This window comes from Rhinatrema bivittatum, chromosome 4 (assembly GCF_901001135.1).
Source record: "Rhinatrema bivittatum chromosome 4, aRhiBiv1.1, whole genome shotgun sequence".
Taxonomy (NCBI): domain Eukaryota; kingdom Metazoa; phylum Chordata; class Amphibia; order Gymnophiona; family Rhinatrematidae; genus Rhinatrema; species Rhinatrema bivittatum.
In genome coordinates this window covers 414,834,318-414,904,276 of record NC_042618.1, presented here as the reverse complement: position 1 = coordinate 414,904,276, position 69,959 = coordinate 414,834,318, and the positions used below count along the sequence as shown (strand labels likewise).

The window sequence follows — 69,959 nt, the reverse complement described above, 5'->3', positions numbered from 1 at the left end:
TAAGCGAGGGTCAGTTCCAGGTAGCAGACGAAGAGAGTAGTCAGGCAGGCAGTGGTCAGTTCCAGGCAGCAGGCGAAGAGAGTAGTCAGGCAGGCAGTGGTCAGTTCCAGGCAGCAGGCGAAGAGAGTAGTCAGGCAGGCAGTGGTCAGTTCCAGGCAGCAGGCGAAGAGAGTAGTCAGGCAGGCAGTGGTCAGTTCCAGGCAGCAGGCGAAGAGAGTAGTCAGGCAGGCAGTGGTCAGTTCCAGGCAGCAGGCGAAGAGAGTAGTCAGGTAGGCAGTGGTCAGTTCCAGGCAGCAGGTGAAGAGAGTAGTCAGGCAGGCAGTGGTCAGTTCCAGGCAGCAGGCGAAGAGAGTAGTCAGGCAGGCAGAGGTCAGTACTAGAGATCAGTCTGAGAAGGTACTACCTGAGTAAGGACACAGGAAGGAACACACGGAGAAGCTGGAACAAGGAGACGCTGGAACACGGAGGAGGCAAACTCGTACACTGAGGTGTCGACCCGATTGCCAAGGCAAGGACCTGGGGACAGGGCCTCGCTATTTATAGGAGGTTCAAGTGACTTCACCGGGCGGTGGCCGAGCTGGGTTTTCCACGCTGGTCTCATTAAAGGGAATGACATTGGCCGGGCGGGGTTGAGGCGGCCGAAGATGCGGAGGCCTGCGGCAAGGAGGAAGCTGGAGAGGGCCGCAGTGAGCGTTGGGGACGCCGGGAGCTGGCAGTCGTGGCAAGACCGGAGCTAGTGGAGGGCAGAGTGAGGTGAGCAGGCCCGGTCGCGGCACCCACCAGCATTGGGCAAATCGTGACTTTTATAAGTTTTAGAAGAGGGGAGAGGGGAGGGCAGGGTTTTAGAATATTATGTAGCACTGTTATTATGTTTTTTGGGGGGGAAGGAGGGAGGGGATGGCCCAGCTTATTTGGTCTTTTACTTTTGTAGATAACAGCGCTACTTAGCCAATAACTTTTCAAAATATCCAGTTAAGTATTGCATTATCCGGCCACACAAGGCCACCAAACTTGAGACAATGCACCCGAGGAAAAACTACCACCATTTTTTCTGTGTGTATGTACAGCGAAATACTGGTTAAAAATAAAAATAAAACGATGACATTAGAAATCATTTTAGTTATTATAATTCTCCACAAAAATCTAATTTCCAAAGTATTAAGGATGAAGTTAGACATGGGTTATCTATGTCTCTTTAAGAGAATCCATTAGATTTATTCTTTATAAGATGTAATAAGAACTTCAGTCATAAATGTCCAGCTTGAGGTTTTGTATACAAAAAGGAGTAGGAGGTCAATAATTGTCTTCTACGGCTGTATTTTGTGCAGTATATGACATGGTCAAGTTGAGGTTATTTTATAGACTGATGATTATTATATGAAATAATGTGATAAAAACCATAGTGGGTTGTCATGGGGGTCTTAGCTCATTAGCTTCCTCCTGCATACAACCCTTTGATAAAGGAGCAGTAGGAAACAGGGTTGCAATGGAACCTGAATGGATAAAGGTGAATTAATCTACTATTATGTGTAGTTTATGCAGGTTATGAAAACACTTTGAAATGATTTGTTTTCAAGTGAAGGTATTCTGGCAGTGATAAGATTCATGTCTGATGACATGTTCTCATACGTAAGTAATAAAGCAGAACAGAACTTGCACAGTGAAAAACTGCATATTACACTGTTTTTAAAGTCGCTTTAAGGTCACCTATATGAATAAGGCATATTCGTCCATGAGACTAGCATGTGCTTTAGCTCGACTGATCTCAATCTCTGATTTAAAAAATGTAATTGCAAGCTGCTTGAACTTTACTAATGAGAACAGCTCTAATGACTCCTGAAGAGGTACCTGGAGCAGAAAGATCTAGTGTTCCTGTTCTAGTGGGAGTATTTAATTAAAGAGGATATATTGGCAACACCTCTAGATCAGAAGGTATGCATGGGGGTTTTGATACCAATTAGATTACTTGGACTGTGAGATAAGTTAGGACTTGCTTGTAGAATACCTTGTGGTAGCTTTTGGCCCAAATAAATTCAATAACAATGTTTTCCTTTCTGCCTAACAGAGACAGCTAAAATTCTCCCTTACAAATAAATATAGGCTTTCACAGGTAAACAGTGAGAGTTAAGAAGTATGTTACACACACAGAAAGAGGTGGTTCTTTCAAATTCCATGTCAGAGGAAGTCCAGTTTCATAAGAACTACATGTCCAGTAGATGTAATCTGGTAAAACCAGGATTGGCTCCGCCTGCCCCTTTTGACTGTGCTGTTTCTTTATGATTTTTTTTTTTGCACTAATTGTAGTGTATTTTGATGAAGAAAAGTCACATACTAATTTTTATACTGACTATTTAACTTGTTTTAGTTTATTTATAATTTATTTTAAGGGTGAGACTTTTTTTCATTATATCTATAGTTTTATTGAAGTTTAATTGTTTTTGTTTTTGTTATTTTTATTTTATATTAATGATTTTAGTTTGTTTTGATATATTATTCTACACCGTTTTGATGGTAACCAAAAATTGGTCTTTAAAAATAAAATTGCCATTGCCAATGGATGAAACGGTCTCTTATTTTCCATGCTGAGACAGACTTGGTCTCATACATTTTGCAAAGTCTACCACAGTAGTTCTGGTTTGTGGCTTCACAGCTTAAGATACATTCTTTACCATTTATGATTCAAAAAGGGCTTTTTTTCCATTTTGTGCCTATGGAAAAACCCTTATTTGAAAATGATCCATAATGTTGTAATTGTGGACCCTTGGGCTGAGGCAAGGTTGATACCACCTGCAGGGAGGAGCCCTGTCGTTCCTCACCGATGGCAGGTGAACCTGGGCACAGTAGAGCCCAATCAGCATTTTCACTCTACCAGCCTTTGTTCCCTTCAAGTTGAGTCTTTGAGTGCCATGGCTGGCAAGACTTAAGTGGGGTCTCTGCTGTAGACCGAAGAGAAGGTCCATGGATAGTTAGGGTTGGGGGCAGGTAGTAGTCAGGCATATCTGAGGAGGAGGCACTGGGCGAGGTAAGCAGCAGTCAGGCATATCCAAGGTGAAGGCAATGGTTGAGGCAGGTAGCGGTCAGGCGTATCAGAGGTGCAGGCAATGGTCAAGGCTGGGTGTCCGTCAAAAGGAGGAGGAGGGACAGATAGGCAGAGACAGCCAGGCAAAGGCAAGAACAAGCAGGCAACGAGGATGGAGGCTGAAGACAAGCTGGGCAAAGAAATGAAGACTAGATGAAGACAAACTGGGCAAAGATTTGAAGACAAGGCTGGAGATAAGCTGAATGAAGAACTGAAGACAAAGCTGCAACATACACTACGAAGGGAGGATCAACTTGATGGGGGTATGGCACTTTATGTCCAGGAGAGTATAGAGTCCAACAGGATAAAGATCATATAAGAGACTAAATGCTCAGTAGAATCTATATGAGTAGAAATCCCATGTGTGTTGGGTAAGAGTATAGTGATAGGCGTATACTATTGTCCACCTGGACAAAATGGTCAGACAGATGATAAAATGCTAAGAGAAATCAGGGAAGCTAACCAATTTGGCAGTGCAATAATAATGGGAGATTTCAATTACCAAATAACCAAAAATGTGGAACCCAAAATAGTAATTAAATAATAGCCTACGAAGGTGTCAGCAAGCCTTGATGATATATGTCACTATAAGTAGACACTAACCGGTCTTTTCAATCATCCACCTTCATCATTTTATTAATGCATCAAACTACTTTTTTAAAGGATTTTTTTCTTTTCTAATTCATTAAAATAGTCCTCCATCCATATTAACAGAGATGACTCTTTAACAGCCGAATATTAGCATCGCCCTACACAGGCCGGTGTTTCACTGGATTAGCTTCCTCAGGGGCATGTAGAACTTAATTTAGCAAGAGCCATATGCCCATTCAGACGGGACCAGACGTCTCAACCATCTTGTCACAGGAACGGAAGGAGGAGACGTCTGGTCCTGCCTGAATGGACATATGGCTCTTGCTAAATTAAATTCTACATGCCCCTGAGGAAGCTAATCCAGTGAAACACCGGCCTGTGTAGGGCGATGCTAATATTCGGCTGTTAAAGAGTCATCTCCACATATTCGCGGGAGTCCTTTATCATACTAGGCCACTAATAGTGCCTTTGAAGCATCTCGAGTATCCAGGCTCGACCGGGATGACCAGCCAGCTTAGAGTCATGAGCCCAATGGAGCACGCGCTCACGGAGACAGCGGGGGACCACCGTCTTCTCAGCTGGTACCGTGGTGGTGACTGCAATTGATATGCAAACTGGATCGATGATGTGCCTAGGAGTCTCGGGTGTATCTTCTGGCTCATCAGAGCGAGAGAGCGCATCTGCCCGGAGGTTCTTAGCTGCTGGGCGATAGCAGAGCTTGAAGTTGAAGCGTTCAAAGAACAGGGCGCAGCAGGCTTGTCTGGGGTTAAGTAACTGGGCCTCCTTTAGGTGTTCTAGATTCTTGAGGTCAGTAAATATTGTGAATTTGTGTTGTGCCCCTTCCAGCCAGGGGTGCCATTCCTGGAGAGCTAGTTTCACTGCTAGGAGTTCACGATCTCCTATAGTATAATTTTGTTCAGTGGAGGAGAATTTATGTTTTTCCTCCACCCCAGAATTTATGTTTTTTATGAATTTTCCTCCACCCCAGTTCAATAGTCCTTGTTAATTGTAACTGCATCTCTTCATCACGTTTATCTATGTTCTTTGTTGTATTCATTGCACCCCTGTTTTTTATGTAAACCGACATGATGTGAGCGCCTCATGAATGCCGGTATAAAAAAACCTTAAATAAATAAATAAATAAAATAAATGTGAGTAGAAGGAGCATGGTACTAAGGTTCCTTTAGTGGAGTATTGACTCAAGACTGCTCCTGCTCCGAAGGCGGATGTGTCGACTTCGACGATGAAGGGAAGGTTAGGATCCAGATGACGTAGACATAAACTGTATAGAAGGCTTCTTTCAAGGTGTGGAATTCTGACTGGTCATGGCAGTGAGTGGAGCGGCCAGAGAGGAGTAATTAGCAATAAAGTTTTGATAGTAGTTTGTAAACCCAAGGAATCTTTGTAGGGCACGGAGGCCCACTGGTTGAGGCCAATCTCGAAAGATATTGCACTGCCTATAGCAAACATCATCAACTCCTCATTATCCTCTGGTTCTCTTCCATGCTCATTAAAAAGAAAGCCACGATCACTCCAATACCAAAGAATCAGAGCAATGCGTCTCAAGCTTATAGCAGTTTTCATCCCATATCTGCTTTACCTTTCATCACAAAAATCATTGAATCTGCCATTCTAAAACAACTCTCAGAATACCTGGACCAACATTCCATTTTAGATCAATATCAATTCAGCTTTTGATCATACCACAGCACTGAAACACTCCTTCTATCCTCTACTGATATTCTTCACCACAGCTTTGACTCTGGAACATCGTACTTATACATCTTCCTAGATCTGTCCACAGCTTTTGACACCATTAACCATGATATATTGCTTTCACATCTATCCAATATTGGCATCGCTAATAATGTCCTACAATGGTTTAAATCCTATCTCTCTAATAGAACACAATCAGTCATCATCAGTTCTGATTCCTCCACCTGATACTCATTAAATACTGGCGTTCCTCAGGGATCTGCACTCTCTGCACCCCTGTTTAATATTTACCTCTCTCCATTATGTCAACGTCTGTCTACCCTTGGTGTCTCCTACCGCATATATGCCGACATACAATTTTTTTTCCCCACATGTCTTGATTGGGGATCTACAGTACATTTCTCACCTTTGTTTAACTTATATCAAAACATGGTTGTTTCACCACAAACTTAGCTTAAACTTATCCAAATCAGAAATCATGATTTTAGCAGTCCTCCTTTCAATAATTTACCAACACACATTTCTGTCGATAATATTAATATCAATATCACAAACAAATCCAGGAATCTTGGAGTATATTTTGACCCTAAACTTAAAATGCAATCCCACATTCAATCTGTCATTAAAACCTCCTATTACAAAATTCATCCATTTAAACATATTAAACCTCTCCTAGAACATGAAGCTTTTCGGACAGTCTTACAATCTATTGTACTTACTGGCTTTGACTACTGTAATGCTCTTTACACAGGCCTTCTGATTACATCACTTCGACCGCTTCAACTCGTACAAAACTCTGCTGCTAGGCTACTCTCTGGGACCAAATCATTTGAGCATATCACCCCTGTTTTATATAATCTTCACTGGCTTCCCATTACCTGGCACATCCAGTGCAAAATGCTGTTATTCACAACTTAATTCACAATAAAAATTGCTGGCTTTCCTCCACTTTACACTTATATACCCTTCTTGTGCCCTAAGATCTCAAAATCAAATGCTATTACAGGTACCTTCTCCAAAATCCACCAGACTCATTATTACTCATGAACGATTATTTTCTATTGCAGGCTCTATCATCTGGAACACTCTTCCTGCTCATATCCAGCTCATTACTGATACCAAGGAATTAAAAAAAAGCTGTTAAAACACACCTTTTCAAATCTGCTTTCTCTGATTTGTCTAACTATGAACCTCCCAATTCTACTTGTATAGAATTATTTCTCTTCCTCATTCTCTCTGTCAACTCCCTGCTTCACTTTATTTAGCCAGTATTGTTTTTAGTTTTGGTTTACTTTTATCTGATTTTATTTTATCACTATTTATATATATGTTTCTCATTGGTTTATTTTATTGTTTATTTTAATAATTTTAGGTATGTTCCCATTGTAAACCGCTCCGAACCTTGGAGGACACGGTATATATGAACTTTAAAATAAATAAATAAATACAGGGCATCCAGTCGCATGGCAAGATGGTCTATAGCTGCGGCCAAGAGCTCCAATGCAGACTGTTCTTGCTGTACATTTCGAGTTACGCCAGGGATAGCCTGCATTACAGTCAAGTCTGCCGAGTCCATGGCTTCAGCAACCTGTTGCATCTGTGGATCCTTGGGCTGAGGCAAGGTTGGTACTACATGCAGGGAGAAGCCTTGCAGGTTCTTACCATCGGCAGGTGGACCCGGGCGCAGCAGAGACCAATCAGGACCTTTGCCTATACCGGCTCTCATTCCCCTTGGGTTGAGCTTTTGGGTGCCAGGAAAAGTAGGACTTAGGTAAGGTCTCTGCTGTAGACAGAAGGGAAGACCGTGGATAGCTAGGGTAGGGGGCAAGTAGCAGTCAGGTATATCAAAGTGCAGGCAATGGTCAAGGCAAGCAGCAGTCAGGCATATCCAAGATGCAGGCAATGGTCAAGGCAGGAAGCAGTCAGGCATTTCCAAGGTGCAGGCAATGGTCAAGGCTGGGTGTCCATCTGAGGGAGTAGAGGTGGGACGGATAAGTGGAGATAGGCAAGCAAAGGCAAGAACAAGCAGGCAATAAGGATGGAGGCTCAAGACGAGCTGGGTGAGGAACAGAAGACTAGGTGAAGACAAACTGGTCAAAGAAATGAAGACAAGGCTGGAGACAAGCTGGACAAAAAACTGAAGACAAGTCTGGAGACAAGCTAGATGAAGAACTGAAGACAAGGCTGGAGCAAAGACAAGACTCTGGGAAGCAACACACACTACAAAGTATAGCTGGACCTGTTGCTGAAGCCTCAGGCAAACATCTGGGCTAGCCTTTTATAGGGCAGGCTTGGTGATGTCATCTAAGGGCACTGCGGAGTTTTCCTGCCATGGGCCCTTTAAATCTTGCAGCATCAGCACATGCACGCCCTAAGGAAGCTATTGGCATCTTTGTCTGTTGGCAGAAGACTGTGTTATGCGACCGCGTTGATGAGGAGGCAACGGTTTCCTACTGCACCAAAATGGAATACGGTTGGGCCAGCCAAAGAAATATAAGTGGCAGTTCACGGGGACAGCCCGTGAACCGCCGAGTGTAGCACATAGACTGCACAGTAAGAACCAATTGTGTTCTGTGATCTGACTGTTGGAAATGTGAAGCTAATTAGATGACATATTGACCGGTATGTTGGTGGAAATTTCTTGTCTGACTTCATAATAGTTTGTCATTGTTTTCTGGAGCTACAATAGGAACACTGCATGTATGTCTTCTAATATGCAAAGCATGTTTTTATTAATACTTATAGGGCTTGAATCATCAAGGCATTTTCCCATAGACAGAGAATGGGAGAAATGCCTTAGTGAATCAAGCCCATAGTTTTAACCCTCACAATTGTCTCTTCAGTGATACAATTACCTCTGGGTATGCCAGAAAAAGGTTACATGGGAACAAGGGCAAAACGCAAATATGTTTTCTTAGAACTATAGAATAGACTGGTGTTCCACAGCAAGCTCCTCATGGTGGGAAACAGCTTAATCAATGCTCTGTAGCAACTTTCAGTCAGCTGTAGTGCACACTGTATCCCTTCCCAGTTGTACATATTTATGTGTGCTGTTCTGTTGAGGGCAAGCGTCTGTTTTATACCCTTTCCCTCCACTTTCCTTTCCTGTCCGTTTCTCTCTCTACTGCAGTCACTAAGGACCTGACCTTGATTACTCCCGAGTACAGTGATCCTGATCTTGTTTGGAAAGGGAATCAGCTGTCTGTTACCAGTAGCAACACCGATGGCCACAGATAGATAACAGATGGGTGACTTGGCAGACAAAAAAATTTCAATCAATACAAACATTTCCAGAAACTAGAAAGATTTTTCTGTCCTTTTGCACATGTCTAATTCAGCAGAGGAGGACTAACATTTGAATGTGTTTTCTTCATCTATGAGAATAGAAAGAACATTCTGAGAACAAGTATTTGGGATATTTATTTTTATAATGCAAATTTAATTAACCACCTTTTCAATAGACAACACAAAGTGGGATACAATAAAAAAGTAATGCACAACATACAATTTTAAAACAAACAGAATTAAAAACACAACATAACATCTAACCACTAGAAAATAAAATATAAGCCAACCCCACCCACTGTTGCCAACCAGAGTCACGTCCGGATTCTCTGCTGAAATGTTTGGCTAAACAGCAGGTTTTCGCTAGTGTCCTGAAGGAGAGAAAGTTGGACTTCAACCTAACTTCAAGAGGCGAGGAGTTCCATAATGTAGGTACAAAGAATCTAAAAGCCTTATGTCTGATAGCCACTAATTTGGCTTCTGAAAGCTGAGGTACACTTAACAGGGTCTGCTGAGATGACACAAGGGTTCTGACAGGCTTATGGCATTGCAGCAAGCCATTCAAATATTTAGGCCTCATTTGGTTCAGCCACTTGAAGATCAAAACCAGGACCTTAAACCAATCTACTCTGGACAGGAAGCCAGTATAGCTCCTCCTTCAGAATCAGGGGGAGATGATCATAGGCCTTTTTACTGAACAAAAGCCTGGTCACCATACTCTGAAGGGGCTGGAATTTCTTAAAGCTTTTCTGAGCAAGACCTCAATACAGAATGTTAAAATATTCTAACTGGTTTATAATGGTAGAGTGGATAGCTGTGGAAATATCCTCTCTCTCCAAAAATGGGTACAACTGCCTGATTTGACATAGGCCCATGAAGCATTGCTTTGTAACAGCAGCAGCTTGGGGGTCCATTAAAGGTGTGAAATCTAACAAGATACCTACATTGAGGACCATCTCTTTTACATGAAATTCCATTCCTGACACTGATGGCCTAATCTCCAGAGGCCTAACTTTCCTGCTTTCCTAGGTATCTCACTCTTTGATAGATTCAATATGAGCTTGCAAGACTCCAACCATGAGTCTTCTGCCTTGAGACAGTTACATAAGAGCATAAGAAATACCATACTGGGTCAGACCAAAGTCCATCAAGCCCATCAACCTGTCTCTAATAATGACTAGTTTGGGTCACAAGTACCCAGCAAAAAAGTAGATCTATTTCTTGTAACTCACTTAAAGGGATAGCAATGGCTTTCTCTACATTGCTTGGCTAATAATGCTTTTCCTCCAGGAACTTGTCCAAATCTCTCTTAAAATCTGCTGTGCTAGTCAACTTGACCACGTCCTCTGGCAACAGATTCCACGGCTTGATTGTGTGTTGAGTAAAAAGCTACTTTCTATGATTTGTTTTAAATCTGCTGGTTTTTAGTTTCATGGAGTGTCCCCTTATTTTAGTATTATTTAAAAGGATAAATAACCATCCTTTATTTCCTTTTCCATCCCACTCATCTATGTCTCCTCTCAGCTGTCTCTTTTCCAAGCTGAGTAGCCCTAGCCTGCGTAGCCTCTCACAATAGGGGAGCCTTTCTATCCACTATCATTTTTGTCGACCTTCTCATCACTTTTTTTTAGTTCTGTTATGTCTTTTATGAAATGGAGACGACCAGAATTGTACACAATACTCAAGGTGTGTTGCACCACAGATTGATATGCAGGCACTATGATATTTTCTGTATTATTCTCCATTCCATTTCAGATAATTCCTAACATTCTATTTGAATTCTATTTGAATTCTATTTTGATAACCTTTTATTTTCATCAGAGGATAGACATACTGACCATCCAGTTTCTGTTCTGGAATCCACACATTTGGCACTGCCCATATTCACTTTGGTCAGCATCCATACTGCCAAAACTTCATAGAATCAAATGTCATTTTCCGTAGTACCATAGTAAATGATAGACAATAAATACAAAAATGGTCCATCCAATCTCCCCAGTGCTGTTTAGAGTTGTAACTGCTGTTGTTCATAAGAACATGCCATACTGGGTCAGACCAAGGGCCCATCAAGCCCAGCATCCTATTTCCAACAGTGGCCAATCCAGGCCATAAGAACCTGGCAAGTACCCAAAAACTATGTCTATTCCATGTTACCATTGCTAGTAATAGCAGTGGCTAATTTCTAAGTCAACTTAATTAATAGCAGGTAATGGACTTCTCCTCCAAGAACTTATCCAATCCTTTTTTAAACACAGCTATACTAACTGCACTAACCACATTCTCTGGCAACAAATTCCAGAGTTTAATTGTGCGTTGAGTGAAAAAGAACTTTCTCCAATTAGTTTTAAACGTGCCACATGCTAACTTCAAGGAGTGCCCCCTAGTCTTTCTATTATCCAAAAGCGTAAATAACTGATTCACATCTACCTGTTCTAGACCTCTCATGATTTTAAATACCTCTATCATATCCCCCCTCAGCCATCTCTTCTCCAAGCTGAAAAGTCCTAACTTCTTTAGTCTTTCCTCTGCATAGTATAATTTGCTGCAAATTTGGAATAAAATGTTAAGTTTATATGCTTGATTCCACAGGGGCGGATTTTAAAAGGAGCGCGAATAGCCTACTTTTGTTTGCGCTCCAGGCGCAAACAAAAGTACGCTGGATTTTAGTAGATACGCGCGGAGCCGCGCGTATCTGCTAAAAACCTGGATCGGCGCGCGCAAGGCTATGGATTTTGTATAGCCGGCGCGCGCCGAGCCGCGCAGCCTACCCCCGTTCCCTCCAAGGCCGCTCCGAAATCGGAGCGGCCTCGGAGGGAATCCTCTAACACCCTCCCCTCACCTTCCCCTCCCTTCCTCTACCTACCCCACCCGCCCGGCCCTGTCTACACCCCCCCCTTACCTTTGTTGGGGGATTTACGCCTCCCTCCGGGAGGCGTAAATCCCCGCGCGCCGGGACGCGACCTGGGGGCGGGTACGGAGGGCGCAGCCACGCCCCCGGACCGCCCCGGGCCGTAGCCACGCCCCCGTACCCGCCCCCAAAACGCTGCCGACACGCCCAGAAAACGCCGCGATGACCTGGACCGCCCCCCGACATGCCCCCCTCGGAGAACCCCGGGACTTACGCGAGTCCCGGGGCTCTGCGCACGCCGGTAGGCCTATGTAAAATAGGCTTCCTGGCGCGCAGGGCCCTGCTCGCGTAAATCCGCCCGGTTTTGGGCGGATTTACGCGAGCAGGGCTCTGAAAATCCGCCCCACAGTGTCCAAAAGTAGAAAACATGGTACTGCTCCTAAAAACACACTAATTCCACCCTTTACTCTTTCACGTAAACCTTTGCAACTTTGTGCACTCTGAATGTCACTGATGATCATTGAAGGACTTTCATATTCAGGGCTGATACATCACATAGCTCACTGAGTAACTAAAGCATTGCCATGCCCATATAACATTTAATCATCAGTCCTTTATCAAGTCAAATGATTCTCTTATTTTTATGAAATTTTTGATATGCATTTAAAACTGTCAGTTAATGATTATACTTATCTGTATAATATTCATTCTACTATCACATGCTGACCACCATAGACCACTAAAAACACCCTACATGGTCCATGTTTTGGAAGTAACACTTCCTTCTTCAGGGGATAGTTCTCTTCGATGCCATGATTTTCCCCAGTTCAGTGACTTCTATTCGAAGTTTTCCACAATTCAGTGGCCTCTGATGTTTCCGTTCTCCTTGATGTTGTATTGCCTTTCTACAACCAATCACATGAATGTACATGAGAGCTCTGAACAACAAAGCTTTAACAACTATTTTAAATTGTTATGGTCCCGGGCCGTGCCCAATGACCTTCAATCACCGCGCGGCCCGGTCCGGCCATGGGAACTCCTCCTCTTCGGCCACCCAGGCCCGAAATGCGGCCAAAAATTGGCCTCAGCCTGTGGAAGTCAAAGCGCTTCAGTGGTTCCTCGGTTTTGCCAATTGCTACCGGCAATTTATCCCACACTATTCCCAGATGGTGGCCCCGCTGACGGCTCTCACTAGAAAAGGGGCCGACGCCAGGAACTGGCCGGCGACAGCCCCACAAGCCTTTCAGGAACTGAAGAACGCTTTCCTCCAGGACACATGCCTCCGGCACCCAGACCCTCAACGCCAGTTCATCTTGGAGGTCGATGCCTCCGACATGGTCATCAGGGCCGTCCTAAGCCAATTGTCCAATGGAGGTAAATCCCTGCCATGCTCCTACTTTTCACGCAAATTCTCGCCCATAGAGAGGAACTACGGCATAGGGAATAAAGAGTTGCTGGCCATCAAACTAGCATTCGAAGAATGGTGCCAGTGGTTGGAAGGGTCCCAGCACCCAGTGATCGTGTATACGGACCACAAGAACTTAGAATACCTATGCCACGCCCAGCGCCTTAACCCCTGGCAAGCCCGGTGGTCTTTCTTCTTTAGCCACTTCAACTTCCTTCTCCGCTACCGGCCAGCAGACAAGAACATCCAGGCTGACGCCCTTTCCCACACAGCGGAGACGGAGGACACCCCCAATCCACCACAGTACATCCTTGACTCAGCCAAAGTGCTCCTTGCGGCCTCCAATGGGGGAAGACAGTGGTGCCACTCCGACTTCGAAAAAAGGTCCTCTCTTGGGTCCATGACTCCCTGACCGCTGGTCACCCGGGAGTAGCTAGAACCCAGGAGTTACTCTCTGAGTTCTACTGGTGGCCTCAGGTTAAGAAGGATATCCGTCTCTATGTCAGCTCCTGCCCGACCGGTGCCCAACAGAAGACTCCCACCAGCCATCCCTGGGGTCTTCTTCAGCCTCTGCCTGTCCCCACTGAACCATGGACCAACTTAGCCACAGATTTTATCATAGATTTACCCACTTCAGAAGGGAAAAAAGTGATTTGGGTTACGATAGACAGGTTCTCTAAGATGGCTCACTTTGTGCCCCTCGCTAAACTGCCCTCAGCACCTGAACTGGCGAACCTGTTTACTCATCATATCTTTCGCCTTCATGGACTCCCTCTACACATTGCCTCGGACAGGGGCTCCCAATTCACGGCGAAGTATTGGAGGGTGCTCTGTAAAACGTTTGGGGTCCAACTAGACTTCACGATCGCCTTCCATCCCCAAGCTAATGGCCAGGTGGAACGCATGAACCGGACATTGAAGACGTTCTTCCGGTCCTTCATAGGAGACCTGCAAAATGATTGGGTGGCCCTACTCCCGTGGGCTGGGTTCTCTTTCAACCACCACACCACCACAGGCATTCCGCCACCGGTAGGTCTCCCTTCTACATGGTATATGGGAGATGTATTCGACCTCCTTTGCCATTGCCATTGGAAGTGCCGTCTCCAGCCGTACAGATCACGGTCCAACAGTTGCGCCAGGTCTGGAAATCCACTCGGGAGAAACTTCTGTGCACTGCAGTTATTGCGAAACAATTTGTGAACCGCCTGCGACGGCCAGCCCTGGTGTTTTTTCCCGGGGAGAAGGTGTGGCTAAACACCAAACACCTCCACTTGCGGCTTCCTTCGATGCGTCTGGCTCCAAAGTACATTGGCCCGTTCTCTATCAAGGAAAGGGTAGGACAGTTTCCTACCACCTCCGTCTCCCGCCTATGCTCAGGGTACACAACGTCTTCACGTTTCCCTGTTGAAGCCATTGGTTCTCTCTCCCTTCCATAGGAAGTCGTCTGTACCGGCCACTCTTGAGGCTCAAGAAGATACTGTCTATGAGGTTAAAAAGGTACTGGACGTGCGGTTTTGCCTCAGAAGCTGGGAGTACCTCCTCTCGTGGGAAGGCTACGGTCCCGAAGAGAATTCCTGGGAGCCAGCTGCCAACATCTTGGACAAGGGCCTTCTCCACCAGTTTCATGTGGATCATCCAGGTAAACCCAGGCCTCCAGGAAGGGGGCGTAGGAGGGGGGGGTATTGTTACGGTCTCGGGCCATGCCCCGGGACCTTCACTCACCGCACGGCCCGGTCGTGGGAACTCCTCCTCTTCGGCCACCCAGGCCCGAAACGCGGCCTACCGCGGCATTCTCCCTGCGAGGGAGACGCCGATGACGATCCATGGCTGGCCCCACCCCCTAGGCGCGTGCGCGCCGGGGCTTCTGATTTAAAGGGGCCAGCGCGGGAAACTTAGGGACAGCGTCCCGGTGACGTCAGACGCTGCCGGGTTATTTAAACCCGGCAGTCACAGCTATGCCTCGCCTTGCAACGAGGTTCCCTCTCTCCTGAGAGCTTCCAGTTGCTGTTCCCTTCTCCAGATTCCTGACTTCGGACTTCTGGCTTCTGACCCGGCTTCATCTTTGACTCTGATTCCAGCTTCTGCCCCTGGTTTTGGCTTCGGACTTCTGACTTCTGGCTTCTGACCCGGCTTCGTTCCTGGACTCTGACTTCAGCTTCTTCCACCTCCACAGGTATCTGGTTCTTGCTGGCTCAGAGGATTCTCCTAAGTCCCAGCGGCTCGGGCTCTCACGGGCTCCTCCCAGGGGAGCCGCGGGCTTCCGAGGGTGAAGACTGTTCTAGCCTCTTGGGCCCTGCCGTCCTCATCTTCCATCTCTTCGGCCGCTTCCTGGATCCTTGGTCGCATAGGGTCCCACCTAAGTCCAAGAGGTCCGGGTCCCTATGGGCTCCTCCTGGGGGGACCTCGGACTTCCAGTGGTGAAGCCTTCTTCGGAGCCTCTCGTCAGCACTGCCTCCCGGCTGTGATGCTCACTGTGGGCCCCCACAGTGCAACACCTGCAGTCTCAGCCGGCCCAAGGGTTCATGATCCTAACATAAATGACACCAAACAGGACACAATGTGTGTTGTTACAGAAAACCCAATCAGATCAATGTGTACCATTCTATTTCTGGTTCAAACCAATTGGTTGTACTTTTCTTAAATGGTATATCGAGAATTGATCACGCTGATTTAGTTTTGCCTCCCTATTACCATGTCGAGCATGTTAATGTATGTGGTCAATAACAATCCATCTTAATTCCACAAAACTATGAGAGTGATCAAGTCAATGTTGTACAATCGGGAATGTGATTCTATTAGTGGTGATGCAGCTCATTCAATCTTATCTTAATCATTCTTTTGGAGCAGCCTAAATAAATAAGGTCACACAGAGAGATCAATGCATACACCACCTACTGAGACACACAATTGGTGGAAAACTTCAGTACAATATGGCGATTCTTCCCTGGGGATTACCATGCACGACCTTTAATCGTTTGTTGACAATGAGCACAAGTCCCGCATCTGAGATGCCCCTATACCTGCACAATATTGTGTGTTATATTCAGAACAGCCACCCGAGTCACATACTTTCTAATGTTTTTACCCCAAGTATATGCAAAACATGGTAGCTTTTGTAGGGATTTATGACCTTGTGTATTATTTGCCAATGTTTTTTTAATAATTGCCACAATTTGTTGTGCTCTGAGTAGCATAACACATATTATAATTGAGAATCTTTAGCAGGAGCATAGTAATTCAGGATTAACTCTCTATTTGCATAGAGAGCCCTCTTGTATGCTCTTCTGACAGTCACTAGTGGGTATCCACTCTGGATCATCTGGGTTTGCATCTCCCTCACCTGCACTTTGAATTCATCTTTATCCAAACATAATCTTCGCAATCACAGGACCTGGCTAACCAGGAGATTCATCCTCAATGAACTGGGGTGGAAACCTCAGAGAATACCATCCAAATTCATAATAGAGATTGCTGAATTGACACTGTACAATAATTATTTCAGATATCATGATGAATTTTTGTACAGACCCAGGGTATTGCCATGGGGTTACTTTAATGTTTTCCTTACTAAAAAGTTCCTCTTGCTAGGATGTGCAGATATACTGAATGTGTGTGATTTCCTGGAACTTTAATTTTTTCCCTGTCGACTGTGCACTAAAGTGTACCCTTGGTGATTTTTCCCTGCTTTCAAATTTTACTACTAAAGGATTTTATTTTGAACAACACATATAGTGGTGGTGTGTGTTTTTCCTACTGAACTGCTGCATGGGACCTCCAGGAAAAAAAAAACCTTAAGGGGCCAATGCAATAAATATTTGCAGAAAGCAGGTGCTGAACAGTCAGCGCCCACTTTCTTAACGCACCCCCAGGCACCCCCCTTGGGGGCGCCATGCAATATTTAAATTAGGGGGTCGCATTAGCAAGGAGGCGCTGGGGTCGCCTTGCTAACGAGAACCCGATCGGCGTCGGCGGTCCACTGGTTAGGAAAACCAATGCCGAGTTTATTGGCGTCTGTTTTCCTAAATGCAGAACAGCCAGGGGGTTCAGGAAACGGACACTTGTCAGTTGAGCATCCATTTCCTGCACCCGACTGCCGGTGGGTTTTTTTGTTGGGGGTTTTTTTTTTTAAACTTTATTTAATTTTGTTTTTCCACCTACTTAGTATTGCAACGATATTAAGTAGGAGGTAGTACAGAAAAGCATTTTTTTTCTGCTTTTCTGTACTGGTTTAAGGAGCGCTCAGCTATTAATGCCTGCTCCAGGCAGGTGTTAATTTCTGATCGCTAAATGTGCACCCTAGACACACATTTTATTTTTGCCTCCAGAGTGAATGTCTAATAGCCTCATTCATGGGCATTTGCATGTGATGAGTGCTATTACATTCACTCCGCATTGGACGCGCGTTGTAGAGGCGCTAATCCCTTTATTGCATAAGGGGATTAATTTGCGCCTATACAAGCCGCATCCAACTGCAGGTTATACAGTGCGCTCGGTTGAGCACACTGTATTGCATCGGCCCCTAGGAGTCCTGAAAGATTTGTACTTTCCCCCTCTGTGCTCAAGATCCTGGGAGCATGGACACTGCAATGACCCATGACCTCCTACGTGAGCTCCTGTTGCCGAGAAGAAGGTGAGGAGGGACTACAACAATAAGAAAAAGAGTTTTAGATAAAGAGATTTTACATTTCGGTGAAACAAATCAAATGAATTTGGGACTTAGCTTGCAAGACCGTCACATATTAACCTGCTGAAGAAAGAAGGAATATGGCTGGACCACATTTACTTTTCTGGAGGCAGTTACACATTCTTGGGTGTGAATGAGTGGCTCTGTAGTGCAGTCATTTGTGGTGTATGCACTCACTACAATCAGTGTCACGTTACATGTGCTCAACTTATGCCACTTGCGAACTAGCAATAAGAGCTCACTGTTAATCATGAGGGCTACAACTTAAGTATAGGTTACAGCAACAGTCAAAGCTTTTTGTGAAAATAACAAACTACCCATTTTTGTCTTCAGTTACATCTTTATAATACAAAGAAACCACCTTAGACTAAGCTGGAAGGATTGTGCTATGCACCGCGCACGAGCCTGCTCACCCCTCCATGGTTCCACGGCAGGTCCCGGGTCGGCCTCCCAAGTGGCAGCTGCAAGCACTTCCAGGCCTCGGCGTCCCGCGGCGGCGGTCGCCGGGCCTTCCACTGCGCACCAGGCCTCAGGCCGGAGGTCGGCGTCCTCGGCTATGTTGGCCACGCCCCTACGCACGCGCGGACCACCCAGCCTCTTGTGGGGCCAAGGGCAGGTCCTAGCTTCGCGGCGCGCCCTGATTGATTCCCTGATATAAGGAAGTCCCTGCTTGTACTTCCTTGCCTTCGCAATCGGGTCGGCTTGTATGCTTGTCACTGCATCTGAACCTTGTTCCAAGTCTCTTTCCAGGATCCTTCTGTTCCAGTTCTGTTCCTGCCTTGTTCCTGCATCCTAGTATTCCAGCGTCCTTATGTTCCTGTTCGTCTGTCCATCTCCCCAGGTAGTACCTCCAGACTGTCTCACTGGTATTGACCTCGGCTTGCTCCTTGACCTGCCTGCCTGCCACCTGCCTTCTGACTCCAGTCTGTTCCTTGACTTGCCTGCCGCTTGCCTTCTGACCTCAGCTTGTTCCTAGAATCATCTGCCTGCTGCCTACCTTCTGACCTCGGCCTGCCTGTGACCTCAACTGTCCTCCGGAACCGGACCTCTGCTTTGCTGACTACTTCTCGGACTCTGACCTCTGCCTGCTTGACCAGGTCTCTAGATTCTGGCTCTGTTCCTAGCCTTTCCAGCAAAGCACTAGAGCAGGTGCTCCCTGCCAAACATTTCCAAGGTTTAATACGACTTTTTGATGCAAACTCTCTGTCCCTCCCGACGCAGCCTCAGCGAAACACGGGTCCGTGTCAGAGGACCCCCTTTTGAAAATAACAATGAAAAACAGTGGAGTTGCCATATGCATATGAATAAAAAGATTTATTTGAACAAACCAAACGGACTATGTAAACATTTCTCTGCACTTATCGTGGTGAACTATCTGTTCCTAGCCTTGTCATCACCTACGCTATTCTGGTCCTCCTTGTTCCATCTGACTTCCAGTCTCGAACCTGTCCACGCTCCCCTTCTGTCTGTGGGCACGCCGGACTTCCATCCTTCCAGGAGACCCTGTGAGGCCCACCTAAGTCCAAGCGGCCCGGGTCCCTACGGGTTCCTCCCAGGGGGGCCTAGGGCTTCCAGTGGTGAAGCTCATCCTAGCCTCTGTCTCCTCCAGTGCTCCGCCCCCTGGGGGCAGTTGCTTCCTGGTCCCTACCAGGGAGCCATTCTCCACTGCTCCAGGACAAGGGTCCACTCCCGAGCGCAACAGATTGTAACTTCAGAGTTTCTTTTCTATAAGACAGGAAAGGAAGGATGTTTTATATCCTGAGCCATCTTATCATGGGTTCACCATAGAAGACCTCCATAATGTAACTGGATCTTAGAGCCATCTTGTCAAGTTTATACCTCAGTAATATTCCTAAGTTAATATAAGTAGTACATTTTAAATGGCTTTTAAATGAGTAGTTTATTTTTTATATCATATATAAACAGATACAATTAAAACTTTTACTGTTCACCTCATGACCTCAATACCATAACTCTTGGGAGCTGCTCCAGCAGGTACAGGAGTGTTTTATGCGTGTAAGTTGTGCATGTACGTGTGAAACACCATTTAGCACCTACTTTTATCTGCACTAGCAAGAGGAGTTCCCAAGGGGCGGAGTTGATTTGGGAAAAGCATTTACATACCTAGGGGCGGATTTTAAAAGGGTTACGCGCATAACTGCGAAAACACGCTCTTGCATAGGCCTGGCGACGCGCGCAAGCCCCGGGATGTGCGTATGTCCCGGGGCTTGAAAAAAGGGGCGGGGCGGGATGGTCCAGGGGTGGAGGTGGGGCCAGAGCCTCCAGGCACAGCGGCCATTTGCCGCTGTGCCTGGAGGCTCCAGGCCCCACCTGGCCTGGAGCCTCCAGGCCAGGTGGGGCCTGGAGCCTCCAGCCTGGCCCCTGGAGGCAGGTGCAACTTATAAGATAAAGGTAAGGGGGGGGGGTTAGGTAGGGCTGGGGGGGTCGGAAGGAAAGTTCCCTCCGAGGCCGCTCCGATTTGTACAATTGTGCACCCTGGATTTTATAACCTGCGCGCGCATGTATAAAATTGGGCGCACCTCTGAAAATCCGGCCCATACTTTCAGTTCTTGAAAGTGTGGGCATAAATGTAAATGCAAAAATTACACCTGCTCCTTTTTGCACATATCTGTATGCACATACTGGGACAACTGGCAAACATTCAATGTGGACTTCTGTATACAAATCCACTTTGAAAATTTGAGCTACAGTCTATGGGTACAAAGTCCCTGAAGAGAAGACTTTAGCCTTATGCAAGCTGTTATAAAATTACCCTCTTAAAAAGATGTTTCATTTCATGAAAAACCAGATGAGGTTTCGGGAATGCTGCCTCACAGGTTATGTGGGATCAATAACAGTTCATCTTCCTTGATTCTGTGGATCCTTCATCTTAGTAATAAACTAATAATTTCCTTAACTGAATTATACTCTATACATAGGGAGAATCTTTCTGGATGTAAAGCCTCTCTATATATATATATATATTGCAAACAAACTTTGTGACTGGTGATTTTTACAAATATATATGAGAGAAAGAAAATGCCTCTGAGGCATCAGAAAATTGCAGTGTAGACGCAGGTAAAAGTTTAGTACATGCATAAACCTGCATCTTATATGGGTGGAATGACTTCAGTTATTCCAGCCTCTCAGTGGCTCACCTGATATTGTTTCATTATCCAACTACACTTGAAGCCTAATTCCAACCTCCACAGACCTTCTAATTAATGAGGAGCTTTCAATTAGAATTCACCACCACACACACACACACACACACACACACACACACACACAAATCACCTCAATAAGGGCTCTCTATTCTAACCATATTGGTTTCTACTTAATGTGTTGGCCTGGCTTGGGACAGGTACATTATACTTTAAAAATTACACAGTAAATATAAACATATCCATAATGTTGACATCAATGCAGCTACAGAAGTTATTGCCACATGGCATGCAGGGACAGCTTTCTAGGACATAACATGATGTAAAGCTAAGCATCAGCGCACGCTTCTACTGTACCTGACGGCAGGTCATTGAAAGCCTCTAATGATTCTAGCATTCCTGACTCTGGCATTCAACCACAAGCTATGCAACACCTTCTAAGACACTAAGAGGCCGATGTTCACCCGCAGGTAGTCTGGTTAAGTAAGCCAGATAAACTTATCTGGATAATTTAAGATATTCAGCAGCATGGCTGTGCCTCTGAATATGCCGAGATAAATCTGTTCAATGTGAGGTCACGTGATGTGGAGGGCCTGAGTAGTCACACCGCTTAGAGCTCCGGGGATCACCTCCCTTTCTTCCATCATATTTTGCTGTTACCTGCATTGTGGAAAGTGGACCTGGTTGAGAACTGTATTTGTTGATAATGGAAGAAAATCCTACGGGCAGATTCAGACCTTAAGTGGGGAGAGTCTCGGACCTATCTGTAAACATCGTTTTTTGAAGATAACATACGGCTGTTTTGTAATAGTCTCTGTTTGATGTAATTGTGAATAGGGGGAGGAGCACACCAGTGTGTCTGGAGAAGTGACGACCTGTTTGAAGACTATGGATATTGACGCGTCATTTCCGGGAGGGAGATAAAAGGTCCCGGGGTTCGCCATGGTTTTTCAAGTGAGCGTGTTTGAAATCAGACTGCAGGAGAAAGAAACACAGGAAAATTAGCCATTTGAAGATTGAAAGTTTATCGCTGATGAAACAGAGAGGAGTCGAGACTGGATTTCCCCTGAAGCAGGACCTGTTGGTTCGAAACACGATCGTGGCGGGACTTGTGTTGTATTCAACTCGGGACATTTTGAGATGAGTATACTCTTAATATGATTTGTTCAGGACTTTCACTTAATTTTTGCGAATGAAAAATGAAAGGTGTGCTCCCATGATTTTTAACATAAGAAGTCGAAGTTGCAGTTTGTCAGCATTTTAATGAAAATTCAAAACATAAAAAAACTATTCACAAAAAGTGATATTTAAAATAAAGTAAAGTGACCCTTCACCATAATTTTCTGAGTTTGATTGATATACAAACTCTGTATATCAATCTCTGTATATCAACTCTGTATATCAACTCTGTATATCAACTCTGTATATCCTACATTTAATGATATATTCATAGCTTTTTGATGTTGAATATAGCTATTTAAAATGATATAAAGAATAGACCAAGTAAACCAATCGAATATTGTTTGTGTTGCCACTTGGAGGTTTTCTGGAACACATATTGTTTTGGGCGGTGTTTGTGATTTAAATCCAAAGTTAACTAAACTGCTTTGAATATGGCCCTTTAACTGCTTGAAAATGGGACCTGCAATCTCTGACCCTATTTTACTTATTTATTTATTTATTTATTTTGACATTCCAAAATAAGATCACAACAGTTTACAAAAGCAACAACAGGTTAACACAACATCAGCACATGCAACATTCACATTATAGGTCTAAAGGAATGCTGAGCTGCCAGGAGTGCGTTCCTGGCAAATCGAGGGCTAGAGGGCCAAGTTATGAGAGTCCAGAGGAGACCTGTGAAGTCTCAAACCTTTGCTATTTGTATCTGTGGAGCCTGGTGCCTGTATTACTGTGTAACTGGATAACTGGACCCTGGACTGAGCTGTGAATCTGGAACCTGGGAAGTGAGTTTATCTGAACCTGTTTAAGTTATATTGAATCTGAAACACCAACATAATCCCTGAAGGAAGGGAACCTATGCCTTTTTTGTTTGAATCCTGCAAATTGTAAACCAGGTGTAAGGGTAGTGGACCCTTGTGCTGCAGCTTGGCTGTTGCAACCTAGCAAGGGAACCTACTAGACCCACGCCAGCAGCTAGCAAACATGCCCTGATTGGAACTAGACTGGAGCTTCACCTATACCAGCCCTGTTCCCCGTGAGTTGAGCCTTTCATTTCCAGGGGCCTGCAGGACTTAGGCGAGGGTCCCACAGGGCATATAAAGAGAGAGAGAGAGAGAGAGAGTTTGGGGCAAGGCCAAGGTCTGGACATGCTGGGGGAAGACAATTACTAGGAGCTAGCCGGAGATCGAGGCAGGCGGCAAATAAGGCATAGAGTGAGTTCGTAGCCGAGGTCAGAGGCAGGCGGCAGACAAGAGGGAAATCCAGGTTCAAGGCAGAGGTCAGTACTGAATAGGCTGGGGAAGGACCGGGATAAAGAAATCCAAGCTTTCAAAATAGCTCTTTAGTATATTTCAAGTTTTGTTTCAGGTAAGTCCCTTTCACTCAAAATGTCCCTCATAGTAGCCTTGAAATGTTGGCATATTTACATTAGTAATGAATGCCACTCCTGGAAAATGCTGGCATGAAAAGAGATAAGTAAATTTGATTTCATTTGGATCAGTGCTGTAACCATACTGGCATATTGATGGATCTTCCTTAAGAACATGGAATTGTTAACTGAGGTAGAATTTCCTAACAGGTAGGGAGGTTAAGAAAGCATTTAAAGTTAGAGTACTCCAGAAACTGGCTACCAGAGAGTTTATAGTGCTAAATAACATAACGAGGACACAAATATTTTAAATCATTTTCTTTGCAGATAAGTAGTGCTCTGTTTTATTTTTTTATTTTTTTATTTATAACACTTTTATTCCACATCAGACAATTACTATTGATCAAAGCAGAGTACATTTTAACATTTATAATATCTATAGACTCACAAAACACATATGAAACATTATGTACTTATAAAACCTTCTGCATTATACCCTACTCAGTACTCAAAAGCCTGTTCCTGGATTTCAGATAATCTGCTTCATACCTTAATCATTTGGAATTGCATTTCACAATAACGGGCAGGCAATAGAAAAGGCTCTCTTTTGTGTTTCTTGTAGCTTGTAAGCCTTTGGTGAAGAGAGCAAAAACAATTTTTGAGACTGAGAGCATAATTGCCAAGGTGCTATAGAAGAGACAATATAGGTGTCATATACTCAGTTGCCCTCTAATGTTCCACAGAGCTACTGTGGGAGAGGAGGAGGAGATAAGAAAACACACCAGGTACAGGATAATGAGGAGATAAAGTCATACCTATTATGCTCGGATGCCAAAGAGACTCATCAATAAACATTAAATATAACTTATGTGCATGGCCTTGTGTGATAAGGTGCTTTTTCAAATCATCTGTTATTTCCACTTTGTATAATGGAGTTGTCAGATAAGTCCAAGTTTTCTATATTTAACACTGTGGTTTTAATTACTGTTTGTGTGTATTTACCCTTTATATCTGTTTCTGCATGTTTATTACGCTGTTATGCAATAATAATTATTCACATGCCCAATCCAATCAAGTGCTTGTGCAACATTCCAGTCCTCTCAGTAATTGATTATTTTCAGGTGTGTCTTTTCTTTGGAGGAGGATTTGTCCTCACGTCATGTTGTGTCATGTACTTTGGATGTTTATTCCTTCTTGTTTTTCATGTTCCATATTGTTGGTTTTAATAATGGAAAATATATCTAAAGGCATTTGGATTCCCAAAGCAGGTCTAGTACACAAATATTTATTTTTGGATAGACCACATCCCCCTTTTCAACATGTCACCAGCAATGTTACCTAATGTACTGACGCGCTGCTGGAAAGAAAGCTGGAGAACTAGGGGTCAAGAGATGAAACTGTGAGAGGATAGACTCAGGAACAATGTCAGGAAATATTTCTTCATGGAAAGGGTGGTGGTAGAGGTAGATAAGATAAGATAAAAACAGTAATGGAATTGAAAAGGGCATGGAATAAGCATAGAGGATCCCTTGTGGCTAAAGGATGGAAATGGAGTAACCTATGTTTAAACTGCAGGGAGTAGCAGTTACTACCTGAAAAGGCATTGGGGGGGGGGGGGGGGGGGGGGTAACCTGCATGGAGCAGCAATTACCATCCTAAAAAGAAAATTTGCTATGCAGACTGGTCGGATCACTTGGGTCTTTTTCTGCTGATATTCAACATGGTGATATGATGTTTCTACTCAGGACGCGAACTTATCTAGGTGCTGTTTCCGTTTGGTATCCTGTGAGAAATCTTTGGACCCCTCCACACACTCATTCTCCTACATGCACATTAAATGTTGCATAACAAAACTTCCTATGGATGTCCATTTGTCTAAAAAGAAACAGGACATTTTAACACAACTTCCCATTTTGTTTCAATTCTTTTTAAACCGAAACAAAAGAAAAAAAAAACAAAAAAAAAAAAACTTTTGATCATTTTGTTTTAAAACATTTTTCACCATTCACAAAAAAAAAAAAAAAAACCAGAACCCTCCAATCTATCCAAACTCTTTTGCCATATCTTTCTTTACAGGTCAGAAGTGATCCCCGGTCACTTCTGCCCCACTGATAGAATGCTTAGAAATAGCACTGGCAAACCAAGGCCAGCGCCATTGTTAATTTTTTTTCCATACAAAATGCTTACAGACAGGCACAGACTCAGGACTTGTACAGAAAAAATGAATACTATGGAGGAAGACAACAAAAACTGTCCTGGATAGGGAGTGATATTTTACAAAGGGTCACGCTCAACAGCTGGATTATATCCTTCCTTAACAGTGTGACAGAGAGATATACTGTTGGACCAGTTGGGCTTTTTTTTTGCCATCCATTCCTATGTGCACACTGTTGTGCTGGAGACCTGGATTCCAATTTCAGGATCTGACCTTCTCTTTGAGCCAACTGGGGCTGAGGCTGCTCCAGAGGAAATATTCAGAGGTCCTGAAAGGAAAGCCATCCCCATCTGTCAACAACAGTGACATTTACTCGCTGATTCAAGAGTGCACTTTAGGGGCAGCCTGATGGCTCAGAGGCTGTGCTGTGCACTGACATGTGAAGGTCCCTAGTTGAATCCTTAATTCAAGTATTCTGTTCCCCAGGCTGACAAGATTGCTGCACTCACAGTCCCCTGTTGTAAGGGAGTTGTGGTCATTGCTTAAGGGTGACACCTAGTGGCTAGATTCTGGGCCCATGATTGTAGAGTTCCAGGAGGAATCATGGTGCATGGCCCCTGGTTCCTGGCTCAAGACTGTTGCTGCAATAATCAGACTAGATATGTAGGAGGGGAGGGAGATATAAAAAAATAGGGTGAAAATTCATGAATGGTTGCAAATAAAGGCTCATGGTGCCATATCCCAGCCCTGGTTCCAACTGAGCAGGAAGTCAAAAGGAGCAGGAGGAAACTACTGGGTCAAAAAAACAAAAACAAAAAAGAATGCACATCTTTATATTGAGTTCCCTTTAATGTTTAATTTGCATGCACCTGGCTATAAGAGCAAATTATTCTAATGTGAACATCACTTACATTTATATGCCAGGTAGACCAATGTCCTTCTTTACATACAGAACTATCTACTAACTACTTTGAAAGCAAATTACATCATAATGCCTTTCTCAAAGTTACATTTAAAAACAATTCAACCCAAACTGAATAGATCAATGTCAATTTAAATTTGTCCAAATGGGCCAGCCCAATGAGCAGGACTGCACTGTACCATGCAGGAAACCCAGGTTTGATTCCCTGACCTGGCTCCCTGCCAGCAGGATACCAGCATTCATAGTCCTTGGAAGGAAATCCCAAATATGATGCAATGCAACAGCAAGACCTAACTAAAACCAAGAGTGCTCGTCTCTCAGGCTTTGGAGGAACATGGAGTTTGTGCCTTTCAGTCAGGGGATTGTTGCTAGGATGCATGTGAGTGGAAAAAAACTGTAAAAATCACCAGGGGCGGATTGTGGGAAAATAGTGGCCCAGGGGATTTTTCTCCATACTGGCCCATGGGTACCCAATTACATATACAATATAATTTACATATATAATTTACATATATATGTACACACCCCTATATTTCAGTATGGTCCTCCCATATCAACACAGTACTAATTGTCAACACTCAAAGAATAACAACCCCACCTATGAAAAAGAATACCACAAATATTACACCAGAATCTAAAATATCAATACACCTCCTATCAGGAAAACAGAACAGGCCAAGTTACTACAGATCCCCACAGAGAAACCACATGCTAAAAGAATGCTTCATCTCAGTCTTTGCATGCAGAACACAAACTCTCACCAAATACAGAATACAAAATGAAGTAGCACAAATATCAAAAACTGAAATGGAAACTCCAAGAAGCCAGACTCCATGTATTAACAATAGAAAAATAGAACCACCATTCCTAATAAAACAAATAAAATCAAGAAACATAAAGCATCAGTTATAATAGTAAAACCATAATAAAAGAATATTTTAAAACTACTGATAAATAGAATTTCTATTAATTAAAATCATATACATTTTTTACAATGTCCCAAACACTAATAAAATATTTCAAAACAGCACATATATCAAATAACATTCAATAATTAAAACTAATAAGGATTTTAAAAAGCCCCTGCTGTCCCCTTCTGTGGGAGCTCTTGATTTCCAGTCACCCTGATATTGTTGAGGATTAGGTGGTTATCCTCTCTCTCTCACAAATACTCACATGTCCATTCTCTCTCACACATACACTGTCACATACGTACACATTCATGCTCTTATACCCACCATAACTTCTCGCTCTCACTGACACTGACACACTCTCAGGCTCTACGACACTCCCCCTCCACACACACACACCCCCACACACAAACTCTTACTCCCTTGGATTTTCTCATACACACTCATGCTCTCACACTCACATACACACACACACACACACACACACACACACACACACTGACCCCCAAGCAGGCTCCCATTCATTTTCACACCACTCTCTCCCCATCCCCCAGGCATGCACACATTCATTCTCACACACAGACCCCCAGGCAGGCACCTATGCATTCACACACATACACCCCCAGGCAGAGTCCCATTCATACACATGCACACACTAAAGGCAGACCCCCCTCTCTTTCTTTTGCCAACAACCTCGGAACCTCTCTCATTCCTCTGCTGCCACTGTCACTGTTGCCGCATGGCTATTGGGGAGGTGCCGATTGCTGCTACTGACACGGAAGCCCATTCTGCTGCCTCCTCTGTGCAGGCCCCTTGGGCTTCCACTTTCTCCATGCTGATCTCGTACATTGTGAGATCCGCATAGAGAAAGTGCTACTCTTGCACATTCCCAAAGATTACATGTGCCAATCACTAAAAAGTAATTTATTTATTTTTTTTACCTTTGCTGGCGGATCTTAGTTTTCTAATCGGTTGGTCACAGGCTTTTTTTTCCCCATCTTCCCTTTCTTATTTTTTTTGCCAATTCCTTTTATATTGTCTTTTTTTCTATTTCTTTTCTCTCCATCTTCTTCCCTCAAACACACAGTCAGTTCTCATTCTCACATGCTTTCTCTCTCTCTCTCTCTCTCTCTCTCTCTCACACACACACACAGGTTCTCTCTCATACAATCATTCATACACATAGTCTCTCACTGGCACATGCTGTCTGACTCTCACACACACAGGCTCTCTCTCACTCCCACATGCTGTCTTGCTCAAGCACAGGCTCTCACTGTCACATGCTCTCTCTCATACAATCATTCATACACACAGACTCACTCTCACATGCTGTCTCTCTCACACACACAGAGACTCTCACATGCTGTCTCTGCAAACATTCAGATCCTCACTCCCACACACAATTTCTCAACTCATCTCATACACGCACACACACACTCTACAGACCCTCAGCCTCTCTCTCACCTCTGTGTCTCCTCTTCGTGGGTCACCGCAGGATGGGCTCTGCAGCGGCCCTGATCTTCTCGGGCCGCGGCAGCCCTGCTACCGGGCTCTTCCTCTTCTCGGGCCGCTGCTCCTCTTCTGCATGCGCTGATGCTCCTCCTCCTTCCTGCCCACGCGGCTCCGGCAATGTTTACTTCCGGGACTGCACAATCAGGAAGGAGGAGGAGGAGCATCGGCGTGTTTAAACGCGATCTTTTTCTTTGGGCCATGGTGACGTGAGCCTCACCACGGCCCTGCCCATCTGTCTGTCGCTGCTCAGCAGCCACATGAGCCTCCTTGCACCCGGGGGCATTGGCTCCCCTCGGGATACCACTGCTCGCGGCGCCCCCTAATACTTTGGTTGGAAACTTTATAATACAAAAAAAAAAAAAATCTTGTGACAGGAGTGACCGGCCCACCAGGGGAAGCCCGATCCCCCAATAGGTCAATCCGCCCCTGAAAATCACCAAGGGTAGCTGTGAATGAAGGCTTGTGGCACCTTAATCTGATTAGGGCAGTTTCCAATTGAGCACAGTGATGGCAAACGCCAGTCCTTGAGTGCAACAAACAGGCCAGGTTTTCCAGGATATCCGCAATGAGTATGCATGAGATAGATCTGCCATACAATGGACGGAGTGCATGCAGATATCGCTCATGCATATTCATTGTGGATATCCTGAAAACCTGGCCTGTTTGCGGCACTCAAGGACTGGCAGGTCTGGCGCGTGCATTAGGCGAACTTCAGTGATCGCCTAGGGCGCCGAGCCATAGGGGGCGCCAAAGAGCAGCCACATAGTGCCGCAAGCGGGGCCTATCCCGCTCGCGGCAAACAGAAATAGAGACTGTGTGCTTCTCAGGGCCGCGAGCAGCCCTGAGAAGCACACAGTGTCGCGCCCCCCCCCCCCCCCCCCCCCCCGTTTCAGCTCTGTTTCCATTTCTCTTTGCCGCGAGCGGGATAGGCCCCACTTGCGGCACCACGTGGCTGCTCTTTGGAGCCCCCTACAGCTCGTGGCCCTGAGAAGCAGACGATGCCGAAACAGGTAGGGGGGGCACGACCAGGGAGGGGACGCGGCAGCGCAAGAGTCTCCTAGGACGCCCAATACCCTTGCACCGGCCCTGAGGACTGGAGTTTGCCATCACTGAGGTAGAAGCATAAAGAAACAAAAAAAATTTGAGCAAATAGCTCAAAGCAGAATAATATTTGTAACAATTTATGATGGATTTCAATGGTTGGTGTTGTCTCTGAAGCTGGTGTACTAGAGTAATGAGAAGTCTGTTGTTTTATCAGGGAGTTAAGTGCTAGAATAGTAACTGTCTATACAGCAGGTCTTTGCAACCTTGTTACCTTGCTTCTCTGACCACGTTTATGAAGGTATTTTGTATTTTACTGCTTGTTACATTTTGTTTCTTTTTCTGGTCAGAAGCCAAGTTTTTTTTTTTTTATATACAGTTCACATTTTCCACCTCTTATCATAGTGGAGTTACTTGAGCTTTACCACCATTGTTCACTGCTGTTTGTGGCTGTGCATGTTTGTCACCCCTGCTTCATTTTTTGTATCCCTTTCCGGGTGTCATTTTTACATTTTGAGCTTTTTAGCTGTTTTTTTTCCAGTTACTTGCTGATATGTAGGGTCGTCACCCTGGTTTCTCTTTTAATATGCAATGTATAATACATTTTTTTTCATCCTAGAGCACTTCTTCTAACTACTAATTCATTTATATATTTTTTTTCCCCGCTTATTTCTTGTTTTGAGTATATTTGCGGGTTTTATCTCTTACCATCTACTTCTATTTTTGATACATCTGTCTGCTCCTATTTTGGTAAAGATCTGGTTGATCTCCTGCTCTGTCCCTCCGGTTGCAGCCAGTGCGAAACATGGGCCGTGTCGGGGGACCAACAATGTCATCATATTTAACTCTTTCACTGCTTCTAAATGTAAGATATGTCTGCCTGACAACCATATTAAGTTCTTCTACTCCAGGACAGTTTCTGTGCCTGTAGATGGTTCACCTGTCCTGACACGTCCCCTGCATTATTTAGAACAGCAACTATAACATTCATAACCATGCGACTTTTCTTTTATGGTTTTTATAGTGTCTGATGCTGAGGAGCTGCTTTTATCATCATTTATTTATTTAGATCATGTTTTTCCAACAAGAGAGTTCAAAGCAGGTTACAGTAGGTGAGAGTTTGCAACCGGTGCAAAGTACAGTAAGTAATTAGAAGAAGAACAGTGAGTACAGACATAAAAAATGCAGTGCAGTGTACTGTTACGGCAGGAATAGGGTCTGCCATATAATAAACAATAATAAACCAATACTATCAGATAGTGGCACCCAATACCTAATACAATACGGAGAGGCCAGTAAGTGAACTACTGGGGAGAAGCAAAGCTGTACACAAGTAAAGTAAGTGAACCACATCGAGGAGGTATAGTCTTCAGACACAACAGACATCAAATTAGAATGAAATTAACAAGGAAAACTACACTGACAGATGTGAGTGCAAAGATCTGGTAAAAGATGGGTGCCTCCTCCAGATAAAAGATTCTGACATATCTGATGATTTGTAAAGGAAGCAATTTTAACAGTGGAGGTTTCCCTGTTTGAGAATTATTTCAATAGCGAAACTGGATGTATGTGAGAAGGATGTTATTATATAAAGTTCAAGAAATGAAGAGGCCCATAATCAGCCACTGAACAACCCGGCAAGCTAGCCAGATAAAAAAAAATTATCCTATATATTCAGCAGCACAGCCATGCAGCTGAATATATCCGACTATCCTACAGAAGCCAAATAGGTTTATGGCTAACCTTAGGAGAGGTCTGCGTGACAACTAGACTTAGCCGGATAACTTATCCTGCTAATTTTGAATGTCGGAGTTAGCCAGATAGCTTGGTCCGTTTTCCTAATAGGAGGTGTATTGGTGACTTAAGGCCTGGTGTAATATTTTCAGTGTTGTCTTTTCTAGGTAAGGTGGTTATTGTTTGAGTGCTAGAAATTGGTGTTTTGGTATGGGATGTTTACTATTTATGCAGTTTCTGTTCAGACAGATTACTTATCTTTCCCGTGTGTCATTCTTAACAATAAAAGTAATACTGGGCCTTTATTTTTTTTATTTCCTCCGTGAATTGTAATGAGCAGTGTGTTACACATGTGAGCGTGTGCCACGATGGGAAAAAGGATTGAGAACCACTGCTCTGCAGGATGGAAGATTCTGTTTGGCCTCTTGGCTGTGCAGCATCATGAGTTGAAATTTCTCCGGTATCAACATCAGCATCATAAATTTTTTATTCACTTTTCCAGCTGGAAGTTCAAAGTGAGTTAAAGAGTGTGTATGTGGTTTTGTGATGTTGAGTAGTGCTATAGAAGTACTAAGCAGTAATAGTAATAGCAGTGTTACGTTTTGAGGGTTTTATGTTCTGAGAGGGTTATGTGTTGCTTTTAAAACTTTATTGTACACCATTTCAGACAGCTCCTTAAGAACTGGAGAAGCAGTTAAGGAATTAAAAAAAAAGTCAATGCAGTAGATATCTCTTTCAATCCACCCCAAATATCTGCTGTAACATGAGCACAAAAAAATACAATTAAAACCATCTGGAGAAGGACACAGATCAATCGCCCACTACCACTCTTATATAAACAATGAAGCAGGCAGTGCTTTTATGATTGCAAAGTTTCAGGAAAGCTCTATTAATATTTCATTATCCTTTTCAGTGAGGTTCTACATAAAACAATGTTAGACCTTAACACTGGCATAGCAAAGGAACAATGAGTAAGTGCTGTGTACATCTGATACCACTATAGAAATAATTAGTACTATGCATCAAAAATCATGAAGCCCTTCTGTGTTTTACCGTTTCTAATTATTTTCAGCTCAGTCCTGTTATAATAAAGGAAACAGGCATTTACTGATAGCCCCCCATCTACTTTTTGTTCCAGTGCCAATTTTTATACCACACCTAGGAGTTCACTGAAAGAAAAGTTGTTTTGGAAATGTTATTGTGCAGTTCCACTCCAAACCTGCAGAGGCATCAAGCTTTATATAACTTTTCCAGGGTTTCTTCCCTGGTTTATGCAGTAGGGCTGAAAGTTAAGTCTGATGTACTAGAACTCACACAATACTGCTACCAAGTTACAGACTTAAAAAAGGTCAAAAGTTGTGTAAAGGGAGTTTCCTGTTTGAATATGTAGTAAACAGTTGGTTTATAATTACTAAAGTGACACAAATAGAGAACTCCCTTAAAGCAATAAAGAGGCAAAATCTCTGGTTTGTCATGGAATCTCAGCTGAAAGACAAAGATGTCAGCTCAGGCCTAGATTCGTCATTTTGCTATAGATTTTGCATGAATAGTGCCTGTAACAGCCATGATTTGGGCTGGAGAGAGAGAGAGATTCTAAGGCTCTCATATTAGTCAACTGTAGGAGGGTCAACTAGTAACTGGAGGTAAGGTTTTCATGGTGGCCTAGCTTTTGGGGGGCAGTTTAACATGCACAATCAGAGGTACGAACAGCACAGTTCACATCAATGAAGATATGATGTGATTTGGAATGAGGAAAGGTACACAAAGATGAGATTTGTACAATGTATGCTCACCCTAGCTTGATGCAACTCTACCTAGGACCCTAACTGTATGCATTCCTACTCCTATAGCAACTAAAACTTAACTAGGAACTGAACAACTTTAAGATGAAGGCAGCAGTCCAGCAGCAAGAGGGGGGACTCCCAGTCTTGCATCGAGTGTCACATGTATGTTTTTTTTACCCACTGGTGAGAAATTGTATAATGTGCATCCGATGCAAAGAGCTCCTGGCTCTCAGAGAACGAGTCCGATCACTGGAGGCTAGAGTAGCAGACTTGGAGGAGCTGAAGCAGACAGAGAGGTATATAGATGAGACTTTCAGGGACATAGTAGCCAAGTCCTAACTGCAGTCTGGCAGCCCTGGTGCTGCCTTGGAGAAGGAAGGTCCCATGATCGGAGAGCATCAACCTGGTGCAGCAGAAAATGATCCTGTAGCAAGGACCTGCTCTCCAGGTGGCTCATTGTCCTCTCGCACCAAGAATGTGTCTCCCAAGGCTACTGTCCAGGAGGGAAGGGTTAGGTCGGCCGTCATAGTTGGTGATTTGATTATTAGGAATGTAGACAAGCTGGGTGGCTGGTGGGCGTGAGGATCGCCTGGTAACATGCCTACCTGGTGCAAATGTGGCGGTCCTCATGTGTCACCTAGATAGGATTTTAGACAGTGCTGCGGAGGAGCCAGCTGTCATGGTACATGTGGGCACCAACAACATAGGAAAATGTGGAAGGGAGGTTCTGAAAGTCAAATTTAGGATTTTAGGTAGAAAGCTGAAATCCAGAACCTCCAGGGTAGCGTTCTCTGAAATGCTCCCTGTTCCACGCGCAGGTCACCAGAGGCAGGTAGAGCTCCAGAGTCTCAATGCATGGATGAGAAGATGGTGCAAGGAAGAGGAATTCAGTTTTGTATAGAACTGTGGAACCTTTTGGGGAAGGGGGAGTAGTTTCCGAAGGGATGGGCTCCATCTTAACCAGGGTGGAACCAGACTGCTGGTGCCTATCTTGAAAAAGGAGATAGAGCAGCTTTTAAATTAGAATAAAAGGAAATGCTGACAGTCGCTCTGAAGTGCATGGTTTGGAGGGAGGTATCTTCAAAGGATACTAATAAAGCATTAGAGTTAGGGCATCCCAACAGAGAGGTTCCAATAATAAGAAAAGTAGTCCAAGTGCCTATAATTAAAAAGTCACCTGAGCTAAAAGATTCCAGTTTATCCCTGTCAACTGAAAAGCAGAATGTAAATACAATACAAAAAAATCACTTAATGTTTGTATGCTAAAGCCAGAAGTCTAAGAAGTCAGATGGGAGAATTAGTGTATAGCAGTGAATGATGACATAGACTTAATTGGCATCTCAGAGACATGATGGAAAAAACTTTTAAAAATATATCCAAAGCAGAAAGCCTGCAAGGGAGTTGTTTGGACCGTTGCATGATCTAGGGGGTTAAAGGGGCACTTAGAGAACATAAGGCCATCATGGAAAGATTAAACAATTTCTTTGCTTCGATGTTACTAAAGAGGATTTTGGACAGATACCCATTCCGGAGAAGAGTTTCATGGGTGATGATTCAGATCAACTGAATCAAACGACAGTGAACCTGGAAGATGTAGTAGGCCTGATTGACAAACTGAAGAGTAATAAATCACCTGGACTGGACGGTATACACCTCAGGGTACTAAGAGAACTAAAAAATGAAATTTCAGACCTATTCAATTGATTTGTATCCTATCATTAAAATCATCCAATGTACCTGAAGATTGGAAGATGGCCAATGTAACCCCTATATTTAAAAAGTGATCCAGAGGTGGCCGGGAAACTATAGACCTGTGAGCTTGACTTCAGTGCCCGGAATAATCATTTAAACTGTTATAAAGAATAAAATCACAAAACATTTAGATAGACATGGTTTGAAAGGACATAGCCAACATGGATTTACCCAAGAGAAATCTTGTCTCATAAATCTGCATTTTTTTGAAGGGGTGAATAAACATGTGGACAAAGGTGAACTGGTAGATGTGGTGTATTTGGATTTTCAGAAGGTGTTCGACAAAGAAAACTAAAAAGTCATGGGATAGAAAGCAATGTCCTTTTGTGGACTGCAAGTTCGTTAAAAGACAGGAAACAGACAGTAGGATTAAATGGTCAGTTTTCACAATGGAAAAAGGTAAACAGTGGAGTGCCTCAGGGATCTGTACTTGGACCGGTGCTTTTTAATATATTTATAAATGATCTGGGGTATGAATGAGGTGATCAAATTTGCAACTGACACAAAATTATGCAGAGTAGTTAAATCTCAAGAGGATTGTGATGAATTGCAGGAGGACCTTGCGAGACCAGAAGATTGGGCTTCCAAATGGCAGATGAAATTTAACATGGACAAGTGCAAAGTGATGCATATACGGAAAAATAACTCTTGCTGTAGTTACACAATGTTAGGTTCTATCTTAGGAGTTACCACCCAGGAAAGAGATCTAGGTGTCATAGTGGATAATAGATTGAAATTGTCAACTCAGTGTGCTGTGGTGATCAAAAAAGCAAACAGAAGGTTAGGAATTATTAGGATGGGAATGGTAAATAAAATGATGGATGTCATAATGCTTCTGTATCGCTCCATGGTGAGACCACACCTTGAATACTGTGTGCAATTCTGGTCACCACATCTCAAAAAGGATATAGCTGCACTGGAGAAAGTGAAGGGTGACCAAAATGATAAGGGGCATGGAACGGTTGCCCTATGAGGAAAGGCTAAAGAAGTTAGGGCCTTTCAGTTATGAAACGAGATGACTGAGGGGGGATATGATAGAAGTCTACAAAATCATGAAAGGATTTGAACAAGATAATATAAATCAATTATTTACTCTCTTCAATAATAGAAAGACCAGGGGGACACTCCATGAAGTTAGCAATTAGCTCATTTAAAACAAATCAAAGAAAATTCTTTTTCACTCAGTACATAGTTGAGGTCTGGAATTCATTGCCAGAGGATGTGGTTATAGCAGTTAATGTAACTGGGTTTAAAAAAGGTTTGGATAAGTTCCTAGAGGAAAAATCCATAAACTGCTATTACGGTAATCAATAAACAATAGTAGCTTTTGATTTATGTAATGTTTAGGTACTTGCCAGGTACTTGTGACTTGGATTGGCCACTGTTGGAAACAGGTTACTGGGCTTGATGAACCCTTGGTCTGACCCAGTATGGCAAGTCTTATGTCCTTGTGTACTGATTTTGGTACCTAGTCCAGAGCACAAAGGACAGTCCTTTTTCCAGCCTGAGGAAGGAAAAGGAAGTTCAGAGAAGCCACTGTGGTGAGGCAGTTGCCAGAATACAAGCACCTCAGTAGGCAGCAGTGCTGTAAGACCCTAGGAGAAACTGATTTGATGAAAGAAGAATCCAGAAAAACACATGAATGCAAAGAAGGCAAGAGAACGAACAGTAAAACTCTAGCCCTACTACATCTGGCTAGACAGTATTCAAGCTGGAGGGCTCTTGCCTTCAGGCAACTGAGCCTGGGAAAGTGCCATCCAAGGAGAGTGGTTTTACCCTGTGCACTGTGGGTTTATTTTGAGATTCTATACTACCAGGAAAGGCTAGCACTCATTGCAACACAAGAGTAATGTGGTGGTTTATTGGGAAAGAGATTATTTTTTAACTTTAAACATCTAGTGGATCTGAGATTTAATAAAGTAAACTTCACTGTGAAAATTCTCAAGAAAATTACTATCTGGGTGCCAGTGATCCAACTAGCTATACTTGGTGCCTCACCAAAGGATATTTATGCTGATTTATTTTTTTTTTCTTGAGCCAGGAACGGGAATTTGCAAAGTCAGCCTCCCAAGTCTTGCCATTAGTAAGAGTGTGGGTGTTTTGCACAGACTGTTGCACACAGGTAATGTTTCTGTTATCTTATTACATTTTACTATTCTCAATCACTATCTTTTATTATCCTTATGAATATTTTGTTGAAATTATGATGTGCTTTTGTTTTCCCCCATTAGATTAAGGTTAAGTAAGGACTTTTCTTGCATTTCTGATGTGGTGTTTTCCCGTTTTGGGACCTTGTGGTTTTGGGACCTGGGAGAGATATTCTGGAGCTGGAAAGTATGAGCATGGAGATTCATCTATCCCTGCTTCTATCTAGCAATCCCCATCCAGTCTTCCCTTATTACTGGGAAGGATGGGGCTTTCTTCTGTTATAGCTCTCCCCCTTCCTTGGTGGCAGTTCATCTGCTTTACCTGAGGGGGTGCTACACATACATGGACTTCTGGAGGTCCTTTCGCCATCTGACTCCTGCACCGACCGCTGCCTCCTTGTGCAGCCGGCACAGACCCGCTGGGGTCAAAAGGAGCGCTCTTCACCCTTGAGCCACGCGGCCTTTCATCGGAGTCTCCATGCCTGCCTGCCTGTAAGCGCCCTAATCCCGCCCCCGAACGGCATCATCACTCGGGGCCACAGGGCCTTTAAAAACGCGGTGCCTTCTCAGACTCTCTCCTTTCGCCGTCCGACTCCTGCACCGACCGCTGCCTCCTTGTGCGGCTGGCACAGACCCACCGGGGTCAAAAGGAGCGCTCTTCGCCCTTGAGCCACGCGGTCTTTCGTCGGAGTCTCTGTGCCTGCCTGCCTGTAAGCGCCCTAATCCCGCCCCCGAACGGCATCATCACTCGGGGCAGCAGGGCCTTTAAAAATGCGGCGCCTTCTCAGGCGTCGCGCGCCAAAGGGGCACGACTAAGGGGCATGCCCCTTAGTGTACCCCTTTGTGCCGCCTTTATGCCCCTCAGTCCCCACCTTTCTCCCCCCTTGCTTTGTTTCCCTCCACAACCCTCTGCCCCTCGCCTGCTACCCTCACCTTGCAGGAGGTTTAATCTAACAATCCTGTCCTGCCTCGAAGGAGCTGTTTTAATGCCCAAGAGACACTGCTCCTGTGACTCGATGTGTTTTGCTTTTGAACCTGGTTTGCATTTATACCCTTGAAACTCTGCTATTGTGTTTCTCGCTTTGAATTTAGCATTTGTTGACTAAGCACTGTGCAGTCTATTCTAGACTTTTTCTTTGGCTTAGCATAGTCACTCTATAGCTCTATCATTGCCAGTGTTTGTTACCCTGCAGCTTTTTCCAGACCCAATAGTTGTTCTATCGATCTGTACCTCTTCTCCGCCATCTGAAATGTGTCTTCTGACTATTCCCACCTTACACCACCCCCATCTGCGCAAAACCAACACAACACAAACACACCCATCTCCCTCCCGGAAGTCACTAGTGCCCATCATGATCTCACCCCTCACTCAATTTCTAGGGCTTTGACCTGTCCAACCCAGATGCTGCTTTACACTCTTGGAACCACATTACCAACACCATAGCTAATGAACTCTGCCCCACGATCCATAAAGAAATCCCTCACTCGCAGAGAGATAAAAAACCATGGTCCACCAATGAACTAAAAAAGATAAAGCAGGACCTCAGATCAAAGGAACACATCTGGCGCCGCTAACCCTCCCCCACACACAAGACAGTATACAAACACACACTGCACAATTACTGACAGGCCACCCTCAAAGCTAGACGGGACTTCTATTCATCCAAAATTCACGATTTTCAATTCAATTCTAATGCTCTTTTCTCCTACATCGCAGATCTCACAAAATCCTCCCATCCCACCCACCACGAAGAAAACACCAAAAAAAAAAAAAAAATGTGAAGAGCTTGCAAAGTACTTCCATAACAAAATCTCCAGCATCCTCATGCGTTTCCTCACTAAGCCCACGCCTCTTTCTCCTCTCCCTAACCATAATAGCATCAGACTTGGTTCCCTTGACCCTACAACTACCCTAGAGATAGAAACCATCTTAAAAAAGATGAAACCAGCCAACCACATCGCAGACGCAATCCCTACAAAAACTCTCCTCTCCATACCCTCTACCATTGCTAAACCTTTAACTGATATAATTAATTGTTCACTGGCATTTGGCAAAGTCCCAGACCTCCTCAAGCTTGCCGTTGTTAAGCCCCTCCTCAAAAACCGACCCTTGACTCCACTGACCCAGCTAACTACCGGCCCATCTCTAACCCACCTTTCCTCTCCAAAATCCTCGAGAAGGGAGTCAATACGCAACTTACTGACTTCCTTGAGGACCATAACATTCTGCACCCATCCCAATTTGGCTTCCGCAAAGGTCGAAATACTGAGAATCTCTTGCTAGCAATCACAGACACCATCCTCATAGGCATGGACCAAGGGAAGTCTTTCCTACTTGCAATACTAGATATCTCGGCGGCCTTTGACACTGTCAACCATCAAATCCTTCTCTCCCATTTGGCAGAGATAGGTATTGCAGACACAGCTTTATCTTGGTTCTCCTCCTTCCTCACCCACAGAGAATACTTAATAAAAATTGACAATTCTGAATCAGATCACTTTCCACTCACGCAAGGCATTCCTCAAGGCTCCTCCCTATCCTCCACCCTTTTCAATATCTACCTACTGCCCCCTCTGCCACCTCCTCTCCGACCTAAATTTCTTCCTATATGCCGACGATGTGCAATTTCTCATCCCCATCCAAAATACGCTCAATGAATCCCTACAATTCTGGGAATCCTGCCTAGTCTCCATTAACTCCCTATTATCCAACCTCCACCTCGTACTCAATGCTGCAAAAACTGAAATACTCATCATATCTAATCAACCAGAACACACATCTTCCTCCATCTCTCCGCCCTCCACTGTAACCCACTCCCTAGGAGTCTCGCTGGACCAACACCTCAACTTTAAGCCACACATCAAGTCTCTACTAAAGGGGGGCTTCTACAAACTCCACATTCTTAAAAAGCTGAAGCCTCTACTCCATACACAGGATTTTCGCTTAGTCTTGCAGACAACCGTTCTCTCAAAATTGGATTACTGGAATTCCCTGCTACTAGGCCTCCCATACTCTACCATTAAACCCCTTCAAATCCTACAGAACGCCATGGCGAGAATCTTAACTAACACCCAAAAAAGAGAACACATCACCCCTATTCTAAAGGATTTGCATTGGCTACCCATCCCGTTCCGCATTCAATATAAAACCCTTACTATCCTTCATAATGTACTCTATAAAAACAACTCTGCAGGGCTCAAGGAAATGCCCCACTTCCATTCCTCTAACCTTCCTACGAGATCCATCCTTGCGGGCACCTTGCATACCCCGCCCCTTAAAATCGCACACCTTACCACCACCAGAGATAGATCATTCACCATTGTGGGCCCGGCCCTCTGGAACTCTCTTCCCACCCACCTCCGTCTGGAACCCTCCTTGCTCACCTTCAAAAAAGGCATCAAGACTTGGCTGTTCAGGCAGGCCTACCCAGATGCCAACTATCCATAGACTCCTTCCCCAGCCACCCTGATTTCATCATCCACCTCTGCCTTTTTCTCATTGCTCATGTAATAGAAGTCCTATGCTGTAGATTTGCCTATCCTATACTGTAGAATATGTGGACGCACTCCTCCATAACGTTTATCCTATGTACTCCGCCCTTTGTTGAGATTATCTAACAAAATGCTGATGTAATTTAATGAATTTGTTATAAATAAGTTCCCTTTGCTGTTTTGGTTACTCCTTGCCACTATCTTTTCTGCCCTTTCTCCTTCTTCTCTCCTCTCTATCCCATCCCCCTTTCCCTTTTTCGCCTGCTCCCTCTCCCCACTCCCTGTTATTTGTAATTCCTACTTTCTTGAGTTAATTGTAAACCGACGATGTGCTTCACGAACGCCGGTATATTAAAAGCCACCAAATAAAATAAATAAATAAATAAATAAAATAAAAACATTTAACCAGATAACTCAGACATTATCTGTCGAAATGAAGATTTTGGCATTTATCCACCTAAATTCTAGCTAGCTAATTTGTTAGCTTGGTGGTATTAAATTTATATTACAGTCTGTGGTATAGCATGAGTGGGTTACAGCCTGCCAGAGGTCAAATCCATGCAGGTTTCTGGCTCTTCTTTACACACATCTTTATTCTTCACAGCATTTAAATTAATCTGCTTAACTTGCAGTACTTCACAAAACAACATCAACAAAGCAGTATTTTACCAGAACTTCTTTCTTCACATCTTCCCAGGGCCCACTCTGCCTCTCCTTTGAGCCTACGCTATATTCCTGCTCAGAGGAGCCACCCTGAACCCAGAATGCTTTAAGGTGGATCAGGACCAGAAATCTAAGTGAAGCATGAGGAATAAATTTAATGAGTGAGTGAATGTAAGAATCATTTCAATGTACTAAATACAAGAAAAAAGAACAAGAGTGGGAAGTTCCAAACTATGGGCATAGCCCTAGTAGGAGCAGTCGTTCAACCTAATAAGGCTGAGCTGAAGGGGAGGGTATGTGGCAGAGCGTGCCAGAGAAACCCTCAGAACACCTTAAAGGACCAGGACCAGATTTATTTATTTATTTAGACATTTTATATACCGTCGTTCCATGTCAAGATCACAACAGTTTACAAAAGTAACAATTCATAGATATAAATCAACAAATAATGACTGGATAAAGAGGTTGTGTTCATAAACAGGCATTAACATCTATCAAATTAAATGTTCCAATCTATCTGACTGTTATGGTCGTGGACCCTTGGGCCAGCTGAGACTGCAGATGTTGCACTGTGGGGACCCACAGTGAGTGTTGCAGCTGGGAGGCGGTGCTGACGAGAGACTCCGGAGAAGACTTCACCACTGGAAGTCAGAGGTCCCCCCAGGAGGAGCCTGTAGGGACCCAGACCTCTTGGACTTAGGTGGGACCCTCTGCGACCAAGGATCCAGGAAGCAGTCGAAGAGATGGTCGATGAGGACGGTAGGACCCAGGAGGCTGGAAGAGTCTTCACCCTCGGAAGCCCGCGGCTCCCCCGGGAGGAGCCCATGAAAGCCGAGCCGCTGGGACTTAGGAGAATCCCCTGGGCCAGCAAGAACCGGATACCTGAAGAGGCGGAGGGAACAGAAGTCGGAGTCCACGAACGAAGCAGGGTCAGTAGCCCAAAGTCAGAGGTCTGAAGTCAAAGCCAGGGGCGGAAGCTGGAAACGAAGTCGTGGACGGAGCCGGGTCAGAATCCAGAAGTCCAAACCAAAACCAGGAGCGGGAGCGAAGACGAAGTCAATGGACGAAGCTGGGTCGGAAGCCAGAAGTAGAAGAGTCGATCCAAGATCCAACACAGCAACTAGCAACTCAGGGGACTGAGTGAACCTCGTTGCAAGGTGAGGCATGTCAGTGACTGCCAGGTTTAAATAACCCGGCAGCGTCTGATGTCAGTGGAAGGCTGTCCCTGAGTTTCCCGCACTGGCCCCTTTAAGACTGAAGCCCCGGCGTGCGCGCCTAGGGGGCGGGGCCAGCAGCAGATCGTCATCGGCGTCTCCCTCGCAGGGAGAGCGCCACGGCAGGCCGCATTTTGGGTCTTTGGGGCCGAAGTGGAGGGACTCCCACTGCCGGCCCGGGCCAGGAGGTGAAAGGAGGTCCCGGGGTACTGCCCGGGACTGTAACACTAACGGTCTAGGACATAGATGAATAGTTCAGAGAATAAGTCAAATAGATTGAAACATTTAATTTGATAGATGTTAATGCCTGTTTATGAACACAACTTCTTTAACCAGTCATTATTTGTTGATTTATATCTATGAATTGTTACTTTTGTAAACTGTTGCGATCTTGACATGGAACAATGATATAAAAAAGTGTCTAAATAAATAAATCTGGGACCGGTCCTTTAAGGTGTTCTGAGGGTTTTTCTGGCACACGCTGCCACATACCCTCCCCTTCAGCTCAGCCTTATTAGGTTGAACGACTGCTCCTACTAGGGCTATGCCCATAGTTTGGAACTTCCCGCTCTTGTTCTTTTTTCTTGCCCTCCCTTGGGGCTTCTTCTTTTTTCTTTTTTTAGCCACGCTCTGAGCCCCTAACATATAGGATATCTCTGGCTTTAACCCTTTTACTTGTTTCCCATTCTGCCCTTTGGTGAACCAAGCCTGGGTGTGATCTGTTCACTTTTTCTCGGGGTACCCTTTTTCCGCTCTATTGGGAGCTCTGCTAAGGGTTCCCAGTATAATCCCGGCTTCTCCTTTATCCAAACTCACTTAATTCTTTGGACCTTTGGGAAATTAGCATAACCTGCTTCCCCCTGGGGATGCCTCTTTTGTGTTTTGGAACTTTTCCCAACACTCTCTGGAGTCTCCCTAGGAAAGACCCACTGCTAAGACTCCTTTTCAGCCTTGGGCACTCCCAGAGTCTCACTTGCAACACTGTCCAGTTCATTAGTCCCATCCTGTAGTTTGGTTTCTTTGGTGTCCTGCCCCTGTGAGTGAATAACCAATCCCAGTTCCTTAGTAGCACTGGGGTCTTCTCCATGATCCCCAACAAGGGAGAAATCCTCCTTGAGTTCTGTCATCTGTTCCTTTGGAAGTAACTCATCCAGGTTAGAAAACTGCTGCCGGACCCTCTGAACCCAGGTCACTGTTGCTGGAGGTTCGTGATCCCTGCAGCCTTGATTAACTTGCTCCCTCTTTCAGAAGTTTGCTCACACTCCATTGTAACTTGTGACTGCCTCTGAGTCTCTTCCTGCTGCACTGGGGCCATTATGTCTGCACTGGATGATATCCCCTCAACCTGCAGGGATTCCAGAACTCTCCAGAATGGAGCTGGCCCCTCCGGCTTTTCCACCTAGGCCTGGGTTCTCTGGCTTCATTATTTCCTCAGTCCTCTCCACATTTTCTGTGGTTTCCAGCTGCTTCTCCACCTGCAGTACTGTCTGTTCTGGCAGCAGTTCCTGCATCAATCTCTGTAATCGCTGCTGCCTTTCACTCAGGGTCTGCATCTGCTGCTGCCAGGCTTGCTGATGGGTTTTAAAGCAGTGTTCTAGCTGCGGCTTTCGCTCTAGCAAGGTTTGACACAGGGCTTCCATGTCTTCCATGAATCCTGGTAGCAGCTTTCTTGGTTGCCTTGTCTTCTCAAAGGTACAGTCTTTTCCCTTTCCTTCAGGGAAGCAGTGAGGCAGCACAGGGGTTTTCTTGAGAGCACAGCCCTGTTAAAGAATGCACCCCTAGCAAATCTTTTTCCCACAAAAAGGAAAATGGCAACACACAAAAAATACCTTGTTTGTCCAACAGTTACTGACTTTTGTATACTGTGTACCTGTGAAGAACTGCCATTCTTAGCCCATTATAACGCTAAACTTTTAGGTTGTGACTGCAACCAGATCCCTGGGAAATTCTCTTCTATGTGTACTTTCCACACTATGTTTATATGTGACCCAGATTTCTCAGCTTAGAAAACAAAAGTGTTTCTTTCCTTTCTTCTCTTCTGGGTAGAGCACTGCTCTGGGTTGCTATATCACTCAAGAGATTTCTGTAACACCAATCTCTGCTCTGTGTAACTGTTTTAGAGCAAACCAGTTTTCACACATTGAAAACATTTTCTCTTTCTTATTATTTTTTTTGAAGGTGTGGTTGCTGCCTGTGCAATCACATAATGCAGAAAATCCCCAACCTGATGCCATATGCAGAATAGCACGAGTGGTTTATAGCCAGCCAGAGGCCACAGACATGCAGGACTCTGGCTCTTCTACTTCACCATTGCATTATAATTTGTATCGTGGTATAGCTCTGTCCCATTGGTTATCCTCCTTCCATCAGGTCTCTGAGATGCCAATTATATCTACCTCTTCATCCAGTGTTAAATACTCTAACTCTCCCATCTTACTTTTTAGACTTCTGGCATTAGCATACAGACATTTCAAAGTATGTTTTTTTGATTGTATTAACAATCTGCTTATCAGTTGATGGGGTAATTTGGAATCTTTTAACTCAGGTGGTTCTTTTACTTATAGGCACATGGGCTATGTTGCTTTTATTGGAAGCTCTTTATTGAGATGCCCTAACTCCTCTGTTATTTTCGTATCCTTCAAAGATTCTTCCCTCCAAACCATGCACTGCTGAGCGACTGCCAGCTTTTCTTCCATGTTCTTGAGTGAATGGTAGGAATTGTAAAGCTAATCAGTTGGTGTGGATGGGTAGACTAGATAGGCCAGCACATTTGTATGATACACATTATTTCATCCTCTTACCTTTACCCTTCCTCCCTCTCCCCCCACCCAGCATCCCATGAAATAGCAATCTCAGGTTGACCACAACTCAAACTTCCCAGATATGGCAGTAATTTGATTATATAAAACATTTAATTTTAAACAGTAAGACAAGCAGGTGTGATTTGGAACTCCTCCAGCAAGCACCCAAAGGTCTCCTTTTTCTATAGTGACTGACTACTGCAGGCCCAATGTATGCATTAATTCTCATTTGTTTTATCTCCTTTTGCACAGCCATGTTGGCATCGTTTCTTTCTTTTTACCATCTCTGAGTAATCAGGGTTAATAAAAATGTAGTTGGTAATTGGCAGTCACTCTTCTAATTACCATTTGTTAGTTGCATTTTCCAGGTAGAGATATTTGGGCTAGTCAAAGAAAAGAAGATTGGCAGTGTGAAAAGAAACAGAATAAAATTAACCGTCTTCTTAGAGTTTGCCAGTACCCATCAGGAATGTGCCCCAGGCCTCACCTTCCATGCCACGTGTAATAGAGTTTTGTATAGATTATTAATAAAATTATTGGGTGTGCTAGTGTCATTCTTATCTGGTCTCTTCTGGATACCAGTGCATGGGATTGCAGTTTTAAGCTTCTGTGTGTACATTAATGCTTCTCTTCATTAGCATGTCAGTATCCCTTCTTTGCCCCGGATCCCATTTTTGAGCCTTTTACAGCCCAGGATTTGTTTCTATCTTTAAATCAACTTGAACTGCTCTTCTTGTGATTTTTTCACATCAAATTTTCAGAACTTTTATCCAGTACACTGCACAACTGCACAAATGTTGGAGAGTAAAGACATATTTTTGCATAATCTCTATTTTAAAAAATTCTCTGAATTCGAAAAGCTTAAAATATCTTTGGTTGCATGCAAAGAATTACATATAGGAATTACAGGTTCATTCTACAGTTAAACATTGTTTATGTGAAACCATACTTGGGGGTTAGGCTTGCTGAATACTTTCCTGCATTTTGCATCCATGGAAAAATAATTTGTACATAAAGCCCCTAGAGTATGATATTTGATGTACTGCTCATTACCCATTTGTTAAAGTGGAAACATCTGAGCAGAGAAAAAAATAGTAAAGAACAACTCTGTTAATTAGGAGAATGGAATATTTACCATGCAAGCCTAGACTAAGGAAGCTAGGAATGTTTACCTCAAAGGAGGACACTAAAAAGCACTCTGATTAGCATTTACCCATATCTAAATGGGCAATAGGTGGATATTCTGATTACAAATCTTTTAGAAAAAATTTGAAAGTACACTTTTTTCGTTTGGCCTTTCCTTGATGTTTTTATTGTAATGTTTTTTTAATTATGCTCAGTTTGTGTTTTTTTTCTTGTTTTTATAAAGAATTATGTATTGTTTTGCTTATCCATTGTTCACCTCTTAGAACAGTATAGCTGGTGTAGAAAAATCTATAAATAATAAATAAAATCAGGTACACAGAATGTTTACACTGGGCGATGCTGAAAAGGGAGGGTGCAAACTGTGAAACTATGAAAAAGGAACTGCAACTAGGTTTTAAGGAAAACCTTTTCTTTTTCTTTTATAATACAGGAGGATTAATCCCCTTTGCTTTGGCTTGGGTCCTCATGCTATCAAATCCCCAGAGGGGCCAGATGACAAAGTGTTAAATTCCCTCTCCATATTATATAGGTTTCTCAGTTTCAGCCAACAAGTCAAGAAGGTACCATCCTCAGCTCACATCTCAGACCCTTCACTTAGAGCTTAGCCAAAAAGAAGCTGCAAAGAAAGAACTATTTAACTTTTAGGGTGAATAGTTATTTAATATATTTATTTATATAGTTTATATTTTGCACATTCATAATAATTAAAGTGAAATAAATACACTAAAAAACACTCAAAACATAAAATCAACCAAAAAATCATAAACATATAAAACATCAAAAGATAAATACATAAAACAGTAAAACTTAGTTCAGAGGATACTGTGCCTGCTCAAAACAGAACTACAAAAATCTTACACATCATTGTCTCCAAATGCCTTCTTAAACAAGAACATTTTTTAAACTTTCTTAAACTAGGTGGAGGTCTGATAATAAACAAAACTACTCAAGTAATATATTCCAGTGTAGACCCAGCAACTGAAAAAGCATGTTCTCAAGATTCAATCAGATGTACAGTTCCATATGATGGAATTTCCAACAGATTTTTATCTGCTGAACGTAGAGAACGTCCAAGAATGTAAATACATAAAATGGCTCCAATCCAAGGGGCAAAATCATTGTTTACAGTCAGTTTATGTATAAGCACCACTGCCTTGTATTTTGTCTGCCATTTGATACTGGAAGCCAGTGAAGAGTTCTTAATATCAGTGTGATATTATCAGCTGGTACCGGTAAACAATCTGGCTGCTGAATTTTGTAGAATTTGGAAAGCTTTCAAGGAAGCCACAGACAAACTGAGCACCAAAGAGTTGCAATAATATATGCTAGCTAACAAAAGGACCTGTAAAACAAATCCAAAGTCTTCAAAATGAAGCACGGGCTTAAGCCTTTGCAACATAAAAAAGAGGATTTAATAATAGACCTAATATGTGGCTTCATTGAGAGTTCATAAACAACAATCATACCCAGGTTTCTAACAGGGATAACCAAATCACCATAATGAAATTCAGATGGAACATCAGGCGTTGGGACATTGCTTCTCTAAATTAAAATGCAATCTGTTATGGGAAAGCTAAGACTTAATAGAACTCAAACATAGTGACACAAACTGTTGAGTAGCTTGCCAAGATGATTGCTTATGAAAAAACCAAACTGAATGTCATCAGCATATATCTTATAACCAATATACGCTGTTATATCAGTTTACGGAATCTGCTAAGAAAGGTGGTGTATGTGGCATCAGTGGGTTTTTTTTGTTTTGGTGATGGGGAGAGAATTTCATGAGCTCACAATTATTGATGAATATTGTCCTCAGGAGAATCGAGCAATGAACAGTTGGAAGGGATGAATTTTAATAGACACAAGTCATTTGTCAGTCTAAGTACTAATTTAACTGTGGTTTTGTTATTCCTTCTTTCTTGTTGACCTTTGACAAAATGTTCTGTCACTAATGGAAATCAACTCAGACCTGGAGCTACTGACTGACTGCATTAAGCAACCAGAAAAGAAGACCTGGCAGGTATGCAGGAAATACTGTTTTGCCACTTAGGATACTGTCCGTGCTTGCTTGCACAACAACGGCAAAATCATACTGGGGGGGGGGGGGGGCTAGGCAGTTACTTAAACTGTTATACATAATAGTATTTCCCAACCCTCTCTTGGACAGCTATCTGTTCGTATTTCCAGGATTACCACACTAAGTAGGCATGAGATAGATTTGCATGCCCTGGGTCTCCAATGTATGTAAATTTATCTCATGCATATTCATCATGGATAATTTGAAAACCTGACTGGTTAGGTGTGCCTTCAGGAAATGGTGAGAAACACCGGTTTATAATAAATATGAGAGATATCTTATAAGTGGGTGAGGCTACTGGTATTTCTTATTCTACCCAAGGGAAGAGTTCTATGGACTATCACTTAACTTCCTATGTAGCTCGCTATTTCAGTCATAAATTCTAAACTTATGGTGTACCAAAGCATGAACATGAAAGAAGGAGCCAGAAAGTACACTATATAGGAAGCAATACTAAATATGTAAAATCATATAGAAACCTTACATTCCTTGATGCTTTGAAGGTGTTGACCCGGGACTTTCTACCTCGAGCCTGGTGGAGGAACAGAGAATCACGGGAACATCTGAGACCAGCGGGAGGCTGGAAGGAGGTATGAACGCAGATAATGCCCTCAGGAAGCAGTTAATAGCCATACCAACGCGGCCTGCACAGGTGACGTTAGATTCTCTATGAGACTTTATGGCTGGCTTGGCCTCTGCAATAAATTCTTTGAGTGATAAAATGGAACATTCTAATTCACAAAGCCTTCAAAAATCCATTGATATACAAAAACAAGTCAATTTCCTGAAAGGAAAAGTCAGTGGTTTGGAAGGGAAAGGCAACGAGTTTCAGCAGTATAAGATAGCAGTGATTAAAGACCGCGAGGTTCTATCTAGGCGGATGGAATTTCTTGAAAATAAGTCTAGACATTTAAACCTTCGTCTGATAAATTTTCCTAGAGTAGCAGGGGAGATTCCATACACTACTCTAAAGAAATTCCTTTTGGAAAAGCTGGAAATTAGCAAAGAGAATTTTTCATCTATCAATTCTTGCTTTTTTCTTCCTTTGCCAAGACAGATAGAAAGTGCTAGTAATGCTCCCTTTGCAGGAAATTTAACAGGTTTTTTGGAAGATTCAACCCTAGAAGTGATTAACAGGGGAACACTTCTGGTATCTTTTATTACAACTAAGGATATTGGCTTGGTGATGAAGTCATATTTCAGGAAATATCCAATACATTTTCATGAAGCAGCAGTGAAAATATTCCCAGATTTAGCCCCAGCCACACAGGCCAGGTGTCAAGGTTTTTTAAACCTCAGACAAGAGGCTGTTGGGCTGGGCTTTACAGTAAAAATCTTGTTTCCTTGTAAATGTTTCCTTTCAAAGGGTAATGAACGCTTTGTGTTTTTTACGTCAGATCAGTTAAAAGAATTGCATTTGCCTTTGTTGTTGCTGCCAACGAATTCTCTGAAAATGCAGAAGGTCAAAGTCATCTGTAAATGACATTGTATAAAATCTTAACTCCTCGTTACAGGTTAAGGAAGATCATCTGCTCTACATTAGTTCTTTACAAGCCAAAGAATAAATCATTCTGTACATTCCTAGATATGCCTTTCAGACATGTGTCTTTATTTATGACTCTGTTCATTGGTTTTATTGATATTGTTCAACTGGAAAACCCCAGCCCCAAATAAAAGAGAGAAAATGCAGTCTAACATATACCCACACCTAAAGAAAGAGACTTATCTCGTATCATATTTATTCCTCTTATATTAGTTTAACAGCAAACCAATAAACTCAACTGCTTTTTAAGTGGCCTGCTAGAACCATATGTTCTCCTTCCTCTTATTTATATGCATATACTCTTAGACACAGGAAGACTGTATTGCCTGTGCTTGATGGAACAAGTAACATTCTGAATAATAATGTTATGTGGAAAGGATCGAAGGAGCAAAAAGCATGCAGAGACAGCTCACACTTTTTTTTATTCTTCTGCCCTATAAACTGCCTTTACCTCAGAGTCTGCTTTATCTTACAGAAACGTACCCTCATATCCTCTCAGCTCTTTATTTGATGCTACCTGATCAGTTCTGTTGAAGTACTCATAGGACCACAGAAACTTGACAGCAGAAAAAGAACCTTACAGCCTATCCAGTCTGCCAATCCACAGATTCCACACCAATGATTCAGTTTTATGATCCCTTAAACATACTACATAACCTATGATTCAGTTTTAAATTTCTTAAAGCCTTGATAGCATTTACTTTTTGTAGTAGATGATCAGACAAAATCTTCTCTTTGGCTGAAAGCAATAGGACTGCCCCTTCCCTCTTCTTGGCACTGATACTTATATTAGTGATCAATCTAAGTATAGATTTATCTTGCATATTTTTCTGAGGGATTCAGAGAGATGATCCTGAACTGTTCTGAAGAAGAGTTTATTGTAAAGTTTCTTGTGAAAAAACATGGTTGCATTCAAGTGGATAGAGTACATTTGACTGCAGCCAAATATCAGCTGCAGTCAAATGTTACAGCTTGGTCGACAATCAGAAATAAATTGACACTGACTATAACTTTCTAAGATATTACAAAGAACTTTTTTATTTATTTAAAAAATGCATAGCCTGCAGAAGTCCACAGATCATGGCAAGGTACAAAATAATCATAAAAACACATCCATACACTAACAATTCAGAGATAAAACATAAAAACAATATTTCAAGATTAAATTTCTGTTGTTTGTAAATGGCATAAAAATATCAATGATATTTTCAGTTTCATTTATTTATTTAAAACTTAATTACCATCTGTCAACTTTTCTAGGCAGTTTCCAAAGTAACATTCATAATCCATCAATTTGTATTATTTTGCATCCAAAAAGACTAGAACCACATCACAAAATTTCCTTAAGTGGTTTAAGACATTTTGAATGTCTGCCCTTAAAAAAAAAAAGTGGGCAGTCCAGTCCCTCCCTTCCAAAAAAAAAAAAAAATCTGGGTAGGAAAAGTGTCTCTGAACCAATGGGCCCCTGACCAGCCCTTTCCACCCATCCTCTGGAACCCCCAGACTCTCCACACTGAGCCAGAAGCAGGAATCTCCCTTACCTGCTTCTGGCTGAGTGTCCAAGCACTGGTCTGGCTACCCAGTGACTGACCTAATGTAGTGTTAGACTAGTGCTAGATACCAAGCCAGTGTTGGAGGACCAATAATAGAAGGTCATCCTCCAGCCCACACAGCAAGGTGTTAATGTTCCTTGGTTGTGTCACTTGACCCTGCATAGGAGGAGTTAGGATAGTTAAGGGTCACCTAAATAGGATGCAACCTGTACTAGTGAGTTGATTTTCCCATCTTCCTCTCTGCCTAATCGGGCCAAATTTAAAAGGGCCATGTGTGTAAAAATGGGAGGTTACAGCTGGGCCTTGTTTGCACCGTGCGCATTTTTGGAAGGGTCCGGCCACGCACGTAAACCCATTACACACCAAAGTGTCGAGCCTCTCCAAAGGGGCAGGGTGGGGAGGGAGGGAGGGAAGGAAGGGGCGGGCCTGGACAGCGCCATTAGCCGCTGTCCTGGGGAAGTGCACGCTGGCAGCCAGCCAGTGCGCAGAATCTACTGTTGCTCCAAAGGAGCAGCAAGATAAAAAGTTAAAAAAAATTCTAAGAGTTAGGTAGGGAGTAGGGGTCGGGGAGGAGAGGGTAAAGGTAGGAAGATTAGATAGGGGTATGGGGAACTGGGGAAGCCCTATTCACGTCACCACACGTTGCACTGTAAAATCCCCCCCCCCCCCCCCCGAGTCGCGGGCCGCCAACTACATCTTGTGAGAAAAAGACACAAAAAAATAGTAAAAATGAACTGAGATGTTAAAAGAGAAAATCAGCGATGTGAAGACTCGCCCCCCCCCCCCCCCCCCCCCGATGTCATGACGACCAGCCAGCGGCGACCCGATTAACGGCGCAATTACACCAGGCGTCGCGTGCCGGGCGTGACAAAGGGGTTTTCCCCTTTGTGCTCCCCTTCATGCTAACCTTTGTGCGCCTTCTAATATAATTATATTTATGTTTATGTTAATAATTTAACTTTTATTAATGTTATTAGCTTTTTGCTTTGTTTAAAATTATTTCATTATTGACGTTTAAATGTATTAGACTAAGGAATTTTACTTCCTGCTCATTCTGTTTCATTGTAAACCAGTTTGATATGCATTTTATGCAGGAAAATCGGTATAAAAAAACTTAAAATAAATAAATATGTGCGCGCATGTGCATGCGCCAGGAACCACATGTGTGCGGGTCTTAAAATCAACCCCATTGTGTCTGGTCAGTCCAGCACAAATCACCTGTACATATAATATTTGTCTCTCCCAGTTTCCCAAGTAAAAAAATCCTTGCCTGCTGCCACAGAAAAATGCTGAGTTGTTTCTACTTCAAAGTAAGAGTTCATCCTGGAGAGGATGGAGGTTCCCGTTGTGCACACCTGGTTCTGACCCTGAACAAGGTGCTCGGAACAGACTGGTACCAGAGAAGAAGAAAAAATTATCAGCCATAAGGCATGGGGGAGTCCTGCTTCACTATGTTTCTGAGAATCCTGTTGTCTTAATGAGACATTAAAATAAAGTTCTGTCTACTCTGTGGATATTAGAGAGAAAAAAATATTATTGGCTAAATTGTAAATCTCGCCTTCCAAAATTCTACCTGTAGAAACAACTAGGCTCACAAATGTCTCTTTTCCCCTTTGTCTAAACTATGTATGTACCTTTTGTTTAGTCTCTTTCCATGATGGTATGACCGGGAGGCTCTTGGAAACCCTCACAAGCTGGAGGAGGGGTGTTTCTTCCCAATCATAGCCTTTAGTGCCACAGTCCTTTTCATCCCCCCCCCCCAGCCTGAGTGCACCATCATCTCTTCTCTATAAGCCGCTTTGCGTTGTGCCTTGGTGCATGGAGTGCAGGATCGAAATACAATTCACATAACATAGCGACCTTGCTGCACACTCAAGCCTGAAACTCCCCAATGGGCAGGGGGTGTGAAACTGGTGCAGCAATGTGGCCTGAGAAACAGGACCAGCCCCATGTATCTCTTTTTAAGTTCTGTACAGTGCTTTGGGGAATTACGCTACATAAAATGCTGTAATAGTAAACGAAAAAAAGGAGAAAGAGCATATGGAAGCCAACTACGTTTCTTATTGAAGGTCCTGAAAACTTCAATCAACAAGACACAATTTAAAAAAACTGAAATTAAAAAAGGTCATGCAGAATTACAGGACAGAACTAGCTTGATAAATAGCTGCCTTTCAGACAATCCAGTTTGCCATGTTTAATTCTGGAAACCTATCATTGTAGTGTTGACATGCTTTCTTATGAGCTGATGTTAGGGGTTTTTTTTCTCTCTCTGTCTCCTCTTTATTTTTCAAAGGCACATATTATAACTTATTGTCACGGCTGGTTGTAAGGGAAAAAAAAGACATTGTTATGGCAGTGGTAATAATAGTCTGGTTCAAAGAGAGGAGCATGAATTTTAAAAAATTCTTTCAAAGAAGAGACCAAGAACAGGTATGACTTCATCTGCTGAAGCTCTACAATGAGGGGCCATTTATCAACACAATCTACACTTTTAGCTCCAATCCAATATTTTTAGATTTTATTCCACTTTTCCAGGATTTGCAGCCGTGAGTCTTTGTTTAATGATAGTTGGTTCCTTTTTGCTGTTTGTGTAATGATCCTGTTGTAACCCCCTAGGGTGAAACAGAGAAAGGAGAGTGTCACAGGGCCAAAACAGGAAAACACACTCTCCCTCACTTTTTCTTCCAAAGCCGTTACAAATGGTTTCCCTGGAGGTAGGGGAGAGAAGTAAGTGCCATAAGATTTGATTGAAAGAGAGACAATCAATAACAAAACCTGAAATGCAAAGATTATTAGTTCACAGCAATAACTGCCTTGACTCAATATTTAATAACAGTTATTTTTTTTAAAGAACCCAAATTGAAGAAAAACTATTTTGGAAATAAATAAACATTTCTTTAAATGCTTTCTGGAACACACTAACAGCTTTCAGTGAAATATTCAGCAGATACTTTTCATTCCAACAACAAAACAGGGAAGTTTCAGTTCAAATGGTTAAATTCAAACTTGAAGTGCAAATTTCTGAGACCCAATCTGTGACTCTTCTCAAAAATTGATTCACCTTTCGTTTCTTGCAGGGTTCACTTTTTAAAAAAAAAAAAACAAACAACATAAAACAACCCAGGTAATTGTATATTAACTTCTGTATTCAAAAGGTGAGGACACTAGATTACTGACAGTCCTTACTGGTGCCTCACTCTTTGCATTCTGACCACACTGTTAAGCACAGATGCCAGCTACTAGAGTGTGACCATCTGCAAGGATTTAAGAATGTAAGAAGTGCTATGCCGGGTTGGACCAAAGGTCTATCAAGGTCAGCATTCTGTCTTCGACAATGGCCAATCTGGGACATTAGAATATTCCCAGTAGATCCCAAACAGAAGATCCAAATCCTTGTTGCTCACTCCCAGGGATAAGCAGTGGCTTACCCCAAGTCCATATGGATAATAATTGTTTATTGTAATTCTAATTATAATGTTAGTTTACTTGTGCCTTTCTGTGAGCAAGGCCCATATTCAACACATTACAATAAGCCTAATAACTCACACATATATATATATATATATATAAAACAATATAAATTATCACCTATATTATAAAATATAATTACAAAATACATCAGTATAAAAGTCTCTACTTCAACTTGACCAACCCTCCATTCTTGCTAGGTGAACTGGAACAGAATGCATGGTAAAACTAAAACAATAACATCAGAATTTCACTCCCATACAAAATCCTATTTACTACTACAATTCAGCATAACTAATTGCAAATCTTAAACATTCCCCATCCCAATATCTCAACCAACTGTCCAAATTCCCCAACTATGCTAGATGCCTTGACCACATTCTCCAACAACACATTCCACAGCTTTTTTTGTCTTTCTTCTTTGAACTCTACCATCTTGTGTGGAAAAGCACACACGATCCCTACTTGTTCCCTCCAGCTTTCCCATGCCTAACCACAAAGCTTTGAAATAATATAAATAGCCAGCAACAGAAGTGTGGCTGTTGTCCGAACATCTGGCCTCTTAGGTTCCCTAGCATGCTAGACAAACCTGGCTACGGGAGCACCTACATTTCTACCAGGTCTTCTAGTTAATTCAGGACTTGCAGCTTGCCAGACAGACAGACCCAGCCACTGGTTTGATTCTATCATCAGCACCTGATCTAAATAGCTACCATTAGTAGTGAGCCTGTAGAGGTGTACACAGTTTTATTTATTTTTTCTTTTGGCTCATTTCATTTTATTTAAAACAAACAAAAAAAACCTACAACTTTAAAGAAGTAAAAAACAAAATAAACCAAAAACATAGTTGGGCCTCTGCAAAATAAATAAATAAATAAATAAAATCTCCCATGCCTCCCTCTAGCCCTCTTTCCACAAAGATGTCTTCATTTCATTTTAAATCTTCACGAGGTAGGAGCAATTGCTTCTATCCCACCCCAGCCACTATTCCAAATGATGCCAGCAGATCAAGAGCCCTGCCTATTTAAATTTCTTCTGTACAAAATAGTGCCAGCCTTGATCTGCTGGCATCTTTTAAAATGGTAGCTGTGGTAGGGCAGGAGTGACCATAGATTGCTCCTGATCTCTAAAGATTTAAAACAAAATGATGACCCCCCCCCACACACACACACACTGGGGTAAGAGGGTCTAGGGAGCTGGGGTTGGGGCAATCAGAGGAGACCTGGGAGATTTGGTTTTCTTTTAAGTTTTACCTGGCTCAGCCTTCATTTTTTTTTTTTTTAAACAAAACAAAGGAAAATGAATTAAATTTAATTTGTTTTTGTTTTGTTTTGTTTTGTTTCCCGTTTTGTTTCAAACAAATAAATGCACATCCTTAGTTGCCTGCCAGGCAGAACCAGGATTTATAGTTAATAATAATAGAGAATTTGCAGCCTCCCAGCCAGACCCCATTACATGCATTTTCATTAGGACTTCTAACATTTAAGAATTTGTATGAATTTGTCAGCTAATTTTGAAAATCTGCATAATTATTGCAGGTTCATCAACTAATTTTACAAATTAGTTTGTAAAATGTTTGAAAGCTCGCACATCTCTAGGAATTTATATTCCTCAAATCAACTGTCTCCAGGCCTAATGGTAGCATATTCCAAAGTCTCACTGTAACAGTCACAACACAAAGAGCCTTCTAAGCTTGGCAAAATTCAAAGTGGCCACAAGTAGGACAGCAGCTTTTACAGTAGTAAGGCTTGGGTCTACAACTGTTGCACTTTAAGGGAAAATAAGTTGTCCTAGGAAATTAACTGGTAACCAGGATACGGGCAGACAGGCTCTTGGGGGTCCCCTCTCCCTCTTTTCTCATTTTTTCTTCACTCCATTTGGGTGCTTTTAATTCAGCTGGAGTTGTGGACCATTTTGTTCTAAAACAGGTCATTTTCGGGTAAAACGTACCCCAGCAGTTCAGTTCTTTATTATAAGAAGGGTTGTCCTTCTGCTCATAGCTTTTTGGAGTTCTTGACACTGATGATTTAAAGTAGCTTTGGAGTTCACCCCGTGAATGTAATTTTCTAAGGAATTCAGTAGCAGCACAAATTAGTTTGGAAAGGATGAAGTTGTACACAGAATGCAGAATTACTACTTTCCAAACCTGTTTACCTGGCATATAAAAAAAAAAAAAAAAAAAAGCCTCTGAAACATGGTTCACTGCCTCCTAGAATTAATTGTAGTTGATCTTGCTTGGTCCTGGTTAAAAATTATGTGCTGGAGTAGTAATTCTTGTAAACCTTTAATCAAAATGCTTCACAAGCTTTCTCATACCAGCCGATGCTGTGACCTCAAGCTTGCTATGGAGAGACAATGATAGGCCGTAGAGTCTGCATACCAGCTCACTCCTGTACCTCTTCAAAGCAAGGACTGTCAACAGTTCCAGTTTACACACAAGAGCTTGATCACGTGTGCTCCCGGCAGCAACATTACTGTGCCCGTAAACTGATTTCAGCTAGAGCTAGAAACTGAAGATTAATGTCCGTCAAAAAAAGCAAGTACTTGGACACTCAGCATCCAAATTGCCATCCTCCCCTCTGCTCCAATCATACACTACAAGGAGCAGCTTTTAAATGTTTGCAGCATAAAGTATATTAGTAGCATAGGAGGCCTTCAGTTGACTTGGTTTGATCACTTTTTGCTGATTAACTTTTTTTTATATATTGATCTACATGTATCATGTTAGTTATATGGTTTATATATGTGCTTGTTTTTCTTGTCAAACTAAATATTGCTCTGGGTGCTTTGTTGATTGTTCTTCCATTCAATCACTGATTGCTTCATTTTAACTAAGCACTTTTTCGATTTAAACAAAGCGCTTGGCAGTATTCCTTGTTGATGATTTGTTTATTGAAAGCCTTGCATTTAGCAAAGTGCTATATTTGATTGGTTGTTATTGTGGATTTGTTGCGCCCCACCTTGGAGCATCTTTGTTAATCAAGCAGGTTATAAGTTAGTTAGAATAAATAAATAAATTGCCAAATAGAAAGAGGGCAGTGAAAGTGACAGCCAACCGACAGCATCAAAATATGTGGTACAATTAGTATTTTATACACAGACCCTGCAACAGATCTTTTCAGCTCTGTGGAACTTAATTAACAGCAAAAATAACATACGGTAGATCTTAAGATGACACCTTATAGATCAGGGTAGGCAATACCGATCCGAGTGCCACAAACTGGTCAGGATTTCAAGATAGTCACACTGAATATTCATGAGGTACTACCTCCTTTACATGCACAATGCATTTCTTGTGGATATCATGAAACCCCGACCAGCTTGTGGTACTCAAGGACCGACATTGCTTACCCCTGTTATAAGCTAACAGATTTATTGGGGTATAAGTTTTCAAGGACAAGAGTTCTTGTCATCAGACAAGGTATTCTCTTGTCCTTGAAAGCTCATCCCTAAAAAAAATTGGTAGTTTATAAGGTACCACCAGCATCTGTGTCATTTTTACTACTACAGACTAAGATGGCTACTCCTCTGGAAGTCTTAACACCAGTTTTTGAGGAGCAAAATCTTTTATCAATTAGATGTGGGCAGTGCTACTATATACATTTATTCTCAACTTCACAAGGTTTACCTCATTTTTTTTTTTAACCCTCCCCTCCTCCCATGTCATATCTAGCCAGCCATCACAATGACAATCCTTAATCAGGGACCATAGACCATAACTTATTCTTGAGCCCAGCAGGTGTCATTGTTGAGTGATAGCTTTGGATTCCCTGCCTCCCAATGGAGGCTGTGCATAGCACCTGCATAGCATCCCAAGCCAGTCTGAAGAGCAGAAGACAGGTGTAGGAATCAAAACAACTTTCTCTCTTGCAGTAAACAGGAGGGGAAGGAGAGAGGCTGAGGCTGGAACAGATGGAGCAGAGAAGAGTCACTCTCTTCTCTCAGCCTCTCCACTGGGAGGGGCTGAGGATAACATGGACAAACAGAGCAAAGAACACCTACTCTGGTCCTTAATCCAGCTCCTCTCCTTCACTCCTGTTGTTTTTCCTCCTTCTAAGAAATCTTCAGGCAACAGGAAGGGGGAATGGGTGAGGCTGGAGCAGACAGAGCAGAGAAAACACACTCTGATCCCTTATCCAGCCTCTCCCCTCCTGTTCTTTCTCCTCACTCTCCAGCAGTTTGCAGGGGGCTAGCTGTATTGCCCACTCTGTTAAGGATGGAAGAAAGGTGCAATGGCTAAGCAAAAGCATAATTTGAGAGGCTGGGCAATCTGGAGCTGTTGTCTTCCACCTAAGGCAGCTGCCATTCCCTGCGGATTGAGCCCTTGGGTGCAGGCAGCCACCAGGACTTTTATAGGGCAGCAGGAACTGGAATGGATTGAAGACCAGGACCAGAGCAGGAAGCAGAAGTGTAGTCAAAGGCCAAGCTGGGAGTAGGAACTATGAACATAGCCAGACAACAGGATAAACAGAAGAAACCTAGTATTGACTGTTGAATCAGAAAAGGTGTGTCAGGCTGGAGTTCCTTATATACAACTGCCTATTAGGGCCACCTCTCATGCTGGTCCAGTAGGGAGCCTCCCTAACTTTGCTTTGCATGATATTTACTAGAGGATTCTTGCTGATTCAGAGTCCCTGTGGGTCCTCTGTAAGATCCCCTGGTCTTGAACATTTGGGGCCCCCAATAGAATACCTACCTCCTAAGGCTCTCAATCTTGGCTTGTCTGGATGTTCCTGGTAAAATTTGGCCACCAATTCTATAGCTTGGGCATTTTGGACTTGTTCCCAACTGCAGTCCTCAGAGTCATATTCTTTCCAATCCACCAAATAGTGCAGGCATCCTCTAATAACCCTGGCATCCAGAATCTGCCAGACAAACTGTTGATGCCCTTTCACCATGACTGGTGCTGGAGGAGGTGGTCATCTTCCTGGGAAAGGATTGTGTTTAAAGGCTTCAGAAGGGCCACATGGTGAATATGCAAATTGGCTAAAAGATGAATCCTAAATGCCTCTGGATTTATTTTTTCCTGATTCAGGAATGGTCCCATGAACTTCTGTTTGAGCTTACTTGATGGTCTCTTGCTCATGTGCCTTGTGGATATCCAGACCTTGTAAACTACTGTGAACTGGGGGTCTTCCTGGCATAATCTATCTGCTTATTTCTTCTGTGAATTCTTAGCCCATTCTAATTCACATTGTACTTACACATTCAATTCTGTTAAAGCATTGGAGATGGATACCATAACTTGTAAAGAATGGGGAAGTCTTAGTTGCTGAGTGCTCAGAGTTATTATGCACAATCTCTGCCATAGGGAGTTAGTACATCCAGTTCATCCGATGAAAGTCGCAGAAACAGCGGAGGTACTTCTCTAGAGTCTTCTTTAGCCACTGTGTCTGTTCATCAGATTGTGGGTGATATGCTGATGACAAATAAAGCTGGATATCCAGGAGTATAGTTATCTCTCGCAAGAAATGTGCAACAAACTGGGAGCCTTGGTCTGAGACAATATGAGATAGCAGACCGTGGAGAGACACTACTTTGCGAATTAGCAGATTTGTTGTTTTATGGAAAGAGGGAAGACCCATATTGGGTATTAAATAAGCCATCTTAATAAATGAATCCACTATTACTAGAATCATGGTCTTCCCTTTTGAAGTTGGTAGATCAGTGATAAAGTCCATTAATACCCATTCCCATGGTCTTGAGGGTACTGGCAATGGCACGAGTAATGCATGATATTGGTGATGTGGCACCTCATTCTGGGCATATATATCACAAGAGGTGGCTTTCTCAATTATGTCTTGGCTCTGTCCTGCCACAAAAATTCACTGGTAACTAGTTCATTAGTTTTGTAGCAATCAGGATGACCTGCCAATGAGAAATCATGGCAGCTTCAAAGGATTTTCAAATGTGATATACCGTCTGGTACACAGTCAATATTTTCTATAAAGGAAGGCTTCTTGCAGGTTCCAAACAGTATCCTTTTCTCTCTTTTCCAATCCATGCAACTGGACTTATAAAAAATTTGTCATTTTGCAGGTTCCTACGTATTACCTCCATCAAATCAGAATTACTAGTTCCGAAGGCAAAGTTCTCCAGTTGAAGGATTGTGGTGGGAGTTTCTTTCTGCAGATTCTTCACCTTCTCTCCAGGACAGAGCATCTGCCTTACTGTTCATGGATCCTGTTCAGTATATTAATATGAAATGAAACCAGGAAAAGAAGAGAGACCACTGAGCTTGCCTAGAATTCATGTTGTACATGGACTTCAGGAATTCTAAATTCTTGTGGTCAATGAAAACCTGGACTTGGTGACAGGATCCTTCCAGAAGGTGATGCAATTTCTCAAAGGCAGTCTTTATAGCCAGAAGCACTATGTCATTAATGTGGTACTCTTTTTTAGTAGCTGTAAGCTACTTTGCAATAGTATAGCCCTGATAACCACTATAAATGGTTGCTGTGGGTCTGGGTGTATTAGGATTGAGGCTGTCATAAAGGTCTTTAGCTGATCAAATGCTAATTGCTATTATTCATGAGTCCACTTGAAAGTGTTCCCCTTCTTAAGGACCTCTGTTAGGGGAACTGTCAAATTGGAAAAACCCAAAATAAACATCATTAAAAGTTTGTGAACCCCAGAAAGTGTTGGATGTCCTTAACATTTTGTGGGACATGCCATTGGGCCACTATGCTGACCTTACTGTGATCCATTTGTATTCCGTCTGGTGAAATTAAAAGTCCTAAGAGTTTCACTGATTACTTGTTGAATTCACATTTTTTGAGCTTGGCATACAATTTCGGGTAGATTTTAAAACCCTTGCATGCGTAAATCCCGGGGTTTACTCGCATAGCTGGGCTTTACACGCGCCAGGCGAATTTTCAAATGGGCCCAGTCACACGTGTATACCCCAGTACACGAATAAGTATCGGGGCCTGAAAAGGGAGTGGGGCGGGATGGAGGCCGGCCAGGACAGTGGCTATTAGCCGCGATCCTGGGGAAGTGCACGCCAGCAGCCGGCCAGCGCATGTAAATTACTTTTACTCCAGAGGAGCAGCAAGTAAGAAAATTAAAAAAAAAAGGTAGGTAGAATAGGTTTAGGGGGTTTGGAAGAGAGAGGAAAGGGAAGGAAGGTTAAGCAGGGGGTTTAGGGAAGTTCCCCCCAGTCTGCTCCTTAATTGAAATGGATTGGGAGGGAACTAGGGAAGTGCCGATTGCGTCGCCATGCAGACTTTGCAAATGTACATCCCCCCTTGCATGCGCGGATTATAAAATCCAGCATGCACGTGCGTGCGGCCACCCGATTTTATAACATGCGTGTGCCAGCAACCATAGTGTGACTGAAAAGCTGTCTTCCGGTCATCTCCCTCCTTAATCTGGACAAGATTATATACTCCCTTTAAATAGAGTTTAGTGAATATTTGGGCTGCCTGAAGGCATTCCAATAGTTCATTATTAAGAGGCAGAGGTTAGCAGTTACTAATCATTATGGCATTTAAGGTCAATAGTCAACACAAGGTCAGATGGAACTGTCCATCTTGGGCATGAAGATGGCTGCCCCTGCAGGTGAAGTCAAATGAATCCATGACAGTGGTTACAGGTCCTAACGATAATGGTGAGCCATTGATGGTCTCTACCATGATGCTTAATTCCTTCTGTCATATGGGGACCGGGTATTGCTGAGCAGATGTGAAATTAAAAAAACAAATAAATGTTCCAGTCATTGATGGCTAGAGCATGAATTCTGTTATTTTCCCAGGACAGTTTGACTGGAATAGTGACATGAGAGAAATATGTCCTCAAGGCAGTGTTAATACTTAAAGGAATAACTATCTCTTGACCTGTCCCTTCTATTGGAGCTGGGAGTCTGCTGGGAATGGCTGACTCTGAGGTGTGCTGTTGCAGGAATTTAAAAAATGCCCTGAAAGGGCATAATATGCCGGCCCTGACGAACACTTAGGATCTTACTTTCTGCCAATTGAATATGATCTGGATCACCGCAGGCCTGGTTGAGGGCATTCATGAACAAATCTACTCGGATCAAGACCAGATCATCTTGCTCCGGAAATGGTGTAACCTAGGACAGGGTTTTCTTTATAAGCAGACTGATTATAAAACCCACATTCAGTGATTCTGAAGGATAGGAGTGCAGGTATAAATGCAACCATAACATATATTAATGTAACCCCCCCCCCCCAACTCACATCTATTGCCATCGAACCTCTCTGGAAATAGTAATCCATGTTCCAGAGGTGATATGCCTTGAATAGCAGCAGGCCCCTGGAGCGATTCCACTTATCTGAAGGGCATAAAACTGGGCCTGCAATCCTTGCACTGCCTCCATAAGGTCCTTAACGCAAGCATGAAGCTGCTCCATTTAGCCTAACCACTGTTTTTGACTGGTCCAAGTTGTCAAGGTCCGCTCCAGTAAGGATGGAGGAAAGATACAAAGGCTAAGCAAAGGCCTACCTTGAGTGGCCAGGTGGTCTGGAGCTGCTGTCTTCTGCCTAAGGTAGCCACCGTTCCCTGTGGGCTGCCTCCTGAGGCAGGTTTCCCTAACTTTGCTTCGCTTGATATTTATTAGAGAATTTTTTGTTGATTCAGAATTCCTGCTCCACTGCAAGATCCCCTGGTCTTGAACACCCGAAGCTGCAGGTTTGATCCCCGCTGCCCCTCACACCAAGTATCTCCTGAAAGATGAAGATTCCATTGAAACCTTCAAGTATCTTGGTCAAAACCAGAGAGTTCCCAGGTATGCCCCTGAGACAGAGATAATTTTACACGCACCACTCATTGACCTAGGTAGTTGTGCCAAGCTTCTAAGTGGCTTACCTTGTATTGCCATCACCCATAATAGTATTATTTCTTAATTATTAATCTTACTAATGAAAATGTCCCTTGACCCTTCACTAGCAGAAGGGAGATGGTGAAGAGTCCTGCTGGCCACAACACCAAATCCAAAATGGTGCTGCTGACACCGACCTGAGCATGGGAGTTTAGGAGAGTCATAAGGCTCAGATTTCTGTTGTGGATGAAGTGGGAGGTAGGTTTCAGGGAAGGTGTAGAGGCTTATATTTCTGTTGGTTGGGGGGAGGGGGTAGATTTGGGAGCACAAAGAGGACAATATTTGTGGGAGTGGGGAATGGGTTGGGGAGGGCCCTGAAGCCTGAATTTCTGTTGACGGGGGAGGGGCAGGAGGGCACTGCATTAGTAGAAACCCCTTTCCCCATTGGATTCCCTACAGCCTGCACTAACTAGGCTCACATCTCTGGTTAACATGGGCTGCAGGGGCTAATGCAAAGCATTAATGTGGCCAGTTTAACATGGCAGCGATCTGCTTCTCATTAAGGGGTCTATATCTAGAACATTGGTTTAACATGGGCTTTAAAATCAACATTTAGCACTTGTTACCTGTTGATTTTAACACCTGTTAATACATAGACTCCTTAATCTTAAAGGGTGAACCAGCGCCCTCCAGCTTTCATTCACAGACATTAAAATCCACACGGAGGGCAAAGAATGGACAAAAGGGACTCAAAATCCCATGGACTGACTGCAGCATAGAGTGCACATGGAAGAAAAAAATAGTGTTTCTTGTCATCATTTTGTTTTGGTTTTATGAAGTTTATATCATTTTGCTTTCCTGATATGTCATCAGTTTCATTTCAGTCCATGCTATATTTTTACAACACCTGTATTTTACTAAATTTTGCACCTAGCATGCGTTGAAATGACAAACAATATTTCATTAGTTTCTTCTGTTAGGAAATGACACAAAACTATAAACATAATCACTGATTTTTCATGTCGTTTTACAAATGACAGGGCACTGCAGGTCAGGGAGCAAATTCCTGTTCTATTCACGTACAAGCTCTTATATTCCACTGCTTCCAAAAATATTTGTCTAATGCAGATTACAAAACCACGTTCATAATTATATTTATTTAAGGTTTTTTTTTTTATACCGACATTCGTTGTTGGACATATCGGTTTACAGGCAACATGGAGTCAGCAACAGAGCTTTACAGTGTAACCAATATAACAACTTTTTACAGAGTAACTATAATAACAGTTTAACAGAAACAGCTAAGCAGATTATATTTGTTTAGTGCAGCAGTAACAGGTTTATAATGTGACAAATAGGGGTTGCTAAATAATAAAATAAAGTATATATATATATCTAAATTGAATAGTATAGTTAATGTCATAATAATTGGGTGTGTGGACTGGACTGTTTTCAGAAGGATAAACTCGGGTAATGTAAAGTTTAGTGTTTTCCGTGGGGAGAGCTGCTGTGTTAAGGTAAGTGAGGGGGGTGGGGAGGGCAGGGAGTAGGGGTGGTATAGGATGCATTGTAATGGGATGCAGTGTAGTGTCCTTGAGATCATGAGTATGCTTGTGTGAAGCATAAAACGACATACAAATACACATACATCAGAAATAAAATGCATTCCTGTGTCTTCCAAAGAACCACCCAACCTGTCCTCCAATGTCGTCAGAGTGAGTGCGTGCGGGGAGCCCTGCCTTCCTCCTGGGGCAGTCTTGTGCGTCACTGCCCCCTAGGGCAGCCGGAGAGCCTGGCTTTCTTTCTACTCTTGTTGCTTGACAGGATAAGGCAGCCAAAACATAACCTGTGTTTTATGCACAATATTTAGAATAATCTCCCTTGTGGGTGTTATTGTTGGGGGGTGTTGCTCCAATTGTTATTACAATTAAAAGGCTATTAATCACTTCACTCTCTCACACTTTCCAGAGTTTGATGAGAGGATAGCATACGTAATAAAGAATGATGTCAGAAGAAACGGTGTTTGTTTACATACAGACTGGGGCTCAGGATTCCAAAACAAATACTGTATCTGCCAGTTCAGGATCCGGACTGCAGCTGTTGGAATGGGAAGCTGATAACCAAGTTTCAGCTCTTTCAAAGGGGCTTTTGTATTAAAGGGAAGGTTATAGAAGTGATTGCACTCGTGAGAGATGGGGAGAGGCAGGCTAGGCTAGGCTCTCTTCCCATTTTGCATCTGTATAACACTTTATTTAGCTCATGATATAAGAATATTACATGAATGAACCAAGTGTTTGTTTGAAGCCACTGCTCCTTAGAACAAAATTTATGGCGTGCTCTCAGCACACAGATTAGTACTCTGGTCTCTCTTCAGATCAAATAAATTGGAGTATTGCTTTTGACCTTTTTGCTGGGTACCAAAAACAGGATTTGAATTCCGAGCTTGACTGTCTTTTCTTAATATTTTGGCTCAGACTGATAATTCTGTGCCCCCTCCATCCCCCCCACTACCTTATATAGGTTAATGACCTGCCACCTGAACCCACTGGGGACACAATGACATTACCACAAGCGCTAAAGCAGAAGGAGTGTTCCATGTAAAAGTTTATCATTAAAGAGTTATAAAAAAAAAAAAAAAAAAGTTTGGTTGTAGAAGTGTGTATCCTCCACCCATGTGGGAAATATTAGCAAGGGTTAAATATACTCGTTATTAGTCTTGGGTTGAATATACTCGTTTTTAAATCTGAGCTGAACTGTAGAATTTTAGCGCATTTTTTGTGTAATCTGCTTATGCATAATTATTCATGGTTGATCTTATTATAAACAAAGTATTCAATAATAGGTACACCTTATCATCTATTATAAATAATTGGAGATTAGCTACTATATATTTTTGTGGGACCTCTCCTCCCAGGGTCATGGTATTTTTACCAGACTCTTATTTGTGGTCTGTGGTCCATTTTACTTTATATTTTTTTAAGTATTTTTATCCATTTATATCACCACACTTTTACCCTTAAAAACTATTATTAAACATTTGTTAAATTTTTGTCAAAAAACTAATGAAACTTTCAAACCACAGTCCAATTTGAAAAAAGTCACTTTAGCTTGGTTGCGGGAAACGCTGTATTCTGGATAAAAATACTTAAAAAAATATAAAGTAAAATGGACCACAGACCACAAATAAGAGTCTGGTAAAAATACCATGACCCTGGGAGGAGAGGTCCCACAAAAATATATAGTAGCTAATCTCCAATTATTTATAATAGATGATAAGGTGTACCTATTATTGAATACTTTGTTTACAAGTGGGGTACCCGGAACACAGAAAGTGTAATAGAGCCTATTTAGTTTGTGATTGATCTTATTATAAGGCATGCACATTTTTTAAAAAGGGTAATCCCTTTCCAGTTATAATGAAACAAATTTTAATGGCATTTAGACCTGGGTGCAGATAGTACAGAAGGCTCAGATTTGCACTTTTTACATTTTATTTGTGATTTAAACTGTGTGGAAATGCATGTCTACAAATACCACTGCATACATTGCATTGCATAACGGTGTATGATATGGAGAGGTCATGGGGACATTGTGATACGTGCCACACATCCACAAACTACTTGATGGACTGGCATCATATAGGAAGTCTCCGTTTGTTCTCGGTGATAGATGTACAAATGTAACAAAATAGAATTTTGCGTCGATCTACTTGAAGACGAATGCACAGCTCAGCTCCCAGGAGACTATTAAACTCTGATGGTTGCTGCAGTTATCCTGTCGAGGACACAGAGCATCAGGCCACATGGAAAAAAGTCACAGCTTTATTTTCAGACAGGTGAGACCAGTGCTCAGTTAACACTGCTCTTGATAAACATGGTTAATGGAAGTATGCCTAACAAGGTCATTATAGTACTTCAGCTAATCCAGGTGGAGCTCATCTTTGATTGGTTCTGTTTATAGAAGGTGCATCAGTGGGAAGCTATTTAGAGGCTAGGAAACCCAATGATTAGATTATCAGATATACAGATTACAGTCAGATGTTTACTGCACGTTTCTGTGGCATGAACAAGGCCAGGAGGAGAAACACCCAGCTGTTTGCCCATCACATTGCCTTGCCATTTCTTGACTCCCTCTGTAATAAAAAAAAAAAAACCAAAACAAAACAAAACACTGTTAAGTATGATATAAAGGACTTTTTTCAGTTTGTCTCAGTTCTCTCTTTGGGCCTGATATAATAAGATACAATGTAAAAATGCGCTGAAATTCAACTCATGCACAAAAAAAAACAAAAAAAACCCACCCCTCCAAATGTAGTAAGCAAATGGCATGCATCAACGCGCACAAACCTGAGTTAGAATGCCTGCTTAGCTTTCTGCGTAGGCGAAATGCAAATTTTATCTCTGAAGAGAAGGGAAGGAGTTTATACGCACACAAGCTTTCCTGCCCTTTTCCTCCAAAATAAAAATAACCTCCGTGCTCACTCATCATCCTGCAACCTTGGCAACTGCTTTGCTTGGCTCACATATCATAAAAGATGATTTGTGAGCTGGGAGAAGCGGCAACCACAGTTGCAAGAAGAGATGTGCTGCACACAGAGGTTATTTTCATACTGTTCCCTGGTTTCACCAAAACTTCAGGAAAAAGAGTCTCCAGTCACAGCAGCCATCCAAGCCCTGAGGCACAAGGCATAGGCAAAGCCAGACCCAAGCCATGGGCAGAGCTCCCTGTCTGGGGAGGGAGGAAGAGCCAATCCTGCAAGAAAAGAAAGTATGAGGCAAAAGCATGTTTGCAGCGTGGAAAACATTTTTTGTGCTCATAAATCATATTTTTTGCACAAAGCATGTTTTCTACTCAGAAATCCTAACTACAGGTCCTGGCACCAGAACGCCAGCTTCTACCCATAGACTAATATTAGACCTGGAAACTTGATTCCACCTCGGACTAGGCGTTTCCAGCACTAAGGAAACACCAGTTAAGCCAGTGCATCTCTCTGCATTGGGGGTAACATGTCAGCTAATGCCATCATTAGCATGGGATTTGCATGAGCGGGTGGCTAACCTGTGCACACATTCAGGCCGATACAGTAAAACCCGCGGGAGAGCCGGCGCTCCAAGGCGAGTGCCCGCTCTCCCGACGTGCGTACAGGCCACTCTCCTGTGCGCGCGATTCAGTATGCAAATGAGGGCCCAGGAGCAGCGGCTGTCAGCGGGTTTGACAGCCGACGCTCAATTTTGCCGGCATCAGTTCTCAAACCCGTTGACAGCCATGGGTTCGGAAAACGGACGCCGGCATAATTGAGCGTCTGTCTTCCGACCCGTGGGACGATTTAAAATTTATTTTTTTTAATTTAAATTTTTTTTTAAATTTTGGGACCTCCGACTTAATATCGCCATGATATTAAGTCGGAGGGTGTACAGAAAAGCTGTTTTTTTCTGCTTTTCTGTACACTTCCCTGGCGCCGGCAGGTGTTAATTTTTGAAAGTAAAATGTGCGGCTTCACTGCACATTTTGCTTTCTGGATCACATGGGAATAACCAATAGGGCCATCCACATGCATTTGCATGTTGCGGGCACTATTAGTTTTGGGGGGGGGGGGTGGCTGTGCGTTTTCGACGCACTATTACCCCTTACTGTATAAGGGGTAAAGCTAGCGCGTTGAAAATGCGTGGCCAAACCCGGGCTAACAGTGCGCTCTACCGGAGCGCACTGTACTGTATCGGCCCAATTTTTGTGTGCACAATGTTTTGCTGCATTGGCAGTAAAGTTTGCACACAACTATGGGTTAAACTGCACACTCTACCACATGCACTTTATTACATCAGGCCCTTTGTAAGACAAGAGGAATTGATCACTCAATTTCTAAAGAAACTTGTAGCCATTGGGCTTGAGATCTTGTTCCTTGGGTTCCTAGAGGCCAGAAGCATTGAGGAAGTGACACTCAA

At 42.9% G+C, this 69,959-nt stretch overlaps 1 long non-coding RNA gene across 2 annotated transcripts; it reads left to right on the top strand.

The window, feature by feature from the left end:
- Positions 1 to 22,333: 22,333 nt before the first annotated feature.
- Positions 22,334 to 61,964, top strand: LOC115089551. 2 transcript variants are annotated; one of them, XR_003856157.1, is made up of 5 exons: positions 22,334 to 22,739; positions 37,176 to 37,256; positions 48,565 to 48,617; positions 49,178 to 49,264; positions 61,278 to 61,964. It is a non-coding gene; the product is annotated as an uncharacterized LOC115089551 (long non-coding RNA). The 2 variants fall into 2 exon arrangements; XR_003856158.1 differs by lacking the exon at positions 22,334 to 22,739 and adding an exon at positions 31,953 to 32,113.
- Positions 61,965 to 69,959: the final 7,995 nt, after the last annotated feature.